The sequence below is a fragment of the Oncorhynchus nerka genome, linkage group LG26 (genome assembly GCF_034236695.1).
Source record: "Oncorhynchus nerka isolate Pitt River linkage group LG26, Oner_Uvic_2.0, whole genome shotgun sequence".
NCBI classification, from domain to species: domain Eukaryota; kingdom Metazoa; phylum Chordata; class Actinopteri; order Salmoniformes; family Salmonidae; genus Oncorhynchus; species Oncorhynchus nerka.
The window spans coordinates 41,502,143-41,573,633 of NC_088421.1; the positions used below are offsets into that span (position 1 = coordinate 41,502,143).

General features: G+C 44.5%; 3 protein-coding genes across 5 annotated transcripts in view; 1 reads left to right on the forward strand and 2 right to left on the reverse strand.

The window, feature by feature from the left end:
• Nucleotides 1-17,984: 17,984 nt before the first annotated feature.
• LOC115118746 (dual specificity mitogen-activated protein kinase kinase 6-like) lies at nt 17,985-38,555 on the reverse strand. 2 transcript variants are annotated; one of them, XM_065010700.1, is made up of 12 exons: nt 38,177-38,555; nt 27,842-27,911; nt 27,128-27,176; nt 26,238-26,351; nt 24,991-25,110; nt 24,179-24,295; nt 23,676-23,727; nt 23,294-23,421; nt 21,090-21,167; nt 20,651-20,790; nt 18,921-18,966; nt 17,985-18,507 (listed from the first exon to the last, which is right to left on the reverse strand). In XM_065010700.1, exons 1-12 carry the CDS (start codon nt 38,193-38,195, stop codon nt 18,430-18,432), a joined length of 1,011 nt encoding a protein of 336 aa, XP_064866772.1. In that variant the 5' UTR covers nt 38,196-38,555; the 3' UTR covers nt 17,985-18,429. The 2 variants fall into 2 exon arrangements, with proteins under 2 accessions (XP_064866772.1, XP_064866773.1); XM_065010701.1 differs by lacking the exons at nt 27,842-27,911; nt 38,177-38,555 and adding an exon at nt 27,419-27,666.
• Nucleotides 38,556-39,648: 1,093 nt separating this feature from the next.
• Nucleotides 39,649-45,742, reverse strand: LOC115127330 (BTB/POZ domain-containing protein 17-like). 2 transcript variants are annotated; one of them, XM_029656946.2, is made up of 3 exons: nt 45,486-45,742; nt 42,096-42,426; nt 39,649-41,917 (listed from the first exon to the last, which is right to left on the reverse strand). In XM_029656946.2, the coding sequence occupies exons 1-3, from the start codon at nt 45,577-45,579 to the stop codon at nt 40,849-40,851; spliced, it is 1,494 nt and encodes a 497-aa protein (XP_029512806.1). In that variant the 5' UTR covers nt 45,580-45,742; the 3' UTR covers nt 39,649-40,848. The 2 variants fall into 2 exon arrangements, with proteins under 2 accessions (XP_029512806.1, XP_029512807.1); XM_029656947.2 differs by having other exon boundaries at nt 42,096-42,381; nt 45,486-45,741.
• A 12,590-nt stretch (nt 45,743-58,332) lies between these two features.
• LOC115126735 (deleted in malignant brain tumors 1 protein-like) overlaps nt 58,333-71,491 on the forward strand; it is a 14,887-nt gene continuing 1,728 nt past the window's right edge. The window contains exons 1-13 of the mRNA XM_029656380.2: nt 58,333-58,456; nt 58,657-58,752; nt 58,936-59,372; nt 59,903-59,992; nt 62,445-62,554; nt 65,427-65,670; nt 66,619-66,684; nt 67,429-67,740; nt 67,935-68,146; nt 68,864-69,015; nt 69,455-69,703; nt 70,061-70,220; nt 71,343-71,421. Coding sequence (XP_029512240.2) covers nt 59,015-59,372; nt 59,903-59,992; nt 62,445-62,554; nt 65,427-65,670; nt 66,619-66,684; nt 67,429-67,740; nt 67,935-68,146; nt 68,864-69,015; nt 69,455-69,703; nt 70,061-70,220; nt 71,343-71,421 — 2,032 coding nt within the window. The 5' untranslated portion in view covers nt 58,333-58,456; nt 58,657-58,752; nt 58,936-59,014. The remainder of the gene's footprint in view (nt 58,457-58,656; nt 58,753-58,935; nt 59,373-59,902; nt 59,993-62,444; nt 62,555-65,426; nt 65,671-66,618; nt 66,685-67,428; nt 67,741-67,934; nt 68,147-68,863; nt 69,016-69,454; nt 69,704-70,060; nt 70,221-71,342; nt 71,422-71,491) is intronic.

Sequence of the window (71,491 nt, forward strand, 5' to 3'; positions counted from 1 at the left end):
TCCCTCTCATTGTGGCCTGCAGTAAGACAGGGACAGATGTCCGACCTTGGCATGGTGATTTGTGGTGGGTGGCTGCCACCAAGGCATAATTACTGACTACGTCTTCTCTCCAGGCTCAGCTGTCAAATCCACTAATCTATCCAGGCTATCACTTTCTTTCACATCCACATTAAAACAGGGATTGTTTCTTTGAACCTTTGCAAATGAAGCCCAGAGCCTCTGTAATGAATGAAACAGCCTGTAAGACTAGAGTATTTCCAGACGTTTAATCAGGCAGACCACTTGAGACCCAGTTACACACAGGTATTTATTTACAACTTAGAGATCAAGCTATCAATGTTAAACAGCCAAGTAGTCCAGTCAGACTACACCTCTCTGGATCTGTCTTTCCCTATGTCCACGTGCTCCTCGTTGGGCCCCAAACCCAGAGGCTCCAGTGCAGTAGGACAGTGTACCAGTATAATCCCATCTGCCCTTTTCGGCTATGCAATGTTACCGCGGTCCCGGAGATCGCATTTAAAGTAAAAGCTGCAGATGTCAACCCACGCTGCAACGTGGATGTTCCACGGTCTGGACTGCATCCTGGACTTATACTTACATGTACACATATCAGAGGAGGCCGGTGGGGGGAGTTATAGGAGGACTGGCTCATTGTAATGGCTGGAATGGAATTAATAGAATGATGTCAAACAAATTAACCACATGGTTGACTCTGTTCCATGAATTCCATTCCAGCCATTACAATGAGCCAGTCCTCCTATAACTCCCCCACCAGCCTCCTCTGAAACATATGGGTTACACCATGGCCAGGCTTGATGCATCTACTGAGACATTCAACCCTTTGACAGCCAGGTAATATCTCTCCCACATGTTGTTTATATAATGGCCTGATACAGTCTCCCTGAGACATCCTTTTGGTAGAGGAGGATCATTTATACACAGGGTTGGCTTTGTGTCCTAACCCTTTGATTTCAGAGGGGACGGTACCCCCCCTAGAGGCTTTGGAAATAAGGGATAAAAATTGGTAAGTACATTATACAAAGCCTATGGTGACCCCTGACCTTATTCCAACACATTTCAATGACATTACCATGGGCTTCTGTGGGAAAGCAAAGCAAAGACCAGTCCCCTCAAGGACAGTGGAAAACCCCTCAATCTAAGCTTCAATCTATGACTGTGAAACATTGTCTGCACATAGGAACCTTTCCCACTGGAAAAGGTTTGTACCACAATCAACCTGTCTGTATTACCTGTCTGTATCAACCTGTCTGTATTACCTGTCTGTATCAACCTGTCTGTATCACCTGTCTGTATCACCTGTCTGTATCAACCTGTCTGTATCACCTGTCTGTATCAATGTGTCTGTATCAACCTGTCTGTATCATCTGCATGTGTGTCTGTATCACCTGTCTGTATCACCTGCATGTCTGTATCAACGTGTCTGTATCAACCTGTCTGTATTACCTGTCTGTATCAACGTGTCTGTATCAACGTGTCTGTATCACCTGTCTGTACCAATGTGTCTGTATCACCTGTCTGTATTACCTGTCTGTATTACCTGTCTGTATCACCTGTCTGTATCAACCTGTCTGTATCACCTGTCTGTATCAACCTGTCTGTATCACCTGTCTGTATCACCTGTCTGTATCAACGTGTCTGTATCACCTGTCTGTATCAACGTGTCTGTATCAACATGTCTGTATCACCTGTCTGTATTACCTGTCTGTATTACCTGTCTGTATCAACCTGTCTGTATCACCTGTCTGTATCACCTGTCTGTATCAACCTGTCTGTATCACCTGTCTGTATCACCTGTCTGTATTACCTGTCTGTATCAACGTGTCTGTATCAACGTGTCTGTATCAACATGTCTGTATCACCTGTCTGTATCACCTGTCTGTATTACCTGTCTGTATCACCTGTCTGTATCAACGTGTCTGTATTACCTGTCTGTATCAACGTGTCTGTATCACCTGTCTGTATTAACGTGTCTGTATCACCTGTCTGTATTACCGTGTCTGTATCAACGTGTCTGTATTACCTGTCTGTATCAACGTGTCTGTATCACCTGTCTGTATCAACGTGTATCAACGTGTCTGTATCAACGTGTCTGTATCACCTGTCTGTCACCTGTCTGTATCACCTGCATGTCTGTATCAACGTGTCTGTATCAACCTGTCTGTATCACCTGTCTGTATCACCTGTCTGTATCACCTGTCTGTATTAACGTGTCTGTATCAACCTGTCTGTATCACCTGTCTGTATCAACGTGTCTGTATCACCTGTCTGTATCAACGTGTCTGTATCACCTGTCTGTATCAACCTGTCTGTATTACCTGTCTGTATCAATGTGTCTGTATCACCTGTCTGTATCAACCTGTCTGTATCAACGTGTCTGTATCAACGTGTCTGTATCAATGTGTCTGTATCAACGTGTCTGTATCAATGTGTCTGTATCAATGTGTCTGTATCAACCTGTCTGTATCAACCTGTCTGTATTACCTGTCTGTATCAACGTGTCTGTATCAACCTGTCTGTATCACCTGTCTGTATTACCTGTCTGTATCAACGTGTCTGTATCAACCTGTCTGTATCTACCTGTCTGTATCACCTGTCTGTATCAACCTGTCTGTATTACCTGTCTGCATAAACGTGTCTGTATCAACCTGTCTGTATCACCTGTCTGTATCAACGTGTCTGTATCACCTGTCTGTTCCATCAGACATCACGTGTCTGTATCAACCTGCCTGTATCACCTCTCTGTATCACCTGTCTGTATCAACCTCTTCCACCTTCCTACTACCTCTTCCACCCTCCTACTACCTCTTCCACCCTCCTACTACCTCTTCCACCCTCCTACTACCTCTTCTACCCTGTCTGTATCACCTGTCTGTCTTCCATTACCCTCTTCCACCCTCCTACTCTCTATCCTACCTCTTCCACCTTCCTACTACCTTACCTGTCTGTATCACCTGTCTGTCTTCCATTACTACCTGTTCTGTCTTCCACCCTCCTACCCTCTTCCACCTGTCCTATCACCTGTCTGTATCCTCTTCCACCCTGTCTCTATCACCTGTTCCACCCTCCTACTACCTCTTCCACCCTCCTACTCAACTACCTGTCTGTCTTCCATCACCTGTCTGTCTTCCACCTCCTACCTGTCTGTATTACCCTGTCTGTATCAACGTGTCTGTATCCCACCTGTACTACCTCTTCCACCCTCCTAACCCTCTTCCACTGTATCACCTGCATGTGTGTCTGTCTTCCACCCTCACCTGCCATGTACTACCTCTTCCACCCTCCTACTACCTCTTCCACCTGCATGTGTGTTTGTATCACCTGCATGTGTGCCTCCTACTGTCTTCCACCCTCCTACTGCATGCATCAGTCAATTCATAAAAAACACTGAAATTGACTGGATTGACCTGGAATTTAAATGGAATTGACCCCAACCCTGGCATACAGCCACAGACATCATCAATCTAATGTTCCACCTCTGCTCCCTGATGACCCTACAATCCACCTGTTCAGGTCTGGGAGGACTGTTTCTGACACCCACTACACTACTTCCTCTTCCACTCCTACCTCTTCCACCCTCCACTACTCCCACCTCTTCAACCCTCCTCCTATTACCTCTTCCACCCTCCTACTACCTCTTCCACCTTCCTACTTCCTCCTACTACCTCTTCCACCCTCCTACTACCTCTTCCACCCTCCTACTACCTCTTCCACCCTCCTACTACCTCTTCCACCCTCCTACTACCTCTTCCACCCTCTTCCACCCTCCTACTACCTCTTCCACCCTCCTACTACCTCTTCCACCCTCCTACTACCTCTTCCACCCCTCCCTCTTCCACCTCCCACCCTCCTACTACTCTTCCACCCTCCTACTACCTCTTCCACCCCTCCCTCTTCCACCTTCCTACCTCTTCCACCCTCCTACCCTCCTACCTCTTCCACCTCTACTACCTCTTCCACCCTCCTACTACCTCTTCCACCTTCCTACTACCTCTTCCACCCTCCTACTACCTCTTCCACCCCCCTCTTCCCTCCTACTACCTCTTCCACCCTCCTACTACCTCTTCCACCCTCCTACTACCCCCCACCTCCCACCTCTACTACTACCTCTTCCAACCCCACCCTCCTACCTCTTCCACCTCTTCCACCCTCCTACTACCTCTTCCACCCTTCCACCCTCCTACTCTTCCACCTCTCTTCCACCCTCCTACTACCTCTTCCACCTTACCTACCCTCCTACTACCTCTTCCACCCTCCTACTACCTCTTCCACCCCTACCTCTTCCACCCTCCACCCTACTACCTCTTCCACCCTCCTACTACCTCTTCCACCTCTTCCACCTCTTCCTACTACCTCTTCCACCCTCCTACTACCTCTTCCACCCTCCTACTGCCTTCTTACCTCCACCCTCCTACTACCTCTTCCACCCCTACTCCTCTTCCACCCTCCTACTACCTCTTCTACCCTCCTACTACCTCTTCCCCTCCTACTACCTCTTCCACCCTCCTACTACCTCTTCCACCCTCCTACTACCTCTTCCACCCCTTCCACCTTCCTACTACCTCTTCCACCCCCTTTCACCTACCTCTTTCCACCCTCCTACTACCTCTTCCACCCTCCTACTCTTCCACCTCTTCCCCTCCCTCCTACTCTTCCACCTCTTCCACCTCTACCCTCCTACTACCTCTTCCACCCTCTTCCCTCTCTTCCACCCTCCTACCCTTCCCTCTACTACCTCTTCCACCCTCCTACTACCTCTTCCACCCCCTACTACTTCCTACTACCTCTTCCACCCTCCTACTACCTCTTCCACCCCACCCTCCTCCTACCTCTTTCCACCTCCTACTCCACCCCTACTACCTACCTCTTCCACCCTCCTACTACCTCTTCCACCCCTTCACCCTCCTACTACCTCTTCCACCCTCCTACTACCTCTTCCACCCTCCTACTTCCTCTTCTACCCTCCTACTACCTCTTCCACCTTCCTACTTCCTCTTCTTCCACCTTCCTACTACCTCTTCCACCCTCCTACGACCTCTTCCACCTTCCTCTTCTACCCCAACCCTCCTAACTTTTCCACCTTCCTACTACCTCTTCCACCCCCACCCTCCTACTCCCATCCTCTCATTTATGGGCCCTGGTCAGAAGTAGTGCACTGTATAGGGGATAGGGTGTCATTTAGGATGTAGATATAGATCCCCTGTAATCCCTGTTCCAAGTACATCCTGTGTCAGACTTGGCTGTCGATGCCATCCAATGATGAAGTGCTGGTGAACAGAGATGCTCGGTAGATTAAGTGTTCTAGAAGGGGCTGTTGTAGCTCTGCCATCTAAGGGCACCGTGACACAAGGATAGGGGCTGCATTCCTTGGCAGGGCAGACTGAGAGGGAGGAGGCATGGGGAGAAACAGAGATCTCCCAAACTGCTGACAGACAGACAGACATGCTGACCATCCCCTTTGGGTAGAAGAATCTCTCTCTCTCTCTAACTACATTATTCCAATTAGTGACCTCTCTCATGTCCCTCATTGTCTGTCCCGAAGAGATAATTATGGGAAGCGCTGGAACCAACACGGGGACAAACACTGGGATGGGAAAACTGTCCTTTGTCTCTGGATCTAGTCTCTGTCTCTCTAATGAGTTGCTAGATCACATCCTAAAATAGAGCCTTCCAATGTCCCATGTTGTTGTTGTTGTTGTAGTAGGGGGCAAAAGATCGTGAGACCTGGCATCAGATTAAGGCTCTAAACATGGAGTGTAACATATTGTACTTTGTCATACACTGTCCAATCCAGCTGAGTCTCTTATAGGGAGGTTCCCTGTTACTTTCAAACCCAAACTCTGAGCAGGACTAGACAGGGTGAGACTGGCTCTGAGCAGGACTAGGCAGGATGAGACTGGCGTTGAGCAGGACTAGACAGGATGAGACTGGTTCTGAGCAGGACTAGACAGGATGAGACTGGTTCTAAGCAGGACTAGACAGGATGAGACTGGTTCTAAGCAGGACTAGACAGGATGAGACTGGTTCTGAGCAGGACTAGACAGGATGAGACTGGCTCTGAGCAGTACTAGACAGGATGAGACTGGTTCTGAGCAGTACTAGGCAGGATGAGACTGGCTCTGAGCAGGACTAGACAGGATGAGACTAGCTTGGAGCAGCACTAGACAGGATGAGACTGGTTCTGAGCAGGACTAGACAGGATGAGACTGGCTCTGAGCAGCACTAGACAGGATGAGACTGGTTCTGAGCAGGACTAGACAGGATGAGACTGGCTCTGAGCAGGACTAGACAGGATGAGACTGGCTCTGAGCAGGACTAGACACAGGATGAGACTGGTTCTGAGCAGGACTAGACAGGATGAGACTGGTTCTGAGCAGGACTAGACACCGGATGAGACTGGCTCTGAGCAGGACTAGACAGGATGAGACTGGTTCTGAGCAGGACTAGACAGGATGAGACTGGTTCTGAGCAGGACTAGACAGGATGAGACTGGCTCTGAGCAGGACTAGACACAGGATGAGACTGGTTCTGAGCAGGACTAGACAGGATGAGACTGGTTCAGAGCAGGACTAGACAGGATGAGACTGGTTCTAAGCAGGACTAGACAGGATGAGACTGGTTCTGAGCAGGACTAGACAGGATGAGACTGGCTCTGAGCAGCACTAGACAGGATGAGACTGGTTCTAAGCAGGACTAGACAGGATGAGACTGGTTCTAAGCAGGACTAGACAGGATGAGACTGGTTCTGAGCAGGACTAGACAGGATGAGACTAGTTCTGAGCAGGACTAGACAGAATGAGACTGGTTCTGAGCAGGACTAGACAGAATGAGACTGGTTCTGAGCAAGACTAGACAGGATGAGACTGGCTCTGAGCAGGACTAGACAGGATGAGACTGGTTCTGAGCAGGACTAGACAGAATGAGACTGGCTCTGAGCAGGACTAGAGAGACAAGAATCTTCTGGACTAATTTCTAATGCGGAGTGTAAATCATTAGGGGAATTGTGAGTTGAGCTGAACTTGAGTCGGTAACACGTCAGACTGCCATCCCTCACCCATTTACACCTGTTGTATTAGATGGAGTCATGAAAACAAGTCATTTTGAACCCACCCTCCCCTGACTGTCCCCCTGCATGTGATCTGGTGAATCTCTAAAGCCCAGGTCCAATCGTCTGGGTCATTAGGGCACGTAACAGAAAATGTGTTGAAGCACTTTTGCAGCAGAAAATGAGCTCTTCTCATTGGACAAGTCCAGGTAGTCCCTCTCAGTTTCAGCCTGTTTTCTTCCATTTGGTGCCTAATGAAGACGATCCTGCAGCAATGTTCAGTAGGTTGTCTGCTGTTTATTACTTATTAACCTGCTCTCCAGGTGCCACCAGCACTCAACTCCATGACTTTACCGTGAATTATGGAGCACATATGTGCCCTTGTGTTTCTTTTTATGAAGCCTCTGAAACTAATAGGCGTGAAACACAGTCCTCTTTTTGTTTCCATTAAGATGCAACATAAAGACAGACACCACTGCAATATCATCAGGTACAGGCACATGTGTTATCATAATGAACCAAATGAATTCATATTACTAAATGGGGAAATTGGCTGTAAAGTGAACTCAGATTGAAAAGTCATACCGCAGAGAACAATGAGGTTGTTCCCAAATCCTCTGTGTGTGTGTGTGTGTGTGTGTGTGTGTGTGTGTGTGTGTGTGTGTGAGAGAGAGAAGGGGCACAGCTACCATCTTTCCTCTCCATCTTTGAAAAACTCAATTTCATCTGGATGATTTCCTACAATACAGATATGAGCAAGTGTAGACAACAACAGAACCCTACTTCCTGATCAAACATCCTATACAGCCTCTAGCGAGTACTGGAACACTGTTCTTCTTTAACATGTCTAATGACTAAAGGTTAACCATTAAAAATATTCATGGTACACAATGGAGAAGAAGAATGGAGCCGATGGGACAAGTACTCTGGAAAAGCACCACAAAGACAGAGCAAGAGGAGGGAGAGAGAGAGAGGAGGAGGGAGAGGAGGAGAGAAAGAGAGGAGATGAGGGGGAGAGAAAGAGAGGAGATGAGGGGGAGAGAAAGAGAGGAGATGAGGGGGAGAGAAAGAGAGGAGGAGGGAGAGAGGAGGAGAGAGAGGAGAGGAGGGAGAGAGGGGAGAGAAAGAGAGGAGAGGAGGGAGAGAAAGAGAGGAGGAGGGAGAGAGGAGAGAAAGAGAGGAGATGAGGGGGAGAGAAAGAGAGGAGAGGAGGGAGAGAGGGAGGAGAGGGAGAGGGAAAGAGAGGAGAGGAGGGAGAGAGAGGGGGAGAGAAAGAGGAGAGGAGGGAGAAAGGGGGGAGAGAGAGAGAGGAGAGAGGGTGAGAAAGAGGAGAGAAAGAGGAGAGAGGGGGAGAAAGAAGGTTGAGAAAGAGGAGAGAGAGAAAGGGAGGAGAGGAGGGAGAGAGGGGGAGAAAGAGAGAAGAGGGAGAGAGGGGGAGAAAGAGAGAAGAGGGAGAGAGGGGGAGAAAGAGAGAAGAGGGAGAGGGGGAGAGAGCAGGAGAGAAAGAGAGGAGAGGGAGAGAACGAGAGGAGAGAGAGGGTGAGAAAGAGAGGAGAGGAGGGAGAGGGGGAGAGAGAGAGGAGAGAGAAAGAGAGGAGAGGAGGGAGAGAGAAAGAGAGGAGAGAGAGGGTGAGAAAGAGAGGAGGGAGGGAGAGGGGAGAGAGAGGAGGAGAGGAGGGAGGGGGAGAGAGAGAGGAGAGGAGGGAGAAAGGGGGAGAGAGAGAGGAGAGGAGGGAGAAACGGGGAGAGAGAGGAGAGAGGGTGAGAAAGAGAGGAGAGGAGGGAGCGAGAAGGGGAGAAAGAGGAGAGGAGGGAGCGAGAAGGGGAGAAAGAGGAGAGAGAGAGAGAGAAAGGGAGGAGAGGACGGAGAGAGGGGGAGAAAGAGAAGAGAGGGGGGAGAGAGGGGGATAGAGAGAGGAGAGAGAGAGAAGAGGGAGAAAGGGAGGAGAGGAGTGAGAGAGGGGGTGAGAGCGAGAGAGACTGTTTCTCTACTTTATCTGAAGGATCAGACACCTTATATCTCTCCCATCTCAATCAAGGTGTGTGGTTTCAGGAAGGATGAACTTAAGTGGAGCCCGTTAGTGACGCACAACTCAGGGTCAGGAGGCTTGAGCTTGATTGATGGAGGACCAGTCTCAATGGCAGATCTAACTGTGACGGCCAAGATGCAGGTTTTATTTCACCTTTATTTAGGCAGGGAGTCCCATTGAGACCAAGGTCTCTTTTTCAAGAGTGCACTGCATGACAAGACCACCAGCAATTATCCAAAGTAATTACAGCATTTACACAATAAAAGTTAGAGACAGATACTTCAATCATGTATTGGAACAGTCACAACACGACTCTAGTATTTATTGGACGACATGTCGACACTTCCTGGCAGTTTCCTGTCAGTCCTAGCATGGACTTCTGGTAACACTATGCCTGCCAGTCCTAGCATGGACTTCTGGTAACACTATGCCTGCCAGTCCTAGCATGAACTTCTGGTAACACTATGCCTGCCAGTCCTAGCATGAACTTCTGGTAACACCATGCCTGCCAGTCCTAGCATGAACTTCTGGTAACACTATGCCTGCCAGTCCTAGCATGAACTTCTGGTAACACTATGCCTGCCAGTCCTAGCATGAACTTCTGGTAACACTATGCCTGCCAGTCCTAGCATGAACTTCTGGTAACACTATGCCTGCCAGTCCTAGCATGAACTTCTGGTAACACTCTGCCTGCCAGTCCTAGCATGAACTTCTGGTAACACTATGCCTGCCAGTCCTAGCATGAACCTCTGGTAACACTATGCCTGCCAGTCCTAGCATGAACTTCTGGTAACACTATGCCTGCCAGTCCTAGCATGAACTTCCGGTAACACTATGCCTACCAGTCCTAGCATGAAACTTCTGGTAACACTATGCCTGCCAGTCCTAGCATGAACTTCCGGTAACACTATGCCTGCCAGTCCTAGCATGGACTTCCGGTAACACTATGCCTGCCAGTCCTAGCATGGACTTCTGGTAACACTATGCCTGCCAGTCCTAGCATGAACTTCTGGTAACACCATGCCTGCCAGTCCTAGCATGGACTTCTGGTAACACTATGCCTGCCAGTCCTAGCATGAACTTCTGGTAACACTATGCCTGCCAGTCCTAGCATGAACTTCTGGTAACACTATGCCTGCCAGTCCTAGCATGAACTTCTGGTAACACTATGCCTGCCAGTCCTAGCATGAACTTCTGGTAACACTCTGCCTGCCAGTCCTAGCATGAACTTCTGGTAACACTCCTGCCTGCCAGTCCTAGCATGAACTTCTGGTAACACTATGCCTGCCAGTCCTAGCATGAACTTCTGGTAACACTATGCCTGCCAGTCCTAGCATGGACTTCTGGTAACACTATGCCTGCCAGTCCTAGCATGAACTTCTGGTAACACTATGCCTGCCAGTCCTAGCATGAACCTCTGGTAACACTATGCCTGCCAGTCCTAGCATGAACTTCTGGTAACACTATGCCTGCCAGTCCTAGCATGAACTTCTGGTAACACTATGCCTACCAGTCCTGGCATGAAACTTCTGGTAACACTATGCCTGCCAGTCCTAGCATGAACTTCCGGTAACACTATGCCTGCCAGTCCTAGCATGGACTTCCGGTAACACTATGCCTGCCAGTCCTAGCATGAACTTCTGGTAACACTATGCCTGCCAGTCCTAGCATGGACTTCTGGTAACACTCTGCCTGCCAGTCCTAGCATGGACTTCTGGTAACACTATGCCTGCCAGTCCTAGCATGGACTTCTGGTAACACTATGCCTGCCAGTCCTAGCATGAACTTCTGGTAACACTATGCCTGCCAGTCCTAGCATGAACTTCTGGTAACACTATGCCTGCCAGTCCTAGCATGGACTTCTGGTAACACTATGCCTGCACTTTAAAAAACAAATCCAATGCAGACATTTTTATCTCAATATCAAATCATTTCTGGTTAACAATTAAGTACCTACCTTCAATTAAATTGTTTTTTTTTTTTAGCAAAGAGTAATTTCTTAGGCAAGAATTTTGCTTGGACTGTCTGGGAGTGGTTGTAAGGGAGGGGAAAAGTGAACATGTGCTGTTATTGGCAGAGAGGTTTGGAACACTTTTTTATTTGGTCGATTGACTAATTTACCACATGGTGATGTCACCAGGAAGGCCACAACTCCCTCCCACCAAAACAGGCTGAAATGTCAGTTTATTGGATTATATATAAATAAATAAATAACAGTTCTTACACTAGGGGCATTATACATTTCACAACATTATTACAACCTCATAGTGTATAAATATATACAAAAAACATCTAATTGACTACACTGTGTATTCATGTAGTGTATTCTTCCCATAGTAACATATCTACTACTGTACATTGCAATGTTTTTACACGTTATTTATACACTGGATCCTCGACATAGCTCACCGTGATATCTACTGCTGTACACACTCTTAGTATATATTTGTGTTGTATAAACTGTTGCACAGTTCACCAAAACCTGAACAGTTCAGGACTGTAATTGTACTTTCAGTTCTGTCAGATGTGTCTCACGTTTGGAAATCAACTAAATCTATTGAACTTATTAGAAAATGTGCTCAAGTTTATCATTATCTGAAGAGGCAATGACACAGGAATGTCCATCTGTGTATGTGTGTGGATCTACCACCTTGTGTGGCCGTTAGCAATGCTAATGACAGGCTAACCTTTGTCAGGTAGATGGAAAGGGGTTTCCCAAACTTCTCAATTAAAAGTTAACAAAGTAGCCTGTCTACTAGGCAGAATCTTGATTAATTAAAAGTTAAAGTAGCCTGTTTACCAGGCAGAATCTTGATTAATTAACAGTTAAAGTAGCCTGTCTACCAGGCAGAATCTTGATTAATTAACAGTTAAAGTAGCCTGTCTACCAGGCAGAATCTTGATTACTTAACAGTTAAAGTAGCCTGTCTACCAGGCAGAATTTTGATTAATTAACAGATAAAGTAGCCTGTCTACCAGGCAGAATTTTGATTATTTAACAGTTAAAGTAGCCTGTCTAAGGCAGAATCTTGATTAAAGTAGCCTGTCTACCAGGCAGAATCTTGATTAATTAACAGTTAAAGTAGCCTGTCTACCAGGCAGAATCTTGATTAATTAACAGTTAAAGTAGCCTGTCTACCAGGCAGAATCTTGATTAATTAACAGTTAAAGTAGCCTGTCTACCAGGCAGAATCTTGATTAATTAACAGTTAAAGTAGCCTGTCTACCAGGCAGAATCTTGATTAATTAACAGTTAAAGTAGCCTGTCTACCAGGCAGAATCTTGATTAATTAACAGTTGAAGTAGCCCGTCTACCAGGCAGAATCTTGATTATGTGCATCAATCCAGGGCTAAGGTCATGAGCACTTTAATTAAAGGGAAACAGTTTTTGGTGCCCTGACGTGGTTTAAGCATCGTTGTTGTTTCCCTGTGTTTGATACCATTCTATTGTTATGAGCAGTCCTCCCCTCAGCAGCCCCCACTGGTAACGAGTATAATAAACCTGGTATCCAAGTCAGAATTATGGTATCGTATAGTATAGACGCATAGATTGCATTTGGATTACTGAGTGTTATTTGGGTTGTTAACTGGTTTCCTTCTGACATTTGATTTCTTGTTTGACATTTCTGCTGCCCTGTACAGAGCTAGTAACAAGCATTTCTGCTGCCCTGTCCAGAGCTAGTAACAAGCATTTCTGCTGCCCTATCCAGAGCTAGTAACAAGCATTTCTGCTGCCCCGTACAGAGCTAGTAACAAGCATTTCTGCTGCCCCGTACAGAGCTAGTAACAAGCATTTCTGCTGCCCCGTACAGAGCTAGTAACAAGCATTTCTGCTGCCCTGTACAGAGCTAGTAACAAGCATTTCTGCTGCACTGTTTAGAGCTAGTAACAAGCATTTCTGCTGTCCCTGTACAGAGCTGGTAACAAGCATTTCTGCTGCACTGTTCAGAGCTAGTAACAAGCATTTCTGCTGCCCTGTACAGAGCTAGTAACAAGCATTTCTGCTGCCCTGTACAGAGCTAGTAACAAGCATTTCTGCTGCACTGTTCAGAGCTAGTAACAAGCATTTCTGCTGTCCCTGTACAGAGCTGGTAACAAGCATTTCTGCTGCACTGTTCAGAGCTAGTAACAAGCATTTCTGCTGTCCCTGTACAGAGCTAGTAACAAGCATTTCTGCTGCACTGGCTATAGCATCTGCTAAACTGTGATTTAATCACGATTCTACGATCATGGTCAACGAATGATAAAACGGGATACTCAAGAAGTTTGGTGCGATAACAGTAATTGACAAGGAGACATTTTATTTAAGAATAAAGCCTTTATTTGGTCTTCCCACAGTTCAAGTTTGTCAGAACCACCCAATGACTTGGTGGCATGTAGAGTGAATGAAAGAGGTAGACCATCAGTTCCTCAGTTCCATCCACCCAGTCATCAGCCTGTACAGATCCATCCACCCAGTCATCAGCCTGTACAGATCCATCCACCCAGTCATCAGCCTGTACAGATCCATCCACCCAGTCATCAGCCTGTACAGTTCCATCCACCCAGTCATCAGCCTGTACAGATCCATCCACCCTGTACAGTTCCATCCACCCTGTACAGATCCATCCACCCAGTCATCAGCCTGTACAGATCCATCCACCCAGTCATCAGCCTGTACAGATCCATCCACCCAGTCATCAGCCTGTACAGTTCCATCCACCCTGTACAGTTCCATCCACCCAGTCATCAGCCTGTACAGTTCCATCCACCCAGTCATCAGCCTGTACAGTTCCATCCACCCAGTCATCAGCCTGTACAGTTCCATCCACCCAGTCAGCCTGTACAGTTCCATCCACCCAGTCAGCCTGTACAGTTCCATCCACCCAGTCATCAGCCTGTACAGTTCCATCCACCCAGTCATCAGCCTGTACAGTTCCATCCATCCACCCAGTCATCAGCCTGTACAGTTCCATCCATCCACCCAGTCATCAGCCTGTACAGTTCCATCCATCCACCCAGTCATCAGCCTGTACAGTTCCATCCATCCACCCAGTCATCAGCCTGTACAGTTCCATCCATCCACCCAGTCATCAGCCTGTACAGTTCCATCCATCCACCCAGTCAGCCTGTACAGTTCCATCCACCCAGTCAGCCTGTACAGTTCCATCCACTCAGTCAGCCTGTACAGTTCCATCCACTCAGTCAGCCTGTACAGTTCCATCCACCCAGTTATCAGCCTGTACAGTTCCATCCACCCAGTTATCAGCCTGTACAGTTCCATCCACCCAGTTATCAGCCTGTACAGTTCCATCCACCCAGTTATCAGCCTGTACAGTTCCATCCACCCAGTCATCAGCCTGTACAGTTCCATCCACCCAGTCAGCCTGTACAGTTCCATCCACCCAGTCAGCCTGTACAGTTCCATCCAACCAGTCAGCCTGTACAGTTCCATCCACCCAGTCAGCCTGTAGTTCCATCCACCCAGTCAGCCTGTACAGTTCCATCCACCCAGTCAGCCTGTACAGTTCCATCCACCCAGTTATCAGCCTGTACAGTTCCATCCACCCAGTCAGCCTGTACAGTTCCATCCATCCACCCAGTCAGCCTGTACAGTTCCATCCATCCACCCAGTCAGCCTGTACAGTTCCATCCATCCACCCAGTCAGCCTGTACAGTTCCATCCATCCACCCAGTCAGCCTGTACAGTTCCATCCATCCACCCAGTCAGCCTGTACAGTTCCATCCACCCAGTCAGCCTGTACAGTTCCATCCACCCAGTCAGCCTGTACAGTTCCATCCACCCAGTCAGCCTGTACAGTTCCATCCACCCAGTCAGCCTGTAGTTCCATCCACACTGTATTACTCCATCTTCTCAACACATAAGGAATCAGTGTGTTGTGAGGAGCCTCTGTACTATGTGGAATAGTCCCACTCCACTTCTAGATCCTTAAGCTTCACAAACTACAAAGTGACCCATAAAGAACTAACACAGGGTGTCGGATAGCCATGAACACATTGTGAATGGGCCCATCAAGCTAGGTTGTAATGTGTTGTTCACTGCTCTAGTCTGCTTCACGGAACTAAAAAGTGGAACGGAACTATTCCGAGGACGACAGTGGTCCACTTCTAAGATGGCCGACACAAGAAGAAGAAAAAAGGTCAAATCACAGCAGCTCTTTATTTGCTTTCCCTTCTTTACTCACATATTATAAATACTCCTCATCCACCAACTTTGATAAGAAGCCCACTACAATGTACGTCAGAGAGAAGACCGGGTAGGCTTACCAGTTACAGACCAGGGCTGCGTCTGAAATGGCACCCGGTTCCCTAGAAAGAAGAGACAGGAAATAGGGCATCCTTTTGGGCGCACCCTAAAAACACTAAGGGCAAGAGCCACCACCACCACTGGCGGTCACATGGCAGGATTCTCATAGTCCTGATGGAAGACCTGAGGGCCACTGCATAGCAGAGTCCAGAGGGTTGAGTTCCAGATCAACCCAGAGCCTCCCTACTTCCCAGGGCACTTCTAGAAAGTATGGAGTGGAAACTGTAACCAATATGGGGATTACTTCACCTTGTTATAGTGCTCATACCTCCAAATCGGTCTCAGACCTAGATGATTGTCTAGGGATTGGGGGGTCGATTTGGGATTCAAGCCTAGATGGCAGGTACCCATTCACAGCCTAGCATGATCTCACACAGAAGTAGTCTTCCACCATAATGGGTTGCGTTCATTGGGGCATGCAACAGGAAGCGTTTAACATTTTGCAACGTGGAACCGAACATTAGCGTTTCTTATTCGGACCAAGTCCAGGTAGTTCCTCACTGTTTGTTTTCTTCCTTTTGGCGCCTAATGAATGCAACCCAGCGCTGAAGAGCGGTACAACATGGTGGGGAAATAAACATGGCCGCCTCCGCTGACTTAAAGCAGGGCATTGAAACCTGAGAGGTGGCTGCAGCAGATCGATCAAACAGATGATTACAGGAGGAGTCAGCAGGCTGCGTTTGCCTCTCTCACACACCGACTGCATTAAAACCAACGAGAACACATCAAATCAGCCGCGTAGCACACGACTACACGTCCTCTCTGCCGCCACGTTGCCAACGTTACATTTAAAAAGAGAAAAAAGTTGTCCAAAATAGTATTTACATCTTCAACACACATAAATGATGTTCCCTGACATACTGTCCATGTAAGGCATGAGGCTTCGTAAGACCTCTGTGCTTCAGGGACGAAACACCATACTGACACGCTCCTGTCTGCCACTCGGGAAAAAGGAAATTGAGAAAAATTAAAAATGTAAAAGTTAAAATGGGTCAAACAGCAGCCCCCAACCACATCCAGGAAACCAAGTGATAATAGTCACAATGAATAATGAAAATACAGCTTTTTAAACGGCTCGGAGGGACTGGAAGATAAATACAGCAGAGTCTGGATAGTTACATTATCATTCCCCCAATTACAAATCCATGTACTATATGAGAATACACTGTTCACATACTCTTTACAGCACTCTTGGTGACAGATGGTTAGGAAGGAGCGGGGCAGAGGGGCGTATACAGATGGTTAGGAAGGGGCGGGGCAGAGGGGCATATACAGGTGGTTAGGAAGGGGCGGGGCAGAGGGGCGTATACAGGTGGTTAGGAAGGGGCGGGGCAGAGGGGCGTATACAGGTGGTTAGGAAGGGGGGGGCAAGAGGGCGTATACAGATGGTTAGGAAGGGGCGGGGCAGAGGGGCGTATACAGGTGGTTAGGAAGGGGCAGGGCACAGGGGCGTATACAGGTGGTTAGGAAGGGGCGGGGCAGAGGGGCGTATACAGGTGGTTAGGAAGGGGCGGGGCACAGGGGCGTATACAGGTGGTTAGGAAGGGGCGGGGCAGAGGGGCGTATACAGGTGGTTAGGAAGGGGCGGGGCAGAGGGGCGTATACAGGTGGTTAGGAAGGGGCGGGGCACAAGGGCGTATACAGGTGGTTAGGAAGGGGCGGGGCAGAGGGGCGTATACAGGTGGTTAGGAAGGGGCGGGGCACAGGGGCGTATACAGGTGGTTAGGAAGGGGCGGGGCACAGGGGCGTATACAGATGGTTAGGAAGGGGCGTATACAGGTGGTTAGGAAGGGGCGGGGCACAGGGGCGTATACAGATGGTTAGGAAGGGGCGTGGTGGTTAGGAAGGGGCGGGGCAGAGGGGCGTATACAGATGGTTAGGAAGGGGCGGGCCAGAGGGGCATATACAGGTGGTTAGGAAGGGGCGGGGCAGAGGGGCGTATACAGGTGGTTAGGAAGGGGCGGGGCACAGGGCGTATACAGGTGGTTAGGAAGGGGCGGGGCACAGGGGCGTATACAGATGGTTAGGAAGGGGCGTATACAGGTGGTTAGGAAGGGGCGGGGCACAGGGGCGTATACAGATGGTTAGGAAGGGGCGTATACAGGTGGTTAGGAAGGGGCGGGGCAGAGGGGCGTATACAGATGGTTAGGAAGGGGCGGGCCAGAGGGGCATATACAGGTGGTTAGGAAGGGGCGGGCCAGAGGGGCATATACAGATGGGTGAGGGGGTTGTATATAGGGTCAGATGATAACAGATGCCTTGCATTCCCATGCCACCAAAGAGACCTAGGTAGGACTTGCAATTCCTTTTGTACAGGGCCCCCCAGTCACGCTTTCACCTTTGAACTTCCCTCTACAAAGAAACTTACTGAGTCTGACCCCTCCAGAGCCTCCCAAAACCCTGCCCGACGACAGCAGCTGCCGTCCCATTACTGACCAATCACAAGAAGGCGAGAAGAGAAATGTAGGTCACCTCTTCCCCTCATGATACCATTCAGAAAGAGTAAAGAAAACACCCTTAAATTCATATTTGATGAAAATATACAGTATTACAAACTGTATCAGGAAAAACAAAAACGCATAAATGAAAAATATATATCTTTTCAATTCATTATACAGAGACGTACACATTTCACCGAATTCTTTTTGGCTTTCTGTGTAATTCAGAGTGATGGACATACAGTATGTGTAAAGAGAGATTTTCTTCCTGCTGACAGACACTGTCCAATCAGAAAACTGGTACAGTGAAGAGTTTGAATCAGTTCAGTTTGTAGGAGTAGAGGGAGGGAAAGGTTTGTTGGACCCGTGGGCGAGTTGACCATCTCCAGTTTGGGTGGACACCATCAACATCTTGAGTTCATATTACAAGCGCTTTCCCACGTGGCCTCTGTGAGCTGGCGTCAGTCTTTGGGGAAAGAAAGTTGGAGTTGTGTGGCAGATCAATTCCAGTGAGCTTTCTGAAAGGCCTTGGATTGGTGGGTGGGTGGAGAAGTCCCACCTACCTCCTACCCTGGTGGGTGGAGGGGCCTGTCAGTCTGCCAGGATGATCTTGACAAAGCTGGCTACGTCCGTCTCTTTGGAGTCATGCAGGGTGAAAAAGGGGTGTTGCTGTAAAAAAAATATATATATGAGAAAACACCATGAGTCAACAATTCCTCAAATAAAACAGGAGTCCAACAGAAAATACACATTTACACACAAGACTTAAAACACATGTGGTGCACACAAGACTTAAACACATGTGGTGCACACAAGACTTAAACATATGTGGTGCACACAAGACTTAAACACATGTGGTGCACACAAGACTTAAATACAAGAATACATCATCATCATGGTTTGACTAAACACTTGGGTAAGCCTGTCCTCTTGTGGACACATAACAAAGAGGAAACAGAGACAGGAAGTGAGCTTTTACAAAGATACTGTGACTGAAGAGAGAACAACAACGCCTACAATCCAACAACATTACACACGTTTCACCAGTCACTGATTTAAACAAATGCTGATCTAAAACCAACCATTAGTTCTGTGTAGGCGGGTCTCTCGTTGGGTTTCTTTCTTAAGCTGCAGAGAGAGAACAAAACAAACAACTGAGAAACATACCTCAATACTGGACACTTCTTAAAATATACCTTTAGTAAGAGCCCCCAACACATCCAAGCCTGTTTGAGGACAACATTCTGATAACCTGGGATTTTTGGGAAAGTTTTCCCAGATATGTCAGTTAGGAGATTCCCAGAATCAGAAAGGAATCAGCAGGACCAGAATCCTCCAACCTGGGAAAGTTGCCGTAATTGTGCAACTCTAAGTACACCATAACACATTTACACCAGATAAGCCTACATGAAAGCTACAGCATGACATTTATAGAGTGGGCCAGGACAACTGGGTCATCCACAAAAATGTAGGTGCATTCATTTCCAGGCTGTCTTTTTCCCCCAGGGCAGTGTCCAGGCCTGGACCCACAGGGGGGGGACAGCAGGACAGTGCCCAGGCCTGGACCCACCGGGAGGGGACAGCAGGACAGTGCCCAGGCCTGGACCCACAGGGAGGGGACAGCAGGACAGTGCCCAGGCCTGGACCCACAGGGAGGGGACAGCAGGACAGTGCCCAGGACTGGACCCACAGGGAGGGGACAGCAGGACAGTGCCCAGGCCTGGACCCACAGGGAGGGGACAGCAGGGCCACCTGGTGGTGTTTGGTTCAACTGCCTCATCAGTAAGGCCAGAGAGGCAGCATCCCAAATAACACCCTATTTACTATACAGTGCACTACTTTTGACCAGGGCTCTAAACCCCTTTTTTTTTTACTGTTCGAGTTACTCTTTTTTTTTTTTAGAGAACTCGGAATGTAGAATATATAATTTTACTATATATATATATATATATATATTATTCAGTCAATAAAACAATTGCCATTTAAGATTCATTTCTTGAAACCATAATATCAACTGGTTATATTATATGGTGAAACAGAATCTTCTAAAAGGCAGTAACCTCAGCAGGGGTGCTTGCATGTAGAACTCTGTGGCTTTGCAATGGCATAGCCTGGTTTTGTTCATTTTCTGAGCACTCATCACCGTCAAGACACCTATTTTAGAGCAAAAAACATGATCTAATATAACAAGAAAACACAACAGATTCTTTTTCCAAATGAAAAAAAGGGTTGCCAGTGTGAAGTGATGTGCATCAGGAACTGTTATTCTCAAACAGGGATCGTTTGGAACGGGGCTCGGTTTGGAACGGGGCTCGGTTTGGAACGGGGCTCGGTTTGGAACGGGGCTCGGTTTGGAACGGGGCTCGGTTTGGAACGGGGCTCGGTTTGGAACGGGGCTCGGTTTGGAACGGGGCTCGGTTTGGAACATTGAAATTTCTTCAGGGTTACAAACCAAAATCTGTCTTTTCAATATAGGCCTACAGATGTTCCATTTAGTTTATTCTGCCTGTTCTTTGGAATTTTCTAAATGGATTAACAACATTGAACACTGCTCACACTGATGAATTACAGCCACAACATCAGTTTGGTTTAGTATGTTTAGGCTTAATAATTCTTAGGAAAATACACTAGTCTTTTTCAAACTAATGTTTCTGTATATTTTCAGCGTGGAACCATTCCACCAAATAGTTTTACAGTATTTGGGGAGAAAAAAGGTGACCCCTGGTTAAATAAATGAGTTGTGATTTCCTTCCTTACTAAACAGAAGATGGTGCCATTTGGAATGCAGACAGAGAGAGAGAGATGGGCTCACCACTGGGAGCTGAAGTCCACAAACTCAGGGGAGAAGCGGTCCGAGGGCAGCTGTGGAGAGGGCTCATCCACTACCTGCTTCAGTTGCTGGAAGGGTGTACCCCACGAGTCATAGGGGAACTTCAGAATGGCCAGCTCAATCTGGGGCAGAGGACCAGACAGAGGTTTGTTATCCCACAGAGGGAGGCAGTCTGGAGCTCATCTTTCAACTATGGAGACTGGTATTTACCGTCACAAAGAAACATGGGACAATAGAGTAGAATCATCACTCAGACCAGGGTTGTATTCATTAGGACACACCGTTACAAAGTAATGGTGCAACAGCAAACAATCACATAAATGCAGGTAGCCCCTCTCCGTTTCAGTCCCATTTTCTTGTTTGGTGCCTAATGAACATGACCCTGCTGTTGAAAGAATTGCCGATCATGTCTGTGACTCACCATTGTGATTCCTAGACTCCAGATGTCTGACTTGACGCTGTAGCCTTTCTGGTTGAGGTCGGGGTTTATCCGTTCTGGCTGAAACCAAGGGAATGAAAACACTATCAACACCATTACACAATGACACCAACGCTATCACATAGGATAAGAATACCAGTGTAACATATAACAACGACATCAACACAACAAGCACCAGTCCTATTTCATTAAGGCAGTGCGCTCCCAACCACAACTAGACCAGGGTCATGTTAAGTATTTGTTGTGTTAGACGTTTTTTCCATGCGATGCCTACTGAACGTGGCCCAGACGGTGTCGGAGCCACCTCTCCTCTTCTCCCCAGTCCTCCTCACTATCGCTGTTCAACTGCCTCTTCAACACTCTCCTTGTCTTTCTGTTTAGTTTCTCTCTGGCATCAGTGGTTTCTTTCATCAGGATTATTCAGAAATTAAAACAAAATACATCATCTGCACAGAGGTGATCGTCACGTTTAGTATCTCAGGAACCACATCAATATGAAGTAGCAATCTCCTGAGAGGCACAGCTTGACCACGAAGAAGAACCTGGAATCTGGCCAACCAATGACTGAAGAAGCCTGGCTGCAACCAGGGTCGTGTTCAGTCGGCACAAAATGGAAACGTAGGAGGTACCACGTTAACTTGTCCGATATGGAAGTTTCATTTGATTTCTTACGTGTCAAACTTCTCTAAAACAGGGTTTCCTTTAGGAAAATGTGGAGCAGTACATTTGACCGGCAGCATTTTAATTTTAACAGACATTTGAGAAATGTAGACATTGGGTGTGTAATCTGATTAGGGAGTCCACCCAGTGAAATCACGTTCAGATGATGGTTATTCATTTTAACAGAACATGCCACTCCAGGATGCAACGGTGTGCATCCTTATAAGCAAATTCCGATAAGCACTTTGAAGATGTTAGAATGACTGTCACGTGTCCTTCTCCTCAGCCAACATCAGCAACATCACTCGCCTATGTCAAACTAGTACCCCCCACAGCAGAAAAGTTGACCTATTCTATTGGTAGGCTTCTGGGACAATTGTGGGACGAAGGATCCCAAATTCATACAACCAAGTAGGCCTAGGCAACATTAAAATAACGAGGCTGATGCAACAGAGCAGAACGTTAACGTAAAATGTCAATAAACCATAATTTCTTCACATTATTAGCACAACAATGAGCACAAGGCAGTAGGTTATACGCGGATGTTTATTCCATAATGCAATTAGCATGAAAACACTGTTGTCAAAAATCACACACAATTTAGAAAGAGGGGAGAACTAAAGATGCAACAACTAGCACGGGTTGCTAACATGACTAGGATTGTGCCTTTGGCTTCTACACCTGCACTGTTTGCTGTTTGGGGTTTTAGGCTGGGTTTCTGTACAGCACTTTGAGATATCAGCTGATGTACGAAGGGCTATATAAATACATTTGATTTGGCTACTGGACAATGAAAGAAAGTTGAATATGCTACTGGTTTCAATGGCATATGGAAGTCTAAAATAATTACCACCACGTTTCTATGGTGGGTTTTTACTTTGAAGGAAAGTAAGACATGTCTCCTAACATGAAGTAAAACATTCAGGTTTCAAACAATTACATGTAAGTATGTTTTCAAAATGTTACTGCCTCCAGCTCATTACAAAGTGGTGTGTGACGCATTGAAGCCTACACATACCTACACATACCGTTGCATATAGAAATGGGAAACACAATTTACCACAGCTGGACTCCAATCAAGTTGTAGAAACCTCTCAAGGATGATCAATGGAAACGGGATGCACCTGAGCTCAATTTCGAGTCTCATAGCAAAGGGCCTGGAAGCTTATGCAAGTAAGGTATTTCTATTTGTAATACATTTGCAAATATTTCTACAAAAACTTGTTTTCGATTTGTCATTATAAAAATAAATGAATTGAATCCATTTTTAAATCAGGTCTGAATACTGTACTGAATGCACTGTAAGCACCGGTCAAATGCTTTTCCGTCGACTGCTATTTCCATCAATGAATAGGCTAAAACGCATTATTCTGCAATAGGAGTTTTTATTTTGTCCCTCGGCAGCTACATTTTTTTGGCTTTTCATAAATAAATAAATAAAAAGCCGTCTATTACCGGCTAACAGAAACTCTGTTGCCTACTGAACATGGCCGAGAAGGTGTCAGAGCGCACCCATTCCTACTCACCGCCATGTAGGGCTTGCAGCCGGCGTCCATGGTCTTGGCCACAGAGTCCACCAGGTGGCCGCTGATGCCAAAGTCACACATCTTCACCTGGCCCTGTGTGTTGATCAGCACGTTGGACGGCTTCACATCTGCACAAAGTTAGAAAAAACACGTTTGTAATCATCAGGAATAGTTTAGTCCCTCCAAACGTGGCGGAGAGCAAATAATAAGTCATAATAATAATCCAAATCAAACAAAGAGCCATTTCAGATCAACATGAGTAAAGGAGGTGATCGAGTGATGAGTCACCGTGCCCAAGACATGAAGACTTGTGTTAGCTTGGGGAGATGTGTTTGCCTTGGCTTTAGCTCGGCAGGCTAACAAAACCGTATCCTTCATTTACCTCGGTGTATCACTGACAGTTTATTATGCAGATGCTCCAAAGCCTTGACGATCTGGAGAGAGAGAAGCAGTTACACACACTGCATTGTAATGACATCACTCCAGATAACCTGAGGGAACGGTGTTCCTGATACAGCATCACAACAAGCTGCTGTGGACACTTCTTAAAGATGATATAAATCATATCAATAGGAAAGTGTACTTCAGTATTATGCATGTTTTTCTGTTCTGTTCTCTCTCTCTCTGGCATCAGTGGTTTCTTTCATCAGGATTATTCAGAAATTAAAACAAATACATCATCTGCACAGAGGTCAGTGTGACATTATACTGTAGCTATAAGCATTATTCAGTAACCCTGCAGGGTTGTGCTCATTAGGCACCAAACAGAATAAAAAACTAAAACAGGGAGGGACTACCTGGACCAATAAGAAACTCATTTGTTTTCCATTTTAAAAATGATCTCCATTGCGTGTCCTGATGAACACGACCCAGGTGTCCACTCACCGCTACAGTGATCTTCCCCAGGATGTCTTCAGGGATGGTCATGCCTTTATCAATCACCTGCTTGTAGAACTTATCCAGAGACGTGTCCATCAGCTCCATGCAGATCCACACGTCACCCTGGCAACGCAGAGACAACACCTGTTACTGTACAACTACCTCTTTAAAATACTCAGCCTGTTCTGTTCTCTCTCTCTGGCATCAGTGGTTTCTTTCATCGGGATTATTCAGAAATTAAAACAAAATACATCATCTGCACAGTCAGTGTGACACACAAAGAAAACAAACAAGTCCTTCCATGACTAATACAGAGGAGACTACTATTAATCGTAGTTTGAAAACCCAACTGAATTGAAGATGTATTTGAGCGAAGAAAGAAGTGGCCAAGTGAAAGCCAGCCTAGCCACAGGCTTCCACCATAATGTCCTTTTCACAGGTTTGGTTTTTCCATTTATGTTTTGAGGTTGGACTTTGAGCACGTATAGTACTTTAGCACGTAGGGCGACTGGTGTCATCTCGTTAGTCAGCACGTGTTACACCCAGGCTGTGCTACAGATGTGGTGCTGAGTGACAGTGTCCAGGTAAACCCAGGCTGTGCTACAGATGTGGTGCTGAGTGACAGTGTCCAGGCAAACCCAGGCTGTGCTACAGATGTGGTGCTGAGTGACAGTGTCCAGGCAAACCCAGGCTGTGCTACAGATGTGGTGCTGAGTGACAGTGTCCAGGCAAACCCAGGCTGTGCTACAGATGTGGTGCTGAGTGACAGTGTCCAGGCAAACCCAGGCTGTGCTACAGATGTGGTGCTGAGAGCTGACCTCTCTGAAGAGAGCGCCGTAGAAGGTGACCGTGAAGAAGCAGTCCACGGTCCTCATGGAGATGTCCAGGTCCATCAGCAGTCTCTTCTGCTCCAGGGTGTTCACTGTGGCACGGATCCTCTGGGGGGGCAGTCACAGAAATACAATCACTAGAAGGAACAAAGCCCTTTGGCTCAGACCACAGCAATTTGAATGGAAGACTCACAGGAACACTAACTATCTCTTCCATAATGTATCTATTTTATTTTTGTGTGTAAATTACATATAGTTCAGGGGCATTCTTGTTAAAGATGACGACTTCCCGGTGAAAATAAACTTTTAAATTTGGTATGACATCTGCATACGACACCATAACCTCATCTATTATTGTTAAACAACCTGTTTTTTCTCTCTGGCATCAGTGGTTTCTTTCACCAGGATTATTCAGAAATTAAAACAAAATATATCATCTGCACAGAGGTCATTCATTGTCCCGTTTGGCTTGACAATAAAAACAGATTTAACCTTTATTTACCTAGGCAAGTCAGTTAAGAACAAATTCTTATTTACAATTATGGCCTACCCCAGCCAAACCCTAACCTGGACAGAGCTGGGCCAATTGTGCGCCCCTATGGGACTCCCAATCACGGCCGGTTGTGATAAAGCCTGGAATCGAACCAGGGTCTGTAGTGACGCCTCTAGCACTGAAATGCAGTGCCTTAGACCGCTGTGCCACTCGGGAGCACAAAATGACCATAGGAGTTGTCAAAACAGCACAGATCTGTGTTGGTCAGGAGTGTTGATGTTGAGATAGAGCTGTGTGGCTCGTCTTTAAAAGTGACACGCACACTTATCTAATCAACATCTCAGATATATAAATAGAAAATGTCTGTTTTGACCTTGAAAACATCTAATAAACATCTCTGATAAAGTGTCGTCGGTAAGATTTCAGAACCGTAGACTTTTTACACATTTCGTTACGTTACAGCCTTATTCTAAAATGGATTCAGTAATTCATAAATAATAAATAAATGAAATACCGTATTCACATCAAGGGGTCTGAATACTTTCCGAATGCAATGTACAGAAATCTAAAATGTCTGTTTCAGTAGAAGGCAACATTTTGAAACATTCAGATACACATATGCTATGTAGAACAAACACACCTCTGACATAAGGAATCGTGTTGTCTCTATTCATGGCATTTCTATCTGCAACGTTCCATAACATTGGCTCATTAAACATGCACCCTGGAGCACTCCACCCACCTTGACGGCCATGATAAGCCCACTGGGCACATGTCTCATCTTGTCCACCACGCCATACGCTCCTCTACCCAGCTCCCCAATCTGCTCCAAGTCATCTGCCTTCACAACAAAGTTCTGTCCAAAGGGAGAAACACAGTGGAGAGAGACAGAGGTCTATCAGCCAATCACATCAAGTTCAACCAATACAGGCAAAAGAGAAAACCCCAGAGTCGTGTTCATTAGGACCCATCGGAAAACCAAAATACATATTTCTTATTGGACCCAGGTGGTATAATTTAGGATTTCTGAGTCAGGTAATGACATCACCATTTTGACACCAAAACCATATACTTATCGTTGACTACAGTACAACTCTCTTCAACACTCTCCCTGTCTTTCTGTTTAGTTTCTCTCTGGCATCAGTGGTTTCTTTCATCAGGATTATTCAGAAATTAAAACAAATACATCATCTGCACAGAGTTGATCGTCACGTTTATCTGAGATGCACAGCGTGAGAAAAGTCTATCAGTCACATCAAAGTCAACCAGTAAAGGCATTAGAGAAAACGCTACGGCCGTGTTCATTAGGACATGCAACAGAACACATTTTCAAAAAGCTTAGCAACGAAAAACAAAAGTAAGTGCTTCTTTTAGGACCAGTCCAGGGGTGTAAACATTAGTCCAAAGTTACAAAACATGAGTTTCTATTGGACAAATTCAGGTCCGTCCCCAATCCGGTTAAGAAACATTTTCCAACAGAATCGGCGTAATGAATACACCCGAAGCAGCCCCTCCCTGTTTCAGTCTGTTTTCGTCCGTTTGGTGTCTAATGAACATGACCCAAGTAAAACCACAAAAGGTGATAGAAAGTGAAGTACTACAGCCTGAACACAACGTTCCTCCCTTCCCTACCTTTTCTCCAATGGTAACACAGGCTTTGGAATCCAGATCTCGAGGGGGGCTGAGGAGAGAGGATAGGTAGTGGGATTAATACCATGCATTCGTTTAAAAAAGTGACATCGATATCAAACTTAACACAAACAACTAATGCTCTTTCTTATTGAACATCACACTGTATGACTGTAGTTTGACAAGATGCTATGTGAAACCTGGCTGGTATAATTTAGGGTGTGAAAGAGGAGGTTCAGGTAATGACATCTGCATATGAAACCATAACCTCATCCTCTATTACTGTACAGCTACCTCTTCAGCACACTCTCCGTTTCTTTTGTTAGCTTCTCTCTGGCATCAGTGCTTTTCCTCGTCACCATTATTAAGGATGTACAGCTACCTCTTCAGCACACTCTCCCTGTTTCTTTTGTTAGCTTCTCTCTGGCATCAGTGCTTTTCCTCGTCACCATTATTAAGAAATTAAAACAAACACATCATCTGCACTGAGGTCATCGTCACGTTTGTGACAAACACACAGCAGTGGCTAATTTCCAGGGCATCTTTTTTGGAGTCGTGCTGGACAGATGATGAGCTCTCACAATATCTGGAGAAGTGTTTAGCCCACCATCTCAGAAACCACGTTAATATGATGTAGCGATCTTCTGAGATGCACAGCGCGACCACGAAAAAGACACCCTGGAATCCGGCCAACCAATGACAGAGAAGAAGCCTTACGCTGCGGCTGCAGGTGGGGGCTGATCAAAGACCTCTTTGGAGAGCTTGAGGCCTGGGTTCTTCTTCTTTCCTATGAGAGGAGAGGATAGGAAAGATCAGCCTAGTTCTTTGAGAAAACTTATCTATACCATGACCTGTCAATTTTTACTTTCAATAAAGCAGAACAGAGAAACCCCCAGTTGAACCATGTGTTGTGAGAATGCTTGGTTCTGTTTTTGGTGTGGACTTCCGACTTGTACTGTAACGTGTTAGTGACTCTACAGCTCCATTTGTTATCTACCCAGAGATTGTTCAACAATAGAAAACAGGTGAACGACTCGCTCATAAATCGGAACGATGACACAGAGAGCGAGAAAGCAGAAGCAGATTACCTCACTCATTAACCCTCAGTTTTGTCTAACCCTATTGTCATACAAGCAGCAGTTTAACCGCCTTGGTTTGTCCCAACCTAAGTCTCAACCATAATCAGAGGAATACTCACTGAACAGTGACTCATGTTAGCTCCTGCAGTAGGGCTGCTTCTGCCTACACAATGGAGACCAGAGACCTCTCCCTGTGTGAAATGCACACTACAGTGCATTCATAAACACTGTTCACAAGCAACAAGTGGGGACTTCTCATCCAGGCCAGGGCAATGGGGCCATGCTGGTGTAAAACAACAACCCCAAATGAAGGAACGTGAGATTCAGACGAGGACTGTGCCTCTATAGTCTAAACGTGGACCCTTTCCTCCTCTCCTGACCTGCACCACATTGGATGAGTGGGAGTGATGCAGCAGAAAGAGATTTAGGATCTGCCCTCATCCGGGGCCCGAGGCAGGTTGATTTCTGCCAGCTATTGGCAGGTACATTTGCAGAGGTCCTGTTAAATGCAGAATTCTGTGTTTTCACACAGACAAAAAAGAAAAAACGCAAAAGAAAAATCTTGCTGCGTTTTGTAAAATGCTGGTTTAAATGCTTTTTTTTTGCCTAGACTAATTTTGTGCTTCAGTTGCACTTCACTCAGATGAGAATACATGAAACAGGCATTCTATCAGCAGACAGCACTCTGAACTGGCTCTCTGTTTTACCTTTCTCTGGTAAAATGCACGATTAGCTTCCAGCAAAACATCCGTAAATGTAGCTAGCAACAATTCTTTCTATGATAAACACTAGAAATTTGATGGCCATGTATCGTTTTTGCTAAAAAATAATAATAATAACACATAAATATATATATAGCTAGCTTTTTCATTGTAAGCTCATTTACTTGTGTGGCTGAATGCCAAATAGAGTTGCAACTTCTATTGTCATCTGATGAATTAAGCTATTTTCTGCCGAATGTGTTGCACTGATGTATTTTCTGTGAAGGTAAACTATATTTTTATGCCCCTGATCCCTACTGAAGCAAAATAATATATATACAGTGGGGCAGCCCCAAAACATCACTGCTCTAGAGGAGATCTGCATGGAGGAATGGGCCAAAATACCTGCAACAGTGTGTGAAAACCTTGTGAAGACTTACAGAACACGTTTGACCTCTGTCATTGCCAACAAAGGGTATATAACAAAGTATTGAGATAAACTTTTGTTATTGACCAAATACTTATTTTCCACCATAATTTGCAAATCAATTCATTAAAAATCCTACAATGTGATTTTCTGGATTTTTTTTTCTCATTTTGTCTGTCATAGTTGAAGTTTACCTATGATGAAAATTACAGGCCTCTCTTGTCTTTTTAAGTGGGAGAACTTGCACAATTGGTGGCTGACTAAATACATTTTTGCCCCACTGTGAGTGTGTATATAAATATATATATTTACTTTCAAAATAAAATGCAGGTGTAATGGTTTAAAAAAGGCAGATTTGATGGACTGCGTTTTGAAGATGCAGCTGTATGAACTCTAAAGCAACCCCATGCATGTATTCTACACCAGCCACCTTGGCAGGTAGCCACTTACAGGCTCTGCTCCATGTTGGTAGATCTGTGTTGGAAAGAACACGAGGAAATGACAACTATTGAGATGCATCCTGGTACGTGTCCTGAACAACAACTGTCATTGACCTGGACATGATGATGTTCCCTCTAACCCAGACAGGCCATTAGGCAAGGAAGCACCACATAACCAAAAGTATGTGGACACCTGATCACTCCAAAATCATGTGCATTAATATGGAGTTGGTCCACCCTTTGCTGCTATAACAGTCTCCACAATTCTGGGAAGGCTTTGTTACCAAAGCCCCTTATACCACCCACCACTGCGACCTGTATGCTCTAGTCGGCTGGCCCTCGCTACATATTCGTCGCCAGACCCACTGGCTCCAGGTCATCTATAAGTCGATTCTAGGTAAAGCTCCGCCTTCTCAGCTCACTGGTCACGATAACATCATCCACCCGTAGCACGCGCTCCAGCAAGTATCTCTCACTGGTCATCCCCAAAGCCAACACCTACTTTGGCCACCTTTCCTTGCAGTTCTCTGCTGCCAATGATTGGAACTAATTGCATTTTTTTTATATAAAACAAAAATCTCTTAATAAGCAGGGAGATATATTTCCCTCACTAACGTTAAACATTAGCTATCTGAGTAGCTAACTGATCGCTGCAGCTGTATATAGCCCATCTGTAAATAGCCCACCTAATCTACCTACCTCATCCCCATATTGTTTTTATTTACTTTTCTGCTCTTTTGCACATCAGTATTTCTACTTGCACATCACCATCTGCTCATCTATCACTCCAGTGTTAAATTTGCTAAATTGTAATTCCTTTACAACTATGGCCTTTTTATTGCCTTACCTCCTCACGCCATTTGCACACACTGTATATAGACTATTGCGTTATTTGACTGTATGCTTGTTTATTCCATGTGTAACTCTGTTGTTTGTGTCGCACTGCTTTGCTTTATCTTGGCCAGGTCACACAGTTGTAAATGAGAACTTGTTCTCAACTAGCCTACCTGGTTAAATGTGGGGCGGCAGGGTAGCCTAATGGTTAGAGCGTTGGACTAGATTCGGATGGCCGTTTTATGTGTGGACTAATTGTCGGAGTAGAGGACCTTGTGCATTTCAGGTAAAATAACTCAATGTTTATATCCCAGGACAAAATAGCTAGCAACAGCAAGCTAGCTAAATAGGACAAATTAGCTAGCTTTTCGACCTGTCCCCAAATTAATGTCATTGGTTCAGAGTTTGTTTTGATATTTTAACCTGTGTGTTGTGATGGCGTTTGTTGTAGGGGGACAAAATAAATGTATGCACGATGGCACACGCGTGCAGCCAGTTTGGGTTCCGTGTACGGCCATTTTACTGCCAACTTTTGTCTATGGAGATTGCATGGCTGTGTGCTTGATCTTATACACCTGTCAGCATGGGGTGTGGCTGAAAGAGACAGAGCCACTCATTTGAAGGGTTTCCACATACCTTCGTATATAGTGTACATTGGCTCAGAAGTAACCAGACACTTAAACACCACTTGCTGTTTAAAGCTTCCAATGGCTCCTTGTACCACTAACAACTGGATAAACGGCTGCAGAGAGCATCAGAGACACCATTCATAAACAGGCAGTGCACCGTTATGCAATGTTTCAAGTGAAGCATTTAGGTTGGGTGTGCTGTGTTGGCCGGGTGATACAGTGCAGCCTAACCGTGGGTGGATTCTCTGCAGTACATACACAGGAGGCTAAATGTTAGCAAAGAACCTACATATCCGGAGGAAAGCAAGTTCGTATAGACTGGACTGGAAGCATCTCGTGCTCTCCTCAGATGAGCCACTGCAGACATCCAGCTTCCCAGTAAGGGGAGATTCATCGACTTCCCAGTGAAACACAGCAAGGGGAGATTCATCGACTTCCCAGTGAAACACAGCAAGGGGAGATTCATTGACTTCCCAGTGAAACACAGTGAGGGGAGATTCATCGACTTCCCAGTGAAACACAGTGAGGGGAGATTCATTGACTTCCCAGTGAAACACAGTGAGGGGAGATTCATTGACTTGTGCTATGCTCACATGCACCCAGCAGAGTAAAAATAGATGTTCATTTCCTCCGTCGAGCTAAAAAAAAGAGCATTCAAAACCTTCTTAAAATGACCTAGAACAACAGTATAAAAACAGCCTTTGTCCCAACTGAAGTAGCATGGCAAGAAACGGCCTTTTTCGCCTTCATTCACTTTCTCCAAAATATCGCTATTTTTAAAACCAGCCATAGAAAGCTGGTTGCAAATTTGGTTTAATATTTGTTCGGTCTTTTCTGGTGGATTAAACAAATATTGTTAAACTCAACAACAACAAAAAAATAACATTTTTGAAAAATATGTTTAAAAATGGTTTAATATTTGTAAATGATATAAATAGGACGGGTGGAATTGTTAACAAAAATATAGAAATGTCTGCTGTATTCAAAATTACAACCAACTGACTACAGCATCACTGCACAAATGGAGGTGGCAAGTGGAAAGGGGAGGAGGTAAGGATTCACAAAACGACGCCGGATTAAAAAATGAGTTTTTCCAATTAAAATTATACAACATTTTTGCAACCAATACAACTGTTATATATATACACACACACACACAACCAGTCAAAGGTTGACACATTCCACACTTTATTTTCACTATTTTCTACATTGTAGAATAATGAAAACATCAAAACTATGAAATAACACACATGGAATCAAATAGTAACAACAACAAAAAGTTTTAAAATATCAAATATATTTGGATTTGTTTGAGATTCTTCAAAGTAGTCACCCTTTGCGCATTCTGTCAACCAGCTTCATGAGGTAGTCACCTGGAATTAATTTCAACACACAGGTGTGCCTTGATAAAAGTGAATGTGGAATTGCTTTCCTTCTTTATGCGTTTGAGCCAATCAGATGTGCTGCGACAAGGTAGGGGTGGTACACAGAAGATGGTATTTTACCAACTAGGGCTAAGTCCATACTATGACAAGAACAGGTCAAATAAGCAAAGAGAAACAACAGTCCATCATTACTTTAAAGACATGAAGGTCAGTCAATCCAGAACATTTCAAAAAGGTTTCTTCAAGTGCAGTCGCAAAAACCAAGCGCTATGATGAAGCTGGCTCTCATGAGGACAGGAAAGGAAGACCCAGCGTTACCTCTGCTGCAGAGGATAAGTTCATTACAGTTAAACTGCATATCAGATTTTTTTTTTTTTTTACCTTTATTTTACTGGGCAAGTCAGTTAAGAACAAATTCTTATTTTCAATGACGGCCTAGGAACAGTGGGTTAACTGCCTGTTCAGGGGCAGAACGACGGATTTATACCTTGTCAGCTCGGGATTTGAACTTGCAACCTTACGGTTACTAGTCCAACGCTCTAACCACTAGATTGTAGCCCAAATAAATGCTTCACAGAGATCAAGTAACAGACACATCTCAACATCAACTGTTCAGAGACTGCATGAATCAGGCCTTCATGGTCGAATTGCTGCAACGACACCACTACTAAAGGACACCAACAAGAAGAGACTTGCTTGGGCCAAGAAACACGAGCAATGGACATTAGACCAGTGGAAACCAAATTTGAGATTTTTGGTTCCAACCGCCATGTCCTTGTGAGATGATCTCCGCATGTGTGGTTCCCACCGGTGAAGCATGGAGGAGGTATGCTAGTGTCACCAGTAAAGCACTGTCTGTGATTTATTTAGAATTTAAGGCACACTTAACCTGCATGGCTACCACAACATTCTGCAGCGATACACCATCCCATCTGGTTTGCACTTAGTGGGACAATCATTTGTTTTTCAACAGGACAATGACCCAACACACCTCCAAACTGTTTTTGTATTTATTTTTATTTAACCAGGTAGGCTAGTTGAGAACAAGTTCTCATTTACAACTGCGACCTGGCCAAGATAAAGCAAAGCAGTGCGACACAAACAACAACACAGAGTTACACATGGAAAAAACAAACATACAGTCAATAATACAATAGAGAAAGTCTAAATGCAGTGTGTGAAAATGAGGTAGGATAAGGGGGGTGACGCAATAAATAGGCCATAGTGGCAAAATTATTCCAGTATGGCAAATTAAACACTGGGGTGATAGGTGTGCAGAAGATGTGTGTGCAAGTAGCGGTACTGGGGTGCAAAATAAATAACAATATGGTGATGAGGTAGTTGGATGGGCTATTTACAGACTGGCTATGTACAGGTACAGTGATCTGAGAGCTGGTGCTTAAAGTTAGTGAGGGAGAAAAGAGTCTCCAGCTTCAGTGATTTTTGCAGTTCGTTCCAGTCATTGGCAGCAGAGAACTGGAAAGAAAGGCGGCCAAAGGAGGAATTGGCTTTGGGGGTGACCAGTGAAATATACCTGCTGGAGCGCGTGCTGCGGGTGGGTGGTGACCAGTGAGCCGAGATAAGGCGGAGCTTTACCTAGCAACAACTTATAAATTACCTGGAGCCAGTGGGTTTGGCGACATATATGAAGTGAGGGCCAGCCAACGAGAGTATACAGGTCACAGTGGTGGGTAGTATATGGGGCGGGCGTTGGTGACAAAACTGATGGCACTGTGATAGTAGTTTGCTGATGTCAAGGGTGTGAACAGAGTGCCCCATGAAGCCGGTGGGGTTATGGTATGGGCAGGCATAAGCTACAGACAACGACACACAATTGCATTTTATCGATGGCAATTTGAATGTACAATACCATGGTGAGATCCTGAGTCCCATTGTGAGGCCCCTTTTTGAAATGTTTTTAGAAGGTATCTGTGACCAACAGATGCTTATCTGTATTCCCAGTCATGTGAAATCCAAATGCAATTTAATTGACTGATTTCCTCACTGTAATTCAGTAAACTCAATGAAATTGTTGTTAATATATATTATTTTTTATAAAAAAAATATATATGGGGGATTGGAAATGATGCAGACAATTACATTGTTATAAGCCACAATCTGCAATATTAAAGCTGATCCACAGCGCAACATTGTTTTAAGCATGGCAAGAAACTATTTAGTTTGGCTAAATACTGGCCGTAGCTCGTAATGCATAGCTAAAATGCTTGGCAGAAACGGATCTTACGTGGCACTCTATTTCAGCTGAACTCCCTGACATACAGTATACCTTGAGCGTCTGAGGTCACATATTTGACTAGTTGACAGCTAGGCCCACATCAGGCCTCATATCAATGAAGGAGCTATTAAAAATCCTACAACTCTAAGCATTTCAGGCATGGGACTATGCAGTATCCAACACTTTCTTTGTGGGAATGTCTGACGTCGACGAAACCAAGTTGGAAGTTCTCATGTTACAAATGGTAGCCCATATGGACGATGCTTACTGTGTTAACTTCCTCAGGGTTTGGGGAAGGAGGGGGGGGGGGGCACTCCCCTCTAGTGCCTGTATCCAGGCAAGAGAGGATGACTCCCAACCAAACAAGACATCCTTTCTGAATAGCTGTCACGTGATCCTTTGGGAAGCATGATATCATTGGGCATAGCTCTCCTCCAGCTTTCCGAACCCCTGGTACATCCACCTGAACCCTAAACCCAGCCAAATAAGCTTACTGCACGACAACCCTTTGGTTACAGACAGTGGGCTTACACTCCACTATACGAGTTGCTTTGCCATCAGCATCGTGTCAGTGTGACATTCTACCTGCTACACAGATCGTTTTGTAAAGCATTGTAAAATAACCAGTGGTGTGTATAGTCAAGGCCATATGTAACCAAAATCAACTTGATTTTTCATTCAATTCACAAGATGGAATGAATGTGCACGTCAGCCATCGATTCTTGAGTTTGGACACCGCCATCAGACATGACACAACTCGAGCAATAGAGCAGATTTCCAAGGAAGCCTCCCCTCAACGGCCTGAACCATGCACAACAAGAGCCTATAGGCGGTAAACTGAAATAATTGATGCTGACTAATCTAGCTACAGCCGTAGCTGTGGTGTGTGTCTCATGTTACAGGTGATTCACTACCTTCTAGAGGAAAATAACCCCACCCGGCTTTAGTCACAGACAGGTGCACTGGTTTGAAGACTCCTGCACAAGGTATGCTATGTCTTCTGTGTGAAGATGAATACTCAGAATTCTTGGGCAGCCCATTGGATGACGGCGTGAATAGCTGGGTCACGAGCCACCATCAACCCGCTTAAACCGGCAACGATGAAGCTACCAAGTAGCAGGTTATTTTTCACTCTGGACAAGCAGCAGTGCTCTCTCACTGTCAGAGTTTCTGTACATGTGCACGGGTTCACGTCACACTCCTACAACGTGGTAGGTACGGGACCAAAACAGCAGAGACGTTTAGCCTTGTGCTTCACCGTTCTTAGTTGTTGTCGAAATCGGCCCGATATTGCTGCGTGAAACTCATTTCCATCTCAAATGACTCAAGCAAACAGCAAAGTTATCTTAAAGAGAAAAAACATGAATAAAACAACACATCACAATGCCTCTCCCCTGTCTGACCCAAATAACTCTGGGGCATAAGTACATGTGCTGATGTGTGGGTAACTCAGTAATGTGTGTAACTGTCAGTAGGACCTTTTTAGGGTTCTATTGTTATTTAAGATGTGTAGCTGTTCTTGTCTATTGACATTCTGGGATTATGTCATGGTTTTTTTGTGGATCCCCAGGAAGAGTAGTTGCTGCTTTAGCAACAGCTAATGGGATAAGAATAAAATACAAATGAGTTTACCTCTAAACCTAGTCCTGGACTACAACACACTTTCCATGGAGATAAACCATCCCAGGATGGGACTGGCTGCCAGTCAGAAGGCCCACCGGTCAGACCGTGTTAACCCACTGTGCTAAAACCTCGCACTGTCTGTAAATCAGTATGGATAAGAGTGTCTGCTAAATTACTAAACGGTCAATGTAAAACAAAAACGGGGTGCTTGAAAATGTGTCACATTGCAGCTGACATTTCTTGTATGGGCAGGGCAAACACCATTGTAGAAGAGCGCATCATTTGTTGTAAAACCTCCTTAAGCAACAGCAACTTGAAATGAACAAACAAGCATTGCAAAGCACTTAAGCCAACTCCACCCAATACCTTAAACAAAGTGAAACTGGCTACAGCGGTCAAGAAAAGTCCAGACACAACGGAAAACCCAGGGCTCAACCTACACTTTTACTATAAGCAAACAGGCTGTTGCTGCTCCCGAAAGAAAGGTGAGCACCAATAACGTCAGCATAGCACAACAGTGTAGCAGCTGTACAACCACAGGTTGCAGAAGTCGCTGGAAGTACAAGTCAACACATGCATTCAGGTAGCTAGGCTATAGAGGGGCTGACTGTGATAGTATAATAGTCAGTGAGCAGGCCTCTCACAATCCTGGTGGTAATGCCAGTTAGGATTGTGTAGATCAGCACTTCCCAAATTGGTGCTGGGGACTTCAAGGGGAGCACGTTTTGTTGTTTGTCCTAGCACTACACAGCTAATTCAAATAATGAATGCTTGATAATCAGTTGATATTTTGAATCAGCTGTGTTACGGTTAGTGTTAAGGCAAAAACCAAAATGTGTACCCCTTGGGATCCCCGGGACAGAGTTTTGGAAACGATGGTGTAGCATAATATCACATCATCCACAACATAATGTCCCCATGTGTGACGTAGGAGGGCCTTGATTTATTTTCCACCAGGTGTTTTTATTCAGCATTGCTTGTTGCTAGCTAACTACACATCACTTAGTGTCAGAGGGAGACCAACTGTATGATAGATCAGGCATTTGTAGAAAATATGCGAGACAAATATAAGTGAACAACTATTGCAAGAATGCGTGAGAGACGACGCACACGGTAATATTAGACCAAGTAACGCTGTCGGAAAAATACATGACTCATGTTTTCCCATCAAAACGACAAGTCGCGAGGCATGGCATGCGTGCTCCCAATGAAATAACGCACGAGATATTGCTAACGTTACATCGATACCGGTGTGGCTAGCTACGCACGTTTCGTTTGGTCGAATAGACAATGCTATAGGTAACGTTAGCTCGGTAGGAAGGTAGCTAACGAACAAGCAACAGTTGCAACTTACAGCCCCAAGTAGCCTAACTTAACGTTAGCAACGTTATCGAGTGTTCACAAACAATTGTTTAAATTGACAGGAAACAACCAACCAACCACGGGGAATCCGCATACATTTTATGGTTTCTAGCCAGGTTACAGAGAAATGCAATTAGGCACCACATTACAACTTGTACTGTAGCTAGCTGGAGTTAGCTAGCAACTTTGTACAAGGACAGACCCTAACGTTAAGCCGGAAACGAACTGATATTTTAAAAAACGTCTAATGCAATACATAACCCTGATTTCCAGCAATGCATCTTTGTCGGAAATTCAGTCTTGTTGCACGATTAACATTATTGTTAAAATTCTTACCTCCTTTAGAAAGAGACATTTCCCCCTTTGCTTTGATGAGGGGGAGGGGAAGCACAAAGACTTTTTTACTCCCTCCCTCCCTGCATCTACCCCGCTCAGAAGCTGCGGCTTGTCCTGCAACTACGATGCAAGTTTGTTTCAATCTTCATGCATGTTGCGTTAGTTTGTTTCCGTGTCGCAGGGCTTCTAGTTTTTAAAACAAAGTTATAAACCGAAAGCACATATGATTCCGGCGAATTTAACTCGATAACGTTACATTACCAAACTGTACACTTTTTAGACAGCGAAGAAGTGGTCGGATTAGTTTTTCATAGCCCGGTGCTCCTGATGTGTGGTGATTTTTATTCAGGACCAATGGAATGGTCTAAAATGAGTCAACTCTGTTCATCCGGGGCACCGGGCTATGCAAAACGAACTCGATCAATCTGACATCTGAAAGCTCGAACGTCAAATGCGTTATGACGTTTTTCCTCCCTGTGTTGTATATAGTTGTGGGATATGTAGTCTCTGCTGTCATTGCCAACAAGCGTGGACATGTCCAAGACCCGTCCATGGTCACAACAATCATGATTGAAAAATATATATATACATTCTAAGAATGCCATTGTACAATTTGTGGTTTTCAATGGCTTCAAAGCATTTTGATTTCAGGGAGATATCCCCATACACACATCTCTGAAACTGGAAACACTTATCTCTCTCACTAGCTTGAAGCACCAGCTGTCAGAGCAGCTCACAGATTACTGCACCTGTACATAGCCCACCTATAATTTAGCCCAAACAACTACCTCTTTCCCTACTGTATTTATTTTATTTATTTTGCTCCTTTGCACCCCATTATTTTTATTCCTACTTTGCACATTCTTCCACTGCAAATCTACCATTCCAGTGTTTGACTTGCTATATTGTATTTACTTTGCCACCATGGCCTTTTTTTTGCCTTTACCTCCCTTATCTCACCTCATTTGCTCACATCGTATATAGACTTGTTTCTACTGTATTATTGACTGTATGTTTGTTTTACTCCATGTGTAACTCTGTGTCGTTGTATGTGTCGAACTGCTTTGCTTTATCTTGGCCAGGTCGCAATTGTAAATGAGAACTTGTTCTCAACTTGCCTACCTGGTTAAATAAAGGTGAAATAAATTAAAGGCATGTGAAATTCCTTTTGATAGGCCTACCTTGTTTGTTTTTGATTAAATCTTCATTTATACCATACCTACAGCACTATAAAATACAAGAGCTACAAATAGCTATGAAAAATGTCAATGCTGTTTTGTTGAGTAGCAAAAACACACACACGTCTGCAGCCCCACGATTATAAATGGGATGCCAGTTTGCAGGGTTGCCATTTTGTGTTTGCATTACTTTGTTGCATATGTACGATATAAATTAGGCTTAAGTCACAATTGTCCTCTGTATCACATTGTGTTCTGCATATTAGGGTGAATCAAGTAAACAGACCAATCACAGACTGGGTAAAATAACATTTTATTCAGGATATAGGAAGAGGACATAGAGAGATATGGTAACTACATGAACCAGTAACATTCTAAAGACCCGGAAGTATAATTTAGACCAACAATGTCGTCCATAGGTCTGTGCATAAGTCATTATATAAGCACTACTCACAACAACACAGTCCTTCTAATAGCACTAATACTGCAGGTTGGCTTAAAGATTCAATAGAAATGCTCCTCAATTGCAAAAGAGTAGGGCAACAGCAAAATGGCTTCTAGAGAAACTCTGGTATAGGAATTGTCCAGTCACTGAGTATCAGCATGGCTATAACATTTAGGCCTGTAAACGTATGTGTGTGATTGTGACTAATGGTATGAATGCATGCTTTTAAAATGGCCTGTACTTATGGTGTTGGCAGTGTGCAAAGCGACGAAAGAAGCTTCACTTGATCCTGTGAGGTTTGGTTAGCACCAACAAAGTGAGAGTTCAGCCAATGGAAATAATACCAATAACTGACACTTTGATTTACTAGTTGTATCCTATAGCTATGCAGATAACATCATACAGTTAAATATGTCATAAAGAATGTGCCTTTCCTCTAATCAGGGGCAATCAAGGAAATATCCAACTATTGACATAATCATATCTCGAACAAATACAGTGCAGTCGTGTTTGCCCCTACCATGTGTGTAAGATTTGTGGGGAGGGACAATGTGGAGGAACTGTTATTATCTGAAACTCTTTCATTGACTTCTTTAATAGATGCAGTACAGTTACAGCTGGCTCCATGCACTTCTTTTCAGAGTTAAAACAGTTTGGAGACAAACTTAACCACCACTATAAAAAGTACCATTACCTTATGTAGAACAGAGGTGCCCAGTACCAGGCCAATAAACAGGAGTTGTGATATGAGTGTGTGCATGTGTGACTTTGTCTGCAGGCTAGGGGGGGACTCAGCAGGGAGGGCGGTTGGTTACGGTCATCACTGTCTGGGCAAGTTCCAAAGTCATACACCCAGACTATTTCTACCATTTCTGTTCTTGAAATATAACCTCAACCACACTGCAAACCTTATGCCGTGTACCTTAAATTAAGACCAAAAAGCAAATGTTTTGTTTTCATCATTTTTTTATGATATAGCCAATTTTTACTCTGCAACTTGACCATCTAATGGGAACCGTTGGTTACTAAGGCAACAACAACCTCTTGGCCTATTTCCTGGCAACGATGAGGCTGTGGTAAAGGGGCTTTACCACGACGTGCAGGTAGAGGGAGCTGTCGATAAGGTATTCAGACGCCCGGCGGTGAAGGTCGGCTTCCACCAGGAAATCCCCGGCCTCCTCAGTGCTCTGGTGGAAGTTGTAGACGTGACGAACCACCATTTTACCCCCCTGCCTCGCCGTCACGATCACCGTCTTCTGGAAGCTCACACCTGCGAAGTCGGGGCTGGAAGTGGCTGGGGTGACGATGATGCGAGGGCGACCGCCGTCAGTGCGTGTGGCCTGCATCTCGTTTGTATAGGCGGAGCGCACGCTGAGCGGGAGCCAGCGCGGGGAGAACAGGGCGTTCCAGGTCACCCGCTTGCTGGCGTCACTGCCGCTGGGGCCCAGCTGGGTCTGGAAGCTGAAGCTGCGGTCGTCGCGCGTGGGGTTATTGATGACCCACGGAGAGCCCCAGGACGGTGACAGGTAGTTGCGTGGCGTGAATATGCTGCAGTTGACGTCAAAGTATTTTGCCAGCTGGACAGGCGAGGCCGAGTGGAACTGGAAGGCCAGAAAGAGCAGGTCACGGATGGACTCGTAGTATTTCAGCATGATTGGGGACTGCTTCTGCAGACGGAACAGGTGCTGCGGAGGGATCATGCCGTAGCGCACCTGCCTCAGGGCATTCTCCACCGTTAGGCCGGCCGGCTGGTTCTGTCCGATCCAGGCTTCCAGGGCCTCGTAGAGCTCCAGCTCGCTCTGCAGGATGAGGTCGGAGCGCTGCATCAGGGACAGCAGCAGGTCGTCGCTGATGGAGCCCCACTCGCCGCTCTGCAACACCGACGACAGGTTCCAGGAGAGGTACTGGAGGCAGCTGTCCCTCAGGTTGGCGTCGCCGATCTGCATGGCGTACTGGTACCAGCCAACCACGTGGCCGGTCGGGGAGTCGCTGGACAGGTGCCCTGTCATGTACTGGCTCAGGCCCTGCTGGAGGCTCCACACACGGTACTTGCTAGCCAGCTTGTGCAGAGGGATTGCCTGGTCCAGGCGCACGGAGATGTCACCACAGTAGAGGTACCTGCAGAGATAAAAACATGGCTAGATCGGTCTGCTGAAACATTGGCAGTCATTACTGAACTTGAAAGGAGGTCACTTTTTTAAATAAAAAACACGAAACACCACTAGCCCATTTCTGTTCCTCCCCCATCCTCTTGAGGTGTACACTCATTCTGCCCCCCCTCCCCCAGTCCCCTCACCTGATGAACTTGTCAAAGACAGCAGCACAGTCGGCAGGCTCTCTCAGGACCAAGGTGCTGGTGTTGTGGCTGAGCAGCAGCTCCTCAAACACCTCGCTCTGCAGCGAGAGCACCAGCGTGTGCGCCTGGATCACCTTCACTTCATCCGTGTTGACCGTCTGCACGCGGAGGGCCACATCACTGCCGTTGCCTTGGGCCAGAAGACTTTCCATGCGCTGCACCATTGCCATGGAGTGATTCAGCGTTGTGGCGCCATTCTCCAGCGCCACCTCCTGCTTCAGCGCGGCTGCAGGAAGAGAAGATGTAGGGATCCCATTCAACACCGGGTCAACTGCAAGTGAAAACACCTCTTTCTCAATTCATCTGTCCTCGATTCCTCACAACCTCATTCTATCCACCATTGTCTCTATTCTATATGGTATCCTCCCCTTGGACCTTCTCCTCCATTACTGTTGTGAAGGATGTGAGGAATTGCGGAAAGACAAAGTGAGATAGAGCCCTTCTTCTCCAGTCATCACTTACTTCGACACTGAATGTTGAGTTGACAGTTGAGCCTTCTGCCAATCAACACCGGTTGAATTACAACCGTTAACCAATCATTAATTATGACAAGCTGTCTACCAGCCTTAACACTCTACACTCTCTCCTTCAAAGCTTAATTAACAGTGCAGTGATGAGATAAACAGCCATTAACTTGAAGAGTTGCTGAGTTCGTCTGCAGTTGAAAAGTGACTGACCTAGTCGCTAATGGGGAAATCCTACCCGTGGTTTGGGTTTAGGGTCAGCATCTTGGAGTGTGAAACACATTGTTAATAGACAGATAATAATGGATGGTAATAGTGTAGGCTATGAAACCAATAGGCTACTTGTCTTTAAGTACAATTATGCCGAGGCTATACTGTATAAGCATCAGACATGTCGAAAACATTTTTTTATCCCCTGACTAAACTACTTTTTAAAGTTTTTAAATCCATATTTGCAGATTATTACATGAATAGACTGAATTAAATTTCTCGGTGACTACATCACTGAGGACTTAACATGATCCTCCAACACCAGCACAGTCGTGCCTCTTCTCCCTCAGGAAGCTGATACGATTTGGCATGGTGCCTCAGATCCTTGGGAACTTTTACAGCTGCATCATCATTGTATCACTGTCTGGTATGGCAACTGCAACCCCCTCAACCGGAAGGCCCTACAGAGGGTGGTACGGACGGCCCAGTGCATCACTGGGGGTGAGCACCCAGCCATTCAGGACGTAAATGCCAGGCGGTATCTGAGAAAGGCCTGAAAAATTGCCAAATGGACTTTTCTCCATATTCCCATCCGCCAGGTGGTACCGGTGCATCAAGGCTCAGACCAACAGACTCCTAAACAGTTTAAATCTCCTGGCCATAAAACTGTTAAATGGTTAACTACTGCACACACCTACACTGCTGGTAAAAGTAGTATTAATTAGATGTATTACTAACGCTACAGGGTCCCTGTGAGGTTGAACACAAGATGTCTCCTTCTTCACTACAGGGTCCCTGTGAGGTTGGACAGAAGATGTCTCCTTCTTCACTACAGGGTCCCTGTGAGGTTGAGCACAAGATGTCTCCTTCTTCACTACAGGGTCCCTGTGAGGTTGAACACAAGATGTCTCCTTCTTCACTACAGGGTCCCTGTGAGGTTGAACATAAGATGTCTCCTTCTTCACTACAGGGTCCCTGTGAGGTTGGACACAAGATGTCTCCTTCTTCACTACAGGGTCCCTGTGAGGTTGAGCACAAGATGTCTCTTTCTTCACTACAGGGTCCCTGTGAGGTTGGACACAAGATGTCTCCTTCTTCACTACAGGGTCCCTGTGAGGTTGAGCACAAGATGTCTCTTTCTTCACTACAGGGTCCCTGTGAGGTTGAACACAAGATGTCTCCTTCTTCACTACAGGATCCCTGTGAGGTTGGACACAAGATGTCTCCTTCTTCACTACAGGGTCCCTGTGAGGTTGAGCACAAGACGTCTCTTTCTTCACTACAGGGTCCCTGTGAGGTTGAACACAAGATGTCTCCTTCTTCACTACAGGGTCTTCTTGAGGATGAGCACAAGTGGCACATGCACACTGTAGAGTCACATGAAAGAAGGTCTCAGCACGACAAGCTGCACGCTCACTCTCTTTAACACCCTCCTTCCTCTGCCTCCATTGACACCAGCTGCTTCCTCCTGTTACTGTAGGTTTAACGAGACACAGGGGGAGAAAGACTCCTGCCCCCCCCCCCACTCCCTTAGCTGCCTCACCCCCCAGTCTTCGTGTCACCACTGTCGGCTAATCATGCACCTCCACTTCAAAGCAACCTTTGTTCAGTTCATTAGACACAACTAGCCTAGATAACTTTGACATTTGCATATTGCATTTGTGTAATTTGTGTCATTCACCCAGCTCAAACAAAATTGGACTTCTGAAGTTCAATTTGTCTTTTGCAAGCATATTAATTGTGATAGGTAAACATGCCATTTAATTGTGACGTGAATTGTGATTGATTTGTTCCGGCTAATTACTTCCTAGTTTAAATGTGCTGCAATCAAGCATTCCATTTGTTTCCTTTAAAATGCTGTGGTGAATTCATTGCAATAGATTGAAGTGAGAACTTCAGGGAAATTGATACAGCTGAGGAGGATGTTATTAATAAAAGATGACAGATTTTCTCCTCTAGTCAAGCACAGTGATTTTTAGATGCTGGTGGGTTGAATCCCCTAAATTAAACATAGAAATGCATGTGTATCAGTACACAAGACGAGCACACAAAACGCACGAGGAAAAATATGCCATGCAAGATGAAGGTGTTACAGCCTGAAATAAAGTGTAATTCAATTGATGCTTCCCCGGTCAAATCCTTCAATATAGGAAAGAGCATTTTCTTCAGTCTCTAAAATAGCATCCTCATCGATTGTGACTCACAAAGGCCACACAAAAACAAACATCTCAGGCTCTCCCTGCAAAACATCACAGACAAACAGAGATAGGATGTGGGAAAGTGAACTGGGGGGACAGTGCTGCTATTCCAATACTCAACCTAGTGCCTCTGGGCTTAAAGAGAGCAACCCACATGCAACGTGTCCCACCAGCGTGTCCTCAACCCACTGAGTGTTGGGGACAATGTGCTTCAAGTCCAAACCATCCTAAAATATCTAACATTGATTGTGTAGCTCAATAGATGGTTTGGACATGATATTCCTCTAAAACAGAGTTGTATCTCTTTCCTACCCTTCTGTAGGATTAGAAATGTAAATAGAATAGGAAATAAAACAGATGTTGTTGATGTACTGTAGTGAGAGAGGAAAGAGTGACTAAAATAGACAAGCTAAACAGTTGATCACTATGCAGAGCAGTCTGTCACACAGTCACCTTACCTCCTCCAACGGAGATGGGGTGGAAGCAAAGAGCCACGAGCAGGGTTCCCAGATAGACCCGGGCAGGGATTCCTCCTTCATAGGTGTGTGCCATATCTAGTCATATATATCCCCTCTCTCTCTCTCTCTCTCTTCTCTGTTCCTTCTTTTTCTTCGTTTCACTCTTTCCGTCTTCCCCTTAGTGCTTAATGTCTTTGTGTGAGTGTGTGCAAGAGGTGGGTTTCCCCGTTGTGGCGCCCTGACTCCCCGTCCCGGACTCTTTATGTAGGACGCCTGGCCTTTTTTCCCCGCCTGGCGCCTCTCACATCGCCTTGCGGACTCCATTGATTGGTGGAATCTGGCAGGGGTCGTTGCCATGACGACAGCTTTGATTTTGAATTTCTCCCTTTTCCATGTTAACATGGCATCGATCTGTGGCCCAATAGGGACTCTCTCTTCAGTTTCTGAGTGTAGGTGGATGAGAAAGGGTTATTAAACACTATATTATGGAGTCAATATGAATCAACTATTTTATGATAAAGTACACTGTTATAATATAATTAGGGTATTGTATGTGAGGGTTTTATTTATGTTAATTAGAAGTAATGAGACCAATATATGAAATGTGTAACAATGGCACGATTAAGTAATTAACCACAGAGTTAATTAGTGAGGTGATATCTTCCTGGAGAGCTACTGTCCTATAGGTTTTAACTCCAACCCTGTTCCTGGAGCGATATCATCCTGTAGGGTTTAAATCCAACCCTGTTCCTGAAGAGCTACCCTGCTGTAGGTTTTAACTCCAAGCCTGTTCCTGGAGAGCTAGCATCATGTAGTCAAAACTTATAGGACGGTATCTCTCCAGGAACAGGGTTGGAGTTAAACCCTACAGGATGATATTGCCCCAGGAACAGGGTTGGAGTTAAAACCTACAGGAGGGTATCTCTCCAGGAACAGGGTTGGAGTTAAAACCATACAGGACGGTATCTCTCCAGGAACAGGGTTGGAGTTAAACCCTACAGGACGGTATCTCTCCAGGAACAGGGTTGGAGTTAAACCCTACAGGACGGTATCTCACCAGGAACAGGGTTGGAGTTAAAACCTACAGCAGGGTAGCTCTTCAGGAACAGGGTTGGATTTAAACCCTACAGGACAGTATCTCTCCAGGAACAGGGTTGGAGTTAAACCCTACAGGATGATATCGCCCCAGGAACAGGGTTGGAGTTAAAACCTATAGGACAGTAGCTCTCCAGGAACAGGGTTGGAGTTAAAACCTATAGGACGGTAGCTCTTCAGGAACAGGGTTGGAGTTAAAACCTATAGGACGGTAGCTCTCCAGGAACAGGGTTGGAATTAAAACCTACAGCAGGGTAGCTCTTCAGGAACAGGGTTGGAGTTAAAACCTACAGCAGGGTAGCTCTCCAGGAACAGGGTTGGAGAGCCTTGCATTAGAGCGATGGTCACTCTCCAAATTTTAATGTGACAATTTCAGTGCACTGCTCTCTGATTGGGTTAGTGAACATATCCTGCTAGGGACATGTGGGACTTCGTCTACTTCACTCATCTGTTTGTACTCTTTGAAAATAAAATACATTCACATGGATGTACACCACAGGAGGTTGGTAGCACCTTAATTGGGGAGGACGAGCTCGTGGTAATGGAAGGAGCGGAATCAGTGGAATGGTATCGAACACATTAAACACATGGTTTCCATGGTTTCCATGTGATTGATGCCATTCCATTCGCTCCATTCCAACCATTTTTATGAGCCGTCCTCCCCTCCACTGATGTACACGCCTATCTTCTTGTGGCTTGACTTCTAATGGCTTGATATGAATTCAGTATGGACAATGCTTCAAGTCCAAATCATCCTAAAATATCTAACATTGATTGTGTAGCTCAATAGATGGTTTGGACATGAAGTGTGACACATTTGAGTACTATTGACTTGCATTGGATTTGTGCCACGAATGAATAACAAAGTTAGCATTTGGAAACAGTGGCCAAGTAAATAAAACCAAAGCATGGCACCGCTGCAAGATTCTAGTGGGCTGGTCGCCACTTCCACCATCACAGACCTTGGTCAGGTACCCCTCATGTAATATTATCTCTCAATTGCTGTATCTTGAACTGCTGTATCAGTTTCACTGTGTTCTGTTCCACTGTGTTCTGTGTCACTGTGTTCTGTGTTCTGTTCCACTGTGTTCTGTGTTCTGTTCCACTGTGTTCTGTTCCACTGTGTTCTGTTGCAGAGTGTAAAACGAATGTGCGTGATCCTCAGCGACAAAAGAAACAGCTGGTCAAAGAGTTCACAGGTTGCTGCTGCAGGCAGGGAACATGCTAATTGCTCTTACGGGGAACCATGAAATCAATACCACGCATACTATCCACTCTGGTGAGTGGTATCAAGCTACATCCTAAAAACTCTTACTCAGCCTTATTGACGAGCATGAAGGTTACTGCCTGGTGCATTGTGGTCCCCCGGCAGAGAGAAGCCGCCCGTGACATTGGCACATGAGAATGTGGTGATGATCTAAAAAGGCCAAAGGAATGTTAAAGTAATTGACCAATGAACAAGGTGTTCAATTGACCCTTTCTCAGTTTCGAGATCGATTTCCTGTCTCTGGGGTAATGGGGAGTCAATACCCAAATGGTTTTGATGATCTCTTCTTCAGGGAAAGATGAAGAGATGTTCTCAAAGTGTGTTGGACCGCTGACTGAGATGAAAGCAAATGAAGGAGCCTCTCAGACTAATTAAGCCGGTTGATGTTTATTGGGATGAGTCTTGAGTTTTGAGGCAGAACTGAGCGATTATGGCTAGAAGGAGCAGCTGCAAAGACAGAATTGGCTATATTGTAAACATTATTGAAAACAAAAATGTGCTTTTAGGTCTTAATTTAAGGTCAGGCATTATGGTCAGCAGTGTGGTCAGGGTTAAGGTTATGTTAAAAATCAGATGGGATGACTTTGTGACTGTGCCAGCTAGTGAATGCTCTGCAAAGCTGCCTCTAGAGCAAGATTCATGAGAAAAAACCCTAACCTGCACTAATTAGTCTTCCGTCTAATCTCTCGTTGACAGACGTCTATCGAAGCATCTGAACAAATTACGCAAGATGTTAGTTCTGTGTTAAATGAGATGACCTTCAGTCGAGTCAAATCATCTCTGTTGAATAACCACCACATAAGACAGATAATTACATCTGTAGAAAGAATATGGGTTTTGTTCATTATGGTACCCTACGTAGTCCACCAAGGATAGCATAAAACTTTGTTTCAGATGGAATTGGGTTGCTAGTAAGAATGCATCTATGTAGTTGCCTACAGATGTCCTAGGGGATCCATACCTAGCCTGTGTGCTATGAATAGCATGACATGTTCTCTGAGGAGAGCTGGGCAGAGGTACTCTCTAATGAGGTCTGAGACAGGAAGGAAGGAATTGGAATTGCTACTGGAGGACAGGGGACAGGAGACACCGCATCTCCTTGAGAAGAAGTGATAGCTTGCCCTGGTCTTATGTAAATGTGTTGTCAATTAAATCAAATCAAACTTTATTTAAAGTGCATTCAAAATCGCAACACACTTTACATTAAAACAATCAAATGAATAAAGTTAAAGCGAACAGGTAGTATGAAGGATTAATAAAATAACACAACACGGAGGATGTTTAAAACAATTCCTGACTAAAAGACATGCTAAAAAGGTGGGGTTTTAAATTTGATTTAAAAAAACTAAAATGGTACCTGACCCTCTTACCTGACAGGCTGTAACCAACTATAGTTGCCATGGAATGACAATGAAGAAACAAAGAGAGGCTGTGTTTGAGATGGTGATACATGATGCAAAGCCATCACTCTACGTACAGTCAATTACAGACACTGACCGATCCCATCCAAAAGGTTTAATTCAGGCGGCTTTTTCAGGCACAGTGAGATTCAAAAGGAATATTTCACTACCTGATCTAAACGTGTCGTCTCTCCTCTCTCCTTAATAATTCTGAATCGCCTGAGGGTACCCAATACATTTTCTGCCAAACTGGCATCTTTTCTTCTGGAAATGTTTCAGCACTTTCTCGACCAGGGTGTCAAAGTCTGACAGAAGCAGCATTCAAACTTTTGTTAAAGCAAAGATGTGTCTAATTGTTGCTCTTTTAGACCAATGTAGCTTTTGAATCGAAACATTCAAATACCAGCAAAATGTCTTGCTTCTCTGTTGTGAAAGACATCTGCTTTGATATATATAATATTGGATTAGACAGGGTTTATTAACCAATGTCCAACACTCCCCTGCATATTGGGATGTTCCTGAGCATCCTTAGATTCAGATGTGCTTGACAGGAGAGAAGGCGACTATTTATTCTCTGTGCCTTAAAATGTGGCTTCTGAGAAGTTATTTTCCTTGAATGATCTTTTGGACTTGTCACCCAAAGCACAGGAGGCTACCGAGGGGAGGACAGCTAATGGAAAGCATGTGTTTAATGGGTTTGATACTATTCCATTATTCCGTTCCAGCCATTACGATGAGCTGTCCTACCCAATTAAGGTGCCACCGGCCACATGTGCACCCAAGGCATCAGTGCTTACAAACTAAGTTCACATTGATTTCCACTTTTAAGGAACATGCGCCAAGGATGACCAATATCTACTCTGTTCTTTGTCTTTTGTTCGTCTTCTCATCCTCTGGCGGTGAGTAGATCAATCCTAAACTGTAAAACTGTTCAGTGTAGGTTCACTGTGAGCCGAAATGCAACAAATCATTATCTTGGTTGCAACTTAGAATTAGAACTCTGGGTGACTTCCAGAGCCTTACCAAGGTAATCTCTTCACCAAGACCAGTTCTAACAAGAATGTAGTGACAGGACAGTGGTCACAAAGTTCAGAATCCAATTGACACCCTGCCAAATCTCTAAAAGCACCCTGGGGAGGACTGAATGGTAGGATCAATGAGACCACGGGGGGCCTTGCCTGGCCCGATCGCAGCCCTGTTAAACACCTTAGTTTAACGAGTGGTAAATGGCAGTGCAAACACCAGAAATGTGTCCTGAGTGACCTCACGTTGTGTGTTGGGACCACAGGGTATCAACCAGTTGATTGGCTCCCTTGGAGACCTCGAAAACTTCATGCCAATTTAAACACTCAATACTGTACTTAACTGAAAGCACGACCTGCATGTTCCTCTGTGATCTAAAATACAGGCGGTGCATTCAGTGATCTAAAATACAGGCGGTGCATTCAGTGGGCGGTGCATTCAGTGATCTAAAATACAGGCAGTGCATTCAGTGCATTCAGTGATCTAAAATACAGGCGGTGCATTCAGTGATCTAAAATACAGGCGGTGCATTCAGTGATCTAAAATACAGGCGGTGCATTCAGTGATCTAAAATACAGGCGGTGCATTCAGTGATCTAAAATACAGGCAGTGCATTCAGTGATCTAAAATACAGGCAGTGCATTCAGTGATCTTGTCATGTCCTGACCTTAGTTCCTTTGTTATGTTTCTTGTTTACGTTGGTCAGGGCGTGAGTTGGGGTGGGCATTCTATGCGTTGTTCTAGTTTTGGTTTTCTATGTGTTTGGCCTGGTATGGTTCTCAATCAGAGGCAGCTGTCAATCGTTGTCTCTGATTGAGAACCATACTTAGGTAGCCTGTTTTTCCCATTTGATTTGTGGGTAGTTGTTTTCTGTTTTGTGTGTTTGCACCTTACAGGACTGTTTCGTTCACTCTCTTTGTTGTTTTGTTATTCAGTGTTCAGTTGATTTATTAAATATTAACATGGACACATACCACGCTGCACATTGGTCCGATCTTGACTACTCTTCCTCAGATGACGAGGAGAACCGTTACAGATCTAAAATACAGGCGGTACATTCAGTGATCTAAAATACAGGCGGTACATTCAGTGATCTAAAATACAGGCGGTACATTCAGTGATCTAAAATACAGGCGGTACATTCAGTGATCTAAAATACAGGCGGTACATTCAGTGATCTAAAATACAGGCGGTACATTCAGTGATCTAAAATACAGGCGGTACATTCAGTGATCTAAAATACAGGCGGTGCATTCAGTGATCTAAAATACAGGCGGTACATTCAGTGATCTAAAATACAGGCGGTACATTCAGTGATCTAAAATACAGGCGGTGCATTCAGTGATCTAAAATACAGGCGGTACATTCAGTGATCTAAAATACAGGTGGTACATTCAGTGATCTACAATATTATGGTGTTCTTTTAGAGGACAAGCAAATTACACATTTGGTGCACTTTAAAAATATCTACATAATCTTTTATTTTCTCTTACAATGAGTAATAAGAGAGAGAAGATCAAACAGTCTGTCCACTGGCCAACATTAAAATGGACGGGATCCATTGATCTGAAAAGCACATTGTGTGATATCAATGAAACATACAGCTCATGTTCTTTCCTTTTCAGTGTCATAATGTTCCCATTCTGTTTCTATTTTCAGTCTCATAATGTTCCCATTCTGTTTCTATTATCAGTCTCATAATGTTCCCATTTCTATTCATAATGTTCCCATTCCGTTTCTTTCTATTTTCAGTCTCATAATGTTCCCATTTTCAGTCTCATAATGTTCCCATTCTGTTTCTATTTTCAGTCTCATAATGTTCCCATTCTGTTTCTATTTTCAGTCTCATAATGTTCCCATTCTGTTTCTATTATCAGTCTCATAATGTTCCCATTCTGTTTCTATTATCAGTGTCATAATGTTCCCATTCTGTTTCTATTATCAGTCTCATAATGTTCCCATTCTGTTTCTATTTTCAGTGTCATAATGTTCCCATTCTGTTTCTATTTTCAGTCTCATAATGTTCCCATTCTGTTTCTATTTTCAGTGTCATAATGTTCCCATTCTGTTTCTATTTTCAGTCTCATAATGTTCCCATTCTGTTTCTATTTTCAGTGTCATAATGTTCCCATTCTGTTTCTATTATCAGTGTCATAATGTTCCCATTCTGTTTCTATTTTCAGTGTCATAATGTTCCCATTCTGTTTCTATTATCAGTGTCATAATGTTCCCATTCTGTCTCTATTGTTGTGATGCAAAACACTGAAGTAGGACATGGACCTGACCAACATCCTTTCAGGGATGGAAACATTTTGTCTTTGAACGGGTTCATAAAGGGTTCTCTGGCTGTCCAGTTTCCAGGACTACTTTTTATTCCAGGTAGAACCTTTTTGCCCAACAAAGAACCCTCACAGATCCCTTTAGGAAACCTTTGGTGAAAAGGTTCTTCCTGGAAGAGTGAACTAATGTGTTGGATCATCTACTTCATTACTATTAGCTTTTTGGACCAGAACCCCCAAAATAAGGCATGTGTGTTTTACTATCAATGCTATGTGATGCAAATCACCTATGTTAAAGGTCATGCCTGTCTGTGAGTCCTCAGGAGTCACTGATACAACTTTTTTGTGATACATTTAGTTTTAGAACATTTTCAGACATAACAACATAAAACCCTAAAAGAACACCCCATCCACCACCCACTAACCTCCTCCCCTAAAGGTCCCAGTTTCCCAGTTTACACATAAAATAGTAACACATGCCAAACAACTGCAACAGTGATCACAGAAAAGTCAGAAACAAGATATTAGGACAGTGGACCTCAGTAGACCTCAGTAGACCCCATTGGATCGCAGTGGACCTCAGTAGACCTCAGTGGCCCTCAGTAGACCTCAGTAGACCCCATTGGATCGCAGTGGACCTCAGTAGACCTCAGTGGCCCTCAGTAGACCTCAGTAGACCTCAGTAGACCTCACTGGACTGCAGTGGACCTCAGTGGCCCTCAGTAGACCTCAGTAGACCTCATTGGTCCTCAGTAGACCTCGGTGGACCTCAGTAGACCTCAGTAGACCTCAGTGGACCTCAGTAGACCTCATTGGTCCTCAGTAGACCTCGGTGGACCTCAGTAGACCTCAGTAGACCTCAGTGGACCTCAGTAGACCTCGGTGGACCTCAGTAGACCTCGGTGGACCTCAGTAGACCTCAGTAGACCTCGGTAGACCTCAGTAGACCTCAGTAGACCTCAGTGACCTCAGTAGACCTCAGTAGACCTCAGTGGACCTCAGTAGACCTCAGTGGACCTCAGTAGACCTCGGTGGACCTCAGTGGACCTCAGAGCAATGAGTTCTGATGTCTTAGAACTTCCACCTGTCCATGTCAGCAGTGTGGAGGCCTTGGCCTTGTTCATCCTAGCGGTGGACAACTCTAACATCACAATGTCCTGAAACTGTCTGAGTCAGTGTAGCACAAAAAACTCATGTGGAGGAATTCACAGCTAGGCCAGCCAACAATGATTTGATGTTGTTTGTCCACCAGGCTAATTTGGAATCATCATTAAGCAACAATACTACAGGGTGCTGGAGTATGTCTCATTCCAGCATTTCTGTTAATAAAGATGGAACTTTTCCACAGAATACGAACCTACTGATACAACTTAAACACACAGAGACCAGAAAAAAGGTTGAAAACGCTCCAAATCAATGGCAGTGACTCGATAGCTTTCCTATCAAATGGTTTCTAATTGACTTAGCCTTTATAGCAGATCGATAACTAACTGAGTCCATCTGTTTGACAATGCTATTTGATTCAATTGAGTCAGTAAAACATTGGGCAGTGTTCAAAATGCTCTCAATATTCAATCTAGGACATGTAGCCAGATGTAACAGAGGTGGTTTGTACTACACTGACGTGGCGTGTAACCTTGCCTGAGACCTGAAGACTTCTGTTAGCTGCCCAAGAGAATGTCCCTGCTGGAAGGCTTCAGCTCAGGGTAACATAGCTGTGTGGTGCGCTAGAAGGCTTCAGCTCAGAGTAACATAGCTGTGTGGTGCGCTAGAAGGCTTCAGCTCAGAGTAACATAGCTGTGTGGTGCGCTAGAAGGCTTCAGCTCAGGGTAACATAGCTGTGTGGTGCGCTAGAAGGCTTCAGCTCAGAGTAACATAGCTGTGTGGTGCGCTAGAAGGCTTCAGCTCAGAGTAACATAGCTGTGTGGTGCGTTTTGAATACAGTCAGTCAGAGTAACAAAAAAGGCTTCAGCTCAGATCTAGCTGTGTGGTGCGCTAAGAGAGAGTAACATAGCTGTGTATTAAAGTGATAAAAGGGGCTAAATCCGGTTTTGATACAGTCAGTCACAAAAAAAGAGATCTTATAAAGTGATAAAAGGGCTACATTGAAATTGAAATAACATAGATGATGTGATAATCAATCTGATGAAGGTCCTGGCATATTGCCAAGTCTTGCTTCATTATCCTGTATCGACATCCCCCACCAGATGGCTCTACAGGACCAACTACGTTTGGTTGGTTCCTTTGTTAGGGGTTATACGCTACTATTCCATAACACAAGGCTCTCCAACCCTGTTCCTGGAGAGATACCCTCCTGTGGGTTTTAACTCCATCCCTGTTCCTGGAGAGATACCTCCTGTAGGTTTTAACCAAGCCTGTTGCTGGAGAGAAACCTACAAGAGGGTATTCGCTCCAACCCCAGTTGAAACTAACCAGATTCAGCTTCTCAATCAAATAATTAGCTGAGTGAAAACCTCTCCAGGAACAGGGTTGGAGAACCCTGCCATAACAGTATCATAAGAGATGTTCACACCCCCATCCCCTCCAGCTCGGGGTCCAATCGCCAGTGGAAAGAAATAAAGGCAAATATTTTATGCACTTATTATACTAGTACGCTCTCAAAAATATGGGTACGGTTAGGGTTCGGTATTGTTCCCTTGGGTACAAAAAGGTCAAAAGTACACAAAGTATCTTCAGAGGTAAACATACTGTACTGTTCAATACCTTTTAGGGTACATGTGCAGATAATCTAGTATAATGGTACATTTCTATACACAATATTTTGAATATAAGGTGCAATCATCATTGCGTTTTTTTAGCTGTAGCAGATAGCCCGGTTAGCTAAGGTGCGGGAACACTGGTTGGTCGGGCCAATTGAGGTAGTATGTACATGAATGTATAGTTAAAGTGACTATGCATATATGATAAACAGAGAGTAGCAGCAGCGTAAAAGAGGGGTTGTGGGGGCACACAGTGCAAATAGTCTGGGTAGCCATTTGATTACCTGTTCAGGAGTCTTATGGCTTGGGGGTGAAAACTGTTGAGAAGCCTTTTTGTCCTGGACTTGACACTCTGGTACCACTTGCCATGCATTGGTAGAGAGAACAGTCTATGACTTGGGTGGCTGGGGTCTTTTTAGGGCCTTCCTCTGACACCACCTGGTATAGAGGTCCTGGATGGCAGGTAGCTTTGCCCCAGTGATTTACTGGGCCTTCCTCTGACACCACCTGGTATAGAGGTCCTGGATGGCAGGTAGCTTTGCCCCAGTGATTTACTGGGCCTTCCTCTGACACCACCTGGTATAGAGGTCCTGGATGGCAGGCAGCTTTGCCCCAGTGATTTACTGGGCCTTCCTCTGACACCACCTGGTATAGAGGTCCTGGATGGCAGGCAGCTTTGCCCCAGTGATTTACTGGGCCTTCCTCTGACACCACCTGGTATAGAGGTCCTGGATGGCAGGCAGCTTTTCCCCATTACTGGGCCATTACCCACTTCCCATTACTTCTACATTACCCTCTGTAGTGCCTTGCGGTCAGAGGCCGAGTAATTGCCATACCAGGCAGTGATGCTCTCAATGTTGCAGCTTTAGAACCTTTTGAGAATCTCAGGATCTCAGGACCGATGCCAAATCTTTTTAGTTTCCTGAGGGGGAATAGGCTTTGTCGTGCCCTCTTCACGACTGTCTTGGTGTTTTTGGACCATTCTAGTTTGTTGGTGATGTGGACACCAAGGAACTTGAAGGTCTCAACCTGCTCCACTACAGCCTCGTCGATGAGAATGGGGGCATGCTCGGTCCTCCTTTTCCTGTAGTCCACAATCATCTTCTTAGTCTTAGTTACGTTGAGGGATAGGTTGTTATTCTGGCACCACCCGGCCAGGTCTCTGACCTCCCTATAGGCTGTCTCGTCGTTATCGGTGATCAGGCCAACACTGTTGTGTTGTCTGCAAACTTAATGACTGTTTTGGAGTCGTGCCTGGCCATGCAGACGTGGGTGAACAGGGAGTACAGGAGGGGACTGAGCATGCACCACTGGTGAGCTCCAGTGTTTAGGATCAGCGTGGCAAATGTGTTGCTACCTACCCTTACCACCTGGGGGCAGCCTGTCAGGAAGTCCAGGAACCAGTTGCAGAGGGAGGTGTTTCGTCCCAGGATCCTTAGCTTAGTGATGAGCTTTGAGGGTACTATGGTGTTGAACGCTGAGCTGTAGTCAATGAATAGCATTCTCACATAAGTGTCCCTTTTGTCCAGGTGGGAAAGGGCAGTGTAGAGTGCAATAGAGATGGCATCATCTGTGGATCTGTTTGGGCGGTATGCAAATTGGAGTGGGTCTAGGGTTTCTGGGATAATGGTGTTGATGTGTAAAGTGTTGGTCCCATGTTCATGAGCTGAAATAAAAAAAATCCTATACATCTTCCATATACACAAAAAGCTTATTTCTCTCAAATGTTGTGCACAAATTTGTTTTCAAGTATGTTAGTGAGCATTTTTCCTTTGCCAAGATAATCCATCCACCTGACAGGTGTGGAATATCAAGAAGCTGATCAAACAGCATGATCATTACAAAGGTGTACCTTGTGCTGGGGACAATAAAATTACACTTTAATAAAGCCCCTTTGTGGGGAAAAAAATGATTCTGATTGGCTGGGTCTGGTTCCCCAGTGGATGGGCCTGGCTGCCAAGTGGGTGAGCCTATGCCCGCCTGCCCATGGCTGCCCCCATGCTCAGTCATGTAAAATCCATAGATTAGGGCCTAATGAATTTATTTCAATTGACTGATTTCCTAATATGAACTGTAACTCATGTTAAAAATGTTTGAAATTGTTACATGTTGCCTTCATATTTTTGTTCAGAAAACTGTAATTAGTTTGTAATGCAATTCGATACATCTTTATTTGAGAGTGTACAGCACAGTGAGGACTTCGGGAGCTATACAACAAGAGGCATGGCGCAGCAACACTTAGAGTAAAGCAAATCTCACACGTATGACAAATTATAGTATTAGTGACATTGGGCTTGCATCCCAAATGGCAACCTTTTTCCCCTATATAGAACTCCATGAGCCCTGGTCAAAAGTAGTGCACTATATAGGGAATAGGGTGCCTTTTGGGATGCATACCAGGTATTCCCCAGCAACACTTGATGCAAACATGACATGACAACTTGGGAATGTAGGTTATCTGACCACCAGGGTTAGTGTGTTTGATTTAGATAGTGGAAATGCACTACAGGATTGTTTTTTATGGTTCACTACACAACAGATAAAGCCTCTCTGCATTCTTGCACACTTTGAATCCATGGCAAATGTCTTGTGAAGATTAGGGTCAGTTTACTTTGTGCAAAAGGAAACTTTACTTTGTACAAATAACTCATTTTGAAGACAGAAATACATCAAAGGAGTATCAAACATTCAAAGAAACGGTTAAACCCCAATCAAACAAATAGGTCAGATTTACAATTGAGCTGTTAAAGTTGTGTATGTATGTTTTTATTCTGTTCACAGTTTTGCAATGGACTCAAATGACTTCTTGATGGTAACACATTAAATACATTTTATAGAAATGGCTGTTGGCTAAAGGTATGTTTGGATAAAAGGGGTTGGCTGTGGTTTTACTGGAATGTACAAACGGTCTTTGTGTTCATAACCCCCAAGGTTGTTCTATTATATAGGGAGGTTGTGTCCATATTATTGAGAAGTCCTATGACTAAGTATATTGATACAAGGATTTCTGACAAAGAGTGGTTTTATTCATCTGTCAGGTTAGTTTCTGTTTGTGTGATGAAAGTGATGAATAAGTAACTCAATGCCGGTAATCACAATATAAATGTTCTTTATGGTCACATGATGTGTCCTAGGAAACGTATAAATGGAGCTCCCAGGTGAATCCAGAACCCACGTCCTCTGAGTGGTAAGTCAACGATGGAGGTCCTGGAAGACTTGACCATTCTAGCACACTAAAACTACATTGTTGGATGGTTCAATTATGCTTTCTTTTATTTGTAATTCCTAGTAACATTTTATGTGAATTGGTTTCTAGATGTTTAACTATATACAGTATCAATCCATTGTCCACTAACGACCCACCACTAACTCTAAACCTCTTCTCAGGTGTGTTTTGGATCTGAATGATGGTGTTCTTAACGATGTCCTCAGGGGCTCTGCTGCTGTTCCTGTTCATACAGGCCACCACTGGTCATAGCTCAGGTAACAGGGTTGATGGTCTTGGTCATTATGTGTTTCAGATCCTTGTGTTTAAGATCTGGGCAGAGTTACATATTCATCATAGTAGTTGACATTTTTCCTGAAGGTGTTGTAAGTCATACATAATTATGGTACATGACACTGTGGCTAGTAGCCAATGCTTCATCAGAAACTCAATTCTTTCAGTTCGGTCAGATGTCAATGCCACCTCTCCAACACAGATGTCGACACCACCGCTCACCCCCCACCCGGCGTCGCAGACAGTATGTTTTCAACAATGACATCCGATACAACAACATCAGCATTAGCCAATAGTCAAGTCAGATTGGTCAATGGTCCTAACTCCTGCTCTGGGAGAGTGGAGGTCTACCACAGCGGTCACTGGGGGGCGGTGTGTGACGACTTGTGGGACTTGAGTGACGCCCAGGTGGTGTGTAGACAGCTGGGCTGTGGGAGAGTTCTGTCTGCACCACGTGAAGCCCACTTCGGACAGGGGAACGGGACAATCTGGCTGGATGACGTTAGATGTACAGGCAGCGAGTCTAATCTCATAAGGTGCAGTCACAATGGGTTTGGATTACACAACTGTGGACATCACGAAGACGCTGGTGTCATCTGCTCAGGTAGGAGTATCGTTTTTTAAGCTTCTTTATCAACTTGACTCTTTTTTCTAATCAACAACCTTAGTAAAGGCTTTATGGATACAGTTAGATCACCATCCTGGTGTATTATGGTTTAAATCCCACAACAACTTATTTCACAGCCATAAATACTTCAAGACAAGCAAGCACACATTTTTCTTGTTAATGTATTAATTTTCCTCATTATTTATGTCTGTTTTATTTGAACCCAAACTCCACTTCTCCCCATCCCTTTATAACCCAACCTCCACTTCTCCTCATCCCTTTATAACCCAACCTCCACTTCTCCCCATCCCTTTATAACCCAACCTCCACTTCTCCCCATCCCTTTATAACCCAACCTCCACTTCTCCCCAACCCTTTACAACCCAACCTCCACTTCTCCCCATCCCTTTAAAACCCAACCTCCACTTCTCTCCATCCCTTTAAAACCCAATCTCCACTAGGGACTTTAGTATTTAAAAATAGTGTAAAGTAAGTTTGAACTGAAATCCTGTTTTTATCTCTGTCAGGTGGCAGCAACACCACAGCAGCACCACCGATCTCCTGGAACACCACAACAGGAACAGCCCGACCAACCAACCAAACAACCACATTGGCAGGTAACTCCACAGAACCAATAACAAGGTGGCAAGATCATTGTAAAGTACACCCAGACTCTTACCCTGTCTGAATACCTATAATAGCGTACTACATACTTAAACTGCATACTATGAACTCATCGTTGCATACTATTTAACACGTACCGTTTAGTAAGAAGTATGCAGTATGCCACTGCCGCAACGCAGTAGAGGCTCCTGATTGGCTCCATAAATGGGGCGGGGCTGAGTGCAGGTGAATTTTTCCAAATTCAACAGACATGTATCGCATTAACCAGCATGATAATACCTCATTTCCAATTGGATTCATTTTTCTAAACTCAGAATAGAATAGGAATGGAGTTATAGGCCTACTCAGGCTGGTTATAGGCAGACTATCACATTCGACCAATACCATAGCCCATATACAGTGGGGCAAAAAAGTATTTAGTCAGCCACCAATTGTACAAGTTCTCCCACTTAAAAAGATGAGAGAGGCCTGTAATTTTCATCATAGGTACACTTCAACTATGACAGACAAAATGAGAAAAAAAATCCAGAAAATCACATTGTAGGATTTTTTATGAATTTATTTGCAAATTATGGTGGAAAATAAGTATTTGGTCACCTACAAACAAGCAAGATTTCTGGCTCTCACAGACCTGTTACTTCTTCTTTAAAAGGCTCCTCTGTCCTCCACTCGTTACCTGTATTAATGGCACCTGTTTGAACTTGTTATCAGTATAAAAGACACCTGTCCACAACCTCAAACAGTCACACTCCAAACTCCACTATGGCCAAGACCAAAGAGCTGTCAAAGGACACCAGAAACAAAATTGTAGACCTGCACCAGGCTGGGAAGACTGAATCTGCAATAGATGATTTTCTGGATTTTTTTTCTCATTTTGTCTGTCATAGTTGAAGTGTACATATGATGAAAATTACAGGCCTCTCTCAGAACTTGCACAATTGGTGGCTGACTAAATACTTTTTTGCCCCACTGTATGAGACTGTAGATTTGCTTAATCCGGAAATGGTGTTTCTTAAGTATTCGGGCTATGATTGATAAGCTTACTATGATGTTATGGAAGATGGCAGGGTTTTTAATCATCTGTTGTAGGATTTCCCGCAGTCTTTTGGCATTTTTTTCAACCACCATTTGCACAATGGCAGCCTGCTGTTCTTCGTTCTACCACCACGTGGTGGTTGTCTTTCAGTTCTACAAACACAACATAGCATCCAGTACAGTAAACACTACATTAATACAGTATACAAGATAAACCGTACAGTAAACACTACATTAATACAGTATACAAGATAAACCGTACAGTAAACACTACATTAATACAGTATACAAGATAAACAGTACAGTAAACACTACATTAATACAGTATACAAGATAAACAGTACAGTAAACACTACAGTAATACAGTATACAAGATAAACAGTACAGTAAACACTACAGTAATACAGTATACAAGATAAACCGTACAGTAAACACTACAGTAATACAGTATACAAGATAAACAGTACAGTAAACACTACATTAATAGAGTATACAAGATAAACATGTTACAAAAGTGTAGCTCCATCAGGAACTGAGGCCTGGTCCCAAACGTCTCAAGAAGCTTTCTCTCCTCGTCTCCTTAACGTTATGGTTCCTGTTGTCTGGGAAACAACAGGAAGCTGCAGTGAAAGGTGGGATAAATAATCAAAAATACTGAGTACTCACCTGTAGCCTTTTTATCCATACCAAAAGTCTGATTGCAAAGTGAACATTTACGCAATTAGTGTTTGCACATGTGAAAAGGGACAGTGATCAATTGGTAATTGAGCTTAGCTTGTTGAAGAGTGTTGCTTTCCAATTTGCACACGAGATTTTAGTTGTGAAGGTTGTTCCAAAGGTAGAGAATTGTGTGTTGTGTTTTGACAAATGTTTCTTTTAGAATTGCAATCTGAGTGTAAAGCAAAACATGTGCCAGTAGTATTGCAGTTTGGGTCGTTGTGCCTCACGGGCCAGTTTATTCTTCAAACAAATGATGGGGGTCCTGGGTCATCGGTTTGCCTGGGCAGGTGGCCCTGGGTCGTCGGTTTGCCTGGGCAGGTGTCCCTGGTCGTCGGTTTGCCTGGGCAGGTGTCCCTGGGTCACCGGTTTGCCTGGGCAGGTGTCACCGGTTTGCCTGGGCAGGTGTCACCGGTTTGCCTGGGCAGGTGTCCCTGGGCCAGAAAACCCCTTACATAGATCATCTATTATTCAGTTTCTGCAGTTCAGAAAATAGCTACATAATGTTATCTAGTTAAGCAAAACAACAGGGAGTACTGTCATTTGTCATCAGGAACTGAGGCCTGGCCCCAAAAGTCTCAAGAAGCTTTCTCTCCTCGTCTCCTTAACGTTATGGTTCCTGTTGTCTGGGAAACAACAGGAAGCTGCGGTGAAAGGTGGGATAAGTTCCTCTTCTTTTCTTCTTCCTCCCAGGGGCTAGGTCACAGTGGGTGGAGGTGGAACCAGAAGTGATATCATATCCTGGCCAGACGGTTAACCTGCGGTGTGCCTTCATAGGAACGCAGGTCATACAGCTCACACAGGTCAGTCACACAGGAAGTTGTGTGGACTAATATGTATATTGTTACAATATGCCTGAGAAAAATATACTTTGTCCTTGATCATCCAAATTCCAACATGGATGAAGTCAGATAGTATTTGACTAAAAAATGTTTTTACCTACAGTATAATAGTTCAGGTAGTAGTAAATGTTTAACCTATAATAGTTCAGGTAGTAGTAAATGTTTAATCTATAATAGTTCAGGTAGTAGTAAATGTTTAACCTATAATAGTTCAGGTAGTAGTAAATGTTTAACCTATAATAGTTCAGGTAGTAGTAAATGTTTAATCTATAATAGTTCAGGTAGTAGTAAATGTTTAACCTATAATAGTTCAGGTAGTAGTAAATGTTTAACCTATAATAGTTCAGGTAGTAGTAAATGTTTAACCTATAATAGTTCAGGTAGTAGTAAATGTTTAACCTATAATAGTTCAGGTAGTAGTAAATGTTTAACCTATAATAGTTCAGGTAGTAGTAAATGTTTAACCTATAATAGTTCAGGTAGGTAGTAAATGTTTAACCTATAATAGTTCAGGTAGTAGTAAATGTAAATAATAGTTCAGGTAGTAGTAAATGTTTAACCTATAATAGTTCAGGTAGTAGTAAATGTTTAACCTATAATAGTTCAGTTCAGTAGTAGTAAATGTTTAACCTATAATAGTTCAGGTAGTAGTAAATGTTTAACCTATAATAGTTCAGGTAGTAGTAAATGTTTAACCTATAATAGTTCAGGTAGTAGTAAATGTTTAACCTATAATAGTTCAGGTAGTAGTAAATGTTTAACCTATAATAGTTCAGGTAGTAGTAAATGTTTAACCTATAATAGTTCAGGTAGTAGTAAATGTTTAACCTATAATAGTTCAGGTAGTAGTAAGTGTTTAATCTATAATAGTTCAGGTAGTAGTAAATGCACAAAAAAATACATAAAGTAAGAGTAGTTATACATAGAGTACCAGTCAACAGTTTGGACACATCTACTCCTTCCAGGGTTTTTCTTTATTTTTACTATTTTCTACATTGTAGAATAATAGTGAAGACATCAAAACTATGAAATAACACATATGGAATCATGTAGTAACCAAAAAAGTGTTAAACAAACCAAAATATATTTTAGATTTTAGATTCTTCAAAGTAGCCATCCTTTGCCTTGATGGCAGTTTTGCACACTCTTGGCATTCTCTCAACCAGCAGTCTTGAAGGAGTTCCCAGCATATATGGGAACTCTTTCAAACATATATGGGAACTCCTTTTCCTTCACTCTGTGGTCCAACTCATCCCAAACCATCTCAATTGGGTTGAGGTCAGATGAGGCCAGGTCATCTGATGCAGCACTCCATCACTCTCCTTCTTGGTCAAATAGCCCTTACACAGCCTGGAGGTGTGTTAGGTCATTGTCCTGCTGAAAAAGAAATTATAGTCCCACTAAGTGCAAACCAGATGGTATGGCGTATCGCTGCAGAATGCTGTGGTAGCCATACTGGTTAAGTTTTCCTTGAATTCTAAATAAATCACAGACACTGTCACTAGCAAAGCTCCCCCACACCATCACACCACCGCCTCCATGCTCCACGGTGGGAAGCACACATGTGAAGATTATGTGGTCACCTACTCTGTGTCTCACAAAAACACAGCGGTTGGAACCAAAAATCTTACATTTAGACTCATCAGACCAAAGGGCAGATTTGCACCGGTCTAATGTCTATTGCTCGTGTTTCTTGGCCCAAGCATATCTCTTCTTCTTGTCCTTTAGTAGTGGTTTCTTTGCAGCAATTTGACCATGAAGGCCTGATTCACGCAGTCTCCTCTGAACAGTTGATGTTGAGATGTGTCTGTTACTTCAACTCTGTGAAGCATTTATTTGGGCTGCAATTTCTGAGGCTGGTAACTCTATTGGGCCCACCGAGTGGCGCAGCGGTCTAAGGCACTGCATCTCAGTGCAAGAGGCATCACTACAGTCCCTGGTTCAATTCCAGGCTGTATCTCATCCGGCCGTGATTGGGACAATGCCCAACGTCATCTGGGTTTGGCCGGAGTAGGCCGTCATTGTAAATAAGAATTTATTCTTAAAACTGACCTGGCTAGTTAAATAAAGGTTAAATTAAATAGGTAACTGTGTCTTCCTTTCCTGTGGCGGTCCTCATGAGAGCCAGATTCATCATAGCGCTTGATGTTTTTATGTGACAGCACGATCAAAGTTCTTGAAATTTTCCATGTTGACTGACCTTCATGTCTTAAAGTAATGATGGACTGTCGTTTCTCTTTGCTTATTTGAGCTGTTCTTGCCATAATATGGACTTGGTCTTTTACCAAATAGGGCTATCTTCTGTATACCAACCCTACCTTGTCACAACACAAGGAAAGAAATTCCACAAATTAGCTTTTAACAAGGCACACCTGTTAAATGAAATGCATTCCAAGTGACTACCTCATGAAGCTGGTTGAGAGAATGCCAAGAGTGTGCAAGGCAGTCATCAAGGGTGGCTACTTTGAAGAATCTCAAATAAAAAAAATATATATTTAGATTTGTTGAACACTTTTTTGTTTACTACATTGAATTTAATGTATTTGGGGTAACAGACATATACAACTAAATGTACAATGTGGACCCAGAGGATATCACTTGAAAGTATGAATTAAAACGTTTCCAAAGTGGTCCTCGATGGTAAAACCAATAACACATATAATGATTCCATGTGCGTTATTTCATAGTTTTGATGTCTTCACTATTATTCTACAATGTATAAATGAGTAAAAATAAAGAACAACCATTGAATGAGTAGCTGTGTCCAAACATTTGACTGGTCCTGTATATGGAAGTTTACTCCTGCTGTGTGTTATTAATAAATACTATACAGGTGTCCTGGATTTTTGAGTCCAGGAAGGGCGAGAGGCTCAACATAGCCACGTACCACCCCAATTTTGGGGTATTGTACCCCACGTCACCCCTGAAGGGACGAGTTAGCTTCCCCACGCCCTCCCTCAGCAACCCTTCCATCCAGATCTCTGACATCAGGATGACTGATGAAGGGAGATACATCTGTGAATACGCCACCTACCCCAGCGGCAACGAACAGGGCATCACCTCCCTCGTTATACTAGGTACGGTGTGTGTGTGTGTGTACCCCTGTTTTTTTAGGATGTGAGCATCTACTAAATCAAATCAAAACAATGTGTCTAGTGTTTAGTCTGTTGTTGTGTGTGTGTGTTTGTTTTCTGTCCAATTGTGTAGTAGGGGTTTCCCTGGGATGTGTAGGTATCTTGTGTATGTTAAGGACGTGTGTATCGCTCGTGTTCTGTTGTGTGCTCTTGTGTTGTGTAGTAGGGGTTTCCCTGGGATGTGTAGGTATCTTGTGTATGTTTAGGACGTGTGTATCGCTCGTGTTCTGTTGTGTTCTGTTGTGTGCTCTTGTGTTCTGTTGTGTGCTCTTGTGTTCTGTTGTGCGCTCATGTGTTCTGTTGTGTGCTGTTGTGTTCTGTTGTGTTATGTTGTGTTCTGTTGTGTGCTCTTGTGTTCTGTTGTGTGCTCTTGTGTTCTGTTGTGTGCTCTTGTGTTCTGTTGTGTGCTGTTGTGTGCTGTTGTGTTCTGTTGTGTGCTGTTGTGTTCTGTTGTGTGCTGTTGTGTTCTGTTGTGTTCTGTTGTGTGCTGTTGTGTTCTGTTGTGTTCTGTTGTGTGCTCTTGTGTTCTGTTGTGTGCTGTTGTGTTCTGTTGTGTGCTGTTGTGTGCTGTTGTGTTCTGTTGTGTTCTGTTGTGTGCTGTTGTGTGCTGTTGTGTGCTGTTGTGTTCTGCTCTAAATCTGTTTCTTTCACTGTGTGTAAGTGCTCTCGTGTCTCACCTTCCCGTATCCCACTGCCTCTGAAGGTTAAAACCTTGTCTGATGCAGCTTAATTGGTATTATAAGTGGTATTGTCAGATCGATGGTGTTCTTGTTAATGCATCGCAACCATAGATTAGGGCACAGAGGTTTTCCTGATCAAATGACGTGACCGGGTTAAACTAAACATTTCAGAACCACATAAAGTACATGTGTACTAAACTCCTGTCTTTAGCTCTGTCAACATCACCACCTTTCTACTGGAACACCACAACAATTCCACCAGTGACAGCGTGGCAAGGTGAGTGTTAAGAAAGTGTGCTGTCTCATTGTTGTGTAAAATGCACTTACAATTCCATTGTAGCTTGGATAAGTGTTGAAAGGGGCTGAAGTCTCTGGGAATATTACCCTGGTTTGAGTAGGCAGAGATATGGAGATTGCACTCCTTCCTATTAGAGAGACGGTGAGAGAGACAGTTCCTCAGTTTAGGGTTCTTTAATGTTGATTTTACATCAAACACGGGTTCACACACACTATGCCATTATCACCCAGCTATGATTATCCAATGAACTATCCTTTTATCCATACAGCATGTGGTCTGGAAATAATAAACATGAATACAATGGCATCAATATTAGGATAAGGCACATATTCATTTAGCAATAACAAAACAAGATACTGCTCTCATCTGTGACTAATACGATGCCTGAAGGGAAAATACAGCTAGCTACAAGACTACCCACCTAACAATGATAGGCTAAATGTAGCTAACATTGTTACAGAGCTAGCATGAAAACCAGATATAGAAATGCTGTAATAACTACGAAAATATTGTTTAACTATTGACAACTTTGTCAGTAAAACATTGAGAAACAAGTACTGCACTCACAGTTTGGTATTCAGGCACAGTGATGGATAAAATAGTGGCCACAGCAACAGATGGTGAGCTGCACTTGGTAATGAATTGAACACTGCAGGCCTGTGTTAACTGTGACGTCTAGCTGTTACAATAAGTCATTTGTTTTGATTTTAATTTCTTTGTCAGATTCCCCGATCAGATTGATCAACGGTCCTAACTCCTGCTCTGGGAGAGTGGAGGTCTACCACAGTGGTAGCTGGGGGACGGTGTGTGACGACTTGTGGGACTTGAGTGACGCCCAGGTGGTGTGTAGACAGCTGGGTTGTGGGAGAGCTCTGTCTGCACCACACCAAGCCCACTTCGGACAGGGGAACGGGACAATATGGATGGATGATGTTGGATGTACAGGCAGCGAGTCTAATCTCACAAGGTGCAGTCACAATGGGTTTGGGAGACACAACTGTAATCATGGTGAAGACGCTGGTGTCGTCTGTTCGGGTAGGAGTATCATTCTTTAATGATCCTTATTCATCATTTTTTATAATTCAATCAACATCTTCAGTGAAGGCTTTATGGATATAGTTAGATCACCATTCTGGTCTTATTTTTAGACTCTGGGCCCTGTATGAATACATTTTTTCTCCTATTTCTCATCCCCATTTTTCTTACCCTCCTCCCATTTTTTTTCTCAGACTCAGAGCGTCCTTCCAACTCAGGCCCAGAGCTGGTGTGTGGTCGGCGCCTCCTAGAGGTGGGTCTCAGCCGGGCTGGTCTGGAGACTGCAGGTCTGAACGCGTTCTCTGCTCACCTGACCGACCCCCGCTGCTCCTCCCACCAGGAAGCTAACGGCACAGTGTGGTTCCAGGTGGAGCGCAGGGAGGGCAGCTGTGGAAACACACTGATGGTGAGGACACTGACTTCTGGCCCTTTTCAATATCTTCTTACGGTCAATTCACTTCAACTGAAGGGCAGCTCATACTGTATCTGTCAGTTGTTCATTCATATTTAGAAAACGGTACATTCAGATCCGGGATGCTGAATGGTTGATAGCTGTTAGTTATTCCTGATAATCCTGGGGGGAAATCCTGTTAACAGTTCTATTTGAATTATCAATGAGCATCCACTGTCCCACAGCCCGGCTAGGCAATTCATAAACTTCATAAAAAATCTCCACTGGAAAAAAGCGTCTAGACATTATTTCCCATGCTTCTAGCCTAGCATTTTGTTTGCAACTGTTGGAGTTTGTCTAAACCTTGCTGCCTGCCTCTCTGAAACTGGCCATGTGGTCTATAACAACTTCTACACATGAACAATGTGTAATGTGAATAATAACTTCTACACATGAATACTGTGTAATGTGAATAATAACTACTACACATGAATACTGTGTAATGTGAATAATAACTACTGGCTCTACACATGAATACTGTGTAATGTGAATAATAACTTCTACACATGAATACTGTGTCATGTGAATAATAACTTCTACACATGAATACTGTGTCATGTGAATAACAACTTCTACACATCAGGGAGACATGACAGCGTTCTTTACTCTATTACGTTAAGAGGTCATTTTGTTCATGTCATCCCAACTGTCATCCTCTCTTCTATTTTCCAGACCAACAGCAGCCATGCCATCTACTCCAACAGTTTATTCATCTACCAGGTGCACAATGTCTCCTTCAGCCGACCCGTGAGCATACCTTTCTCCTGTGCCTATCCGCTAGACACAGAGAGCAGCCTAGATGTGGCCGTCGCACCCTACCTACCGTGAGTGGAGACGCCACATTACAGGAAACAATACGAACGCCACACCACATCAAAACACACCACAACACACCATTGTAGTCCCGCCCCATCTGTGTCACACCCTGATTGGTCCAGGATTATAACAATAGTCAGTCAGATATCTGGAAATATTTACCGTAGAATGTTTTTTTAATGGAATTTTATACATCCAGTCTTGGCAGACAAATATGCACATAACAAGCTACAGCTTTGTAACTTTGTCATAAATTGACTGCATGTTTGTTTATTCCATGTGTAACTCTGTGTTGTTGTTTGTATTGCACTGCTTTGCATTATCTCGGCCAGGTCGCAGTTGTAAATGAGAACTTGTTCTCATCTAGCCTACCTGGTTAAATAAAGGTGAAGTAAAATAAATAAATAAATAAAATACATTTGTCTTGGTTTGTTCTCTTGGCACCAGGGTGGAAGGTGGAGTTTCAGGTATTGGCTCCAAGGCGTCAGCCTCCATGTCTCTGTACCACAACTCCAACTACACAGAGCCTTACCCTGCGGGTCAGAGGGTCACCCTGCCACTGGGCTCTGTTCTGCATGTGGGTGTGTCCGTCAACGAGACGGAGACGGAGCGATTTGTGGTTGTCCTGGACAACTGCTACGCCACTCACTCCCCCAACCCTGATGACCCTATGAGATATTTCATCATTCAGAACAAGTATTTATGCTTCTTTATAGTTTATAGACTGAAAAAGGCAAATCCATTCAGAAAGTAAGTTAAGAATAAATTATTATTTACAATGACGGCCTGTAAGTGTGTGTGTTTGTTCTTGGCTATATGTCTGTTTATTTTTGTAAGTGACTTGTCCGAGCCAGAACGGCCCATAGGACAGGAGCCTACTTCCTGTTTCTGTAGCATGAGGCAACTTACACCCCATGGGCCTTACATCCACCCCCAAAAAAAAAATGCTGATATGAATGCAAAGCAGACAGGCATCAGGTCCCATTTTTTCTGTTTGTGTATTTTTGTAGCAGTGTACAAGTTAAACCCTGGTCCTCCCTCTCTGTTCCCCAGATGTCCTAGTGATCGTACCCAGGTGAGGGTGGAGGAGAGTGGCTCATCACTCGAGGCTCGCTTCTCTGCACTGCTGTTTCTGTTCCAGGGGGACTACCGGGACGTTTTCCTGCACTGCAGCCTCAGCCTGTGTGACCAGAGGAGCTCCTCCTGCACTCCAGTGAGTCGTGGGCCCACATTCACAAAGCGTTGCAGAGTAGGAGAGCTGATTTCGGATCAGTTTGGCCTTTTAGATTGTGGTGAATTAGAGGTGTAACCTGATCCTTGATCAGCACTCGTCAGATCCTTTGTGAATACTGGCCACTCTCTCTCTCTCTCTCTCTAGTGTCTCTCTCTCTCTCTAGTGTCTCTCTCTCTCTCTCTAGTGTCTCTCTCTCTCTCTCTCTCTAGTGTCTCTCTCTCTCTCTAGTGTCTCTCTCTCTCTCTAGTGTCTCTCTCTAGCGTCTCTCTCTCTCTCTAGTGTCTCTCTCTCTCTCTAGTGTCTCTCTCTCTCTCTCATCGCTCTCTCTCTCTAGTGTCTCTCTCTCTCTCTAGTCTCTCTCTCTCTCATCTCTCTCTCTCTCTCTCTCTCGTCTCTCTCTCTCTCTAGTCTCTCTCTCTCTCTCTCTCTCTAGTGTCTCTCTCTCTCTCTCTAGTGTCTCTCTCTCTCTCTCTCTATACTCTCTCTCTCTCGTCTCTCTCTCTCTCTCGTCTCTCTCTCTCTCTAGTCTCTCTCTCTCTCTCTCTCTAGTCTCTCTCTCTCTCTAGTGTCTCTCTCTCTCTCTCATCGCTCTCTCTCTCTAGTGTCTCTCTCTCTCTCTAGTCTCTCTCTCTCTCGTCTCTCTCTCTCTCTCTCTAGTCTCTCTCTCTCTCTCTCTCTCTCTCTAGTGTCTCTCTCTCTCTCTCTCTAGTGTCTCTCTCTCTCTACTGTCTCTCTCTCTCTCTCTAGACTCTCTCTCTCTCTCTCTCTCTCTCTCTCTCTCTCTCTCTAGTCTCTCTCTCTCTCTAGTGTCTCTCTCTCTAGTGTCTCTCTCTCTCTCTAGTGTCTCTCTCTCTCTAGTGTCTCTCTCTCTCTCTCTTGTCTCTCTCTCTCTCTAGTCTCTCTCTCTCTAGTCTCTCTCTCTCTCTCTAGTCTCTCTCTCTCTCTCTCTCTCTCTCTCTCTCTCTCTCTCTCTCTCTCTCTCTCTCTCTCTCTCTCTCTCTCTAGTCTCTCTTTCTCTCTCTCTAGTCCCTCTCTCTCTCTCTCTAGTCTACTGGTACAGTACTCTCTTACCCTTCTAAAACATTTTTTTTTCTCCCACAGTTGTGTTCCAGACGAAGGAGATCCCGTTCCATCTCCAGTTCCGTCCCCCTTAATCCCGTCACCATCGGTCCAATCAGCTGTGCGTATTATGCCTCTGCCAATCACACGGACAGTGCTGATGATGCTATAGGACACACACACACACATAA

Excerpts from the sequence above, each read along its gene's own strand:
- LOC115118746 (XM_065010700.1), bottom strand. Across the intron at positions 27,177-27,841 it reads CCCCCACCTGCAGCCGCAGC|CCCCCCTCGAGATCTGGATT; the intron begins GTAAGGCTTCTT and ends CTCTCTCCTCAG. Across the intron at positions 26,352-27,127 it reads GTGTTACCATTGGAGAAAAG|AACTTTGTTGTGAAGGCAGA; the intron begins GTAGGGAAGGGA and ends CCCTTTGGACAG.
- LOC115127330 (XM_029656946.2), bottom strand. The coding sequence starts at position 45,579 with ATGGCACACACCTATGAAGGAGGAATCCCTGCCCGGGTCTATCTGGGA. Across the intron at positions 42,427-45,485 it reads CCCCATCTCCGTTGGAGGAG|TTGACCCGGTGTTGAATGGG; the intron begins GTAAGGTGACTG and ends TTTCACTTGCAG. Across the intron at positions 41,918-42,095 it reads GTCTTTGACAAGTTCATCAG|GTACCTCTACTGTGGTGACA; the intron begins GTGAGGGGACTG and ends TTATCTCTGCAG.